Source organism: Vitis vinifera, chromosome 8, assembly GCF_030704535.1.
Source record: "Vitis vinifera cultivar Pinot Noir 40024 chromosome 8, ASM3070453v1".
In the NCBI taxonomy this organism is placed as follows: Eukaryota; Viridiplantae; Streptophyta; class Magnoliopsida; order Vitales; family Vitaceae; genus Vitis; species Vitis vinifera.
Genome location: NC_081812.1, coordinates 14,115,573 through 14,180,430, shown reverse-complemented (window position 1 = coordinate 14,180,430; position 64,858 = coordinate 14,115,573). Strand labels below are relative to the sequence as shown.

Here is a 64,858-nt window from a genome sequence, read left to right as displayed (position 1 = left end):
ATTCCATATGGGTGTGATTAGGGGAGGGGACCCTTATAAATATAGATAAGGGTTGAGATGATTTCTGCGCCGTGGGGCACAAAATTTTCAAAACTGTGGAACCGTTCTGTGATGAAACCAGGGAACTTCACAAAAATTTTAAAACTGCTCAATGATTTTGGGATAAAACCAAGAAGATATAAATGCTTTCCAGTCCCACAAGTTATGCATCACATGATATTGTCAGCATAGTGACCGAGGCTTTGCTTCATTATGGTGCACTTAGTACCTATGATTGCTACATATCGCAAGAAAAAACATCAAAAGCGGTGTACTTAGTCTTACTTCCATATATAGGGTGATATGATCTTTAGTTGGGCAATGGGGGCAGGCACACCCCACACCTTCCCAAAATTTAATTCATTAATCCTACTATTTAAGTTTGAGGACGGTTTTATTACTTTGGAACTTGAGTTTCAGTCTTTTCAGGATCCTTTATAAAGGCTAACAAGGAAGAAAATGTGGGTTTTCTAAATGCCTAACCAAGTACCAAAGCCTGAACAAATCTATAAATGTTCTTTGGGATTTACATGTTGTAGCTTTGTGCATGTGGGAGTAACCACGGAACAAAAAAGCTCTAACAGCACATAAAATTGAGAAGAGTAAGAAGAAGATTAGAGACATGCAGGGAGAGGGAATGGTTAAGCAAGATGCATGCATGGCTCCTCGCACGCCATCCGCGAAGGCTACCAATCCTCGGGTGGACTTTGCAAATGGCATACAGGGAGCCAGGCATGTAAGTATGCAAGGGAAGGCATGGACATGCTGCTGAAGCTGAATGAATCAGAAATGATTAAATGCAAAATTCATTACACTGACACTGACTGGTATATCTGTATGTTCATTATATACTCCCAGCTCTCTCTCTTCATGTGTGACCACGACGCCCAGGATGGTGATTTCAATCTGAAGTGCTGCACTAGTGGTATTAGAATAAATTTCCTGCATTGGCGAAGCACCACATCTTGATCTGAGGTGAAACAAAGACACCTGAATAAATGTATATGTGGGGGGGATATGGAGGAGAATATATATAGAGGAGAAAAAGAGGTCTGTTGCAGTTGAAAATTGATCGAGATATTATGCTCCCATACCTCTTTCTCAATCCTTTTCTTCTCCCAGCAAGTGAGCAAGTAGCTTTTGAGTTGGCAAATTGGCAATAAAGTAGACACCAGAGAAGAAACAACTCCACCTGAACTGCCAGCCACTTTTCCTTTTCCTGCTTTTGAGTTTGGTCTCTAAGCTTTGAGAAAGTCGTAGGGTTGGGGAGGGGTTTAAAGAGAGAAAGAAAGGAGGTGGTGGGGCAAAGATGTACCCCCATCCCCCAGCTGCACGCCGAGAGAGAAGGGTTAGGTGAGAAATCTGGGTTACGGTTTTAAGGCCTTTGCGGATCATCATCTTCTTTTATGGGATCATAAAGCAAAGCTTCCTTCTCCTCTTCTGAAACTGATTTGTCTGGGAGTGCTTGGATGAATTGGATTCCCATCTCTCTCTTGTTTCTTTCTTCCTCATGCCTGCTTTTATCTTTAATTAGTTCCTTATCATACTACATATTATCTACACACTACACTGCATGCCTCTGGTTTCTCTTAATAACCAATATGTAAATAAAAAAAAAAGGATAAAGTCTAAATTGGCTCTAAGCCTCTTTTCCCCCCTCTATTCACCCTGCTACCTCTGCCACTCTCTCAGATCCCAACTCATATATAGGACTAGACCAAACCCAAGAGCTTCACAATCTGAAGCCCATGCCAATAATTCCATTGGCTGAAATGAATGGTACTTTCATTCTTTTCCCTTTTTCTTTTCCAGAGTCAGAGATCCAATTCCTCTGCTGTAAAACCGTGAAGTTGAACTTTGCTGCAGAAAAAAGCCACAACCCTAGTAATGCACGTCAGCTGGCTTCCTTTTTTTTCAAACAACCATACACAACAGAATAAAGCCAGTCCAGCCCCTAGATTGCTTCACTGAACCACCGGCACCACTACCCTTGATGCATCCAAGCCTCAAAATGGGCATGAAATAGAGGTGCCATACAAGCCAACCAAGAATTTATCATCATTGTGATGGTGTAAGTGCATCACTCATACAACCAGGCCAACACTTTATGTGTTAATCAATTTAATTTGAAAAGACGTGTAAATTTCAAACTGCAACTACATGAAAATTAAAAATTTTGAAAGTAGAACACAAGTTGAAATTCCCATCCTTGCCCACGAAAAACACATGTCTACATATTGGTAACCTTTTTCCTACTTATTACACGGAGAATAAAGATTTCATATTCATATGCTGTTCAAGACAGCTTTGATTCCATAATACATAGTACGAACATGATAGTAATTGCATTTGGGTCAATGAGCAGAACCTAGAGAGGAGGAGGGAGAAGCAGGGTAAGTCAAACGGAAAAAGGTTGCAGTGTTTCCATTCCTTGGTTGTGAAGAATGGTTGACAACAGAAAAAGTAAAAGGGGTTGAGTCTAAAGTTGGTAGAAATTTATCGTTTAGAGGTTGGAAGGAACCCAAGGTCCGCGAATCCTTCTCTTTTGTCAGAAGCCAGAACTCAGAACTCACAAGGGTTGGCACCACCTCGCTGGCTGGATGCTACTTGGGAGCTGGGACCCTCCTCTCTCTCTCTCTCTCGCATAATTGCCCATATGAAAATGCAGATCTGAGCCTGTTCCTTTTACTTTATCAGCAGACACCTGTATGCCTTGGATAACTGGGGCCTTACATCTCTCTCAGGGAAATGCATAGGGCTTGCTGCTTCTCCCTCAGGCCCCTCTGTTCTGTTTGTCCTGTGACTAATTCATAATCATGAGGGGTTTTGATTTAAAGTTTGATAGCATCCTTTGTGCAGGACTCAAAGCTTGAAGCCTGAGCTCACCAAATCATCAGCTTAACCATGAAAGTTTTATACAAAAATGTCCAGGACTGGTTAATTCACTGGCTTTGCAGCAAGATCATCCCTAAAGCCTTCATAGAAATAAGTAATTTACTAGAAATGATTTATATAAACAAGGAAGACGGAACTTTCCTTCAAGCCAAAAGCTTCATAGAAAAGTACAGCAATCCATATAAGCATTATGCATTCTAACAGTATGCATATATATTCAAAATCAACAACTATAAAGAGAGAAGTTTACCACAATCAATTCCATAGCATAATTTTTTTTAATGGGTCCACAGGAAGGAAAATCAACCATGACCTATAAGGTTAGGAACTATTCCCTAGTTAGAAATCTCCAAAAATCTCAAGTCCAAATATATATAGTACTGCCTTCTTTCATAATGAGTTTGAAACTGAATTGCCAATATCTGTAGGAAGCAGTAAGCAATCATGTACCACTGGAATTCTCCCTGAATTTCTCATTTCTTACAAAAAAAAATAATCGATGGCTTCCTCCCAAGTCAATCTCAAGAATGAGGTATTGGAATCTCCCTTTGCAGGGAAAATGCCAAGTTTCTAAAATTCAGCTTTCAGAGTCTCTCAAGTAACCTCTATAGTCAATGAAGCCACACAGCCAACCGATTCCATAAATTCCTGCAATTCAATGAGGGAGGATTAGTTCTAATCATAAAATAAATTGATTCCAATTTCTTGCTCAACATTTGGGACAAGAGCTCACAATTTATATACATATATATATATATATATACATATCAGCCCCTCACCACATAATCAATTTGCACAGAAAACGGTATAAAAACACAACGAGCACATTCAAACACTCCCTAATCTGACCTCAACGGTACTTGTTGAATTGTAAAATAGAGACACGGGAATCATTGTTGTCCAGCAGTTGGTAGCCAAGTGCTCCTAGCATCCACACTTGAAAATTGTTAGCAAGTCTCAAAGATATAGTTGAAACCTCAGGATCTGCATTCCCACCCTTATGAGAGCAGGGATCTTTAAAGAACTAGTACTTAATCTGCACAATTCAGTAATAAGTGAAATAGATATTCTTTGGCCGCATTGCTAGCAGGAAGTATTAGCTATTGACATATCCTTTTTTTTGTAATTATCATGCACTACAAGATACAGATAAAAGAATGTAGATTTAGAAAACTGCATTCTTCAGCATATTCAAGAGCTGAAGAAATGGAAGATATTGCACTCAACTAGGGTTCAAAGTGTTAGGAGGAAAAGTAGATCTAAAATTCTCAGGCTAACTAATATTCTTTTTACTCCAAAATGATGGAAAGTGGCTCCGTTTTCTTCTTTTTAAATCTTAGCCAGTCATCATCCTGGAAATAGATGGGTTATCCATCTCTCAAATATTTCATATTATTATGCAAAGGACAGTGCTACAAACCATAGTCATATGCTTGTAATAAGCCCTCTCTTCATTACATAAAGGAAACATGGCATGCACCTGACTGCTCCATAGGGTTAAACAGTGGACCCTTCTACACAGTTTCTGGCTCAAATGTGATGGCATTTGGGTTTGTGTTCTGCTGTGTGGGTCAAAATGCAACCCCTTTTCTAAAAAGTAGAGCACTCCACACTTTGTTCATTTTGATCAATGGGTAAAACCAAAAGTTTTTTTTTTTTTTTTTGAATTTAGAGCTACAATGTTGTAGGTAGGTGAGGCTAACACAAGCTCATAAAAACCAATAAAGTATATGATATGACAAACTAAGCCAGAAATGCAGGGAATAGATGGTTCAGTACAAGTGTATGAGGCCTCCTTGCAGCCCTACTCTCACGCAAATACTCAGTCCCTGAAATAGATTGACATTTTAGTCCCAATACTAACACCATTTGATTGAAGTGATACCCTCCTCTAAGATCCATTACAATGAAGGCAAAAGAGCCTATGTGATGATGATTTACTATTAGTTATGAATGCAATTGACAGGAACTGAGAAAAGGTAGCCTTAACCAGAAACTGATAGTATTCAGATAGTCTGATGGCCTCATTATCAAAACCTGCATAGAAAACTATCTGGATTTTCTCCAACTTGCTCTTAAATGAAACCAGGACTGTGAATAAGGATTCAAAAGAAACAATATCCAACCAGAAAGCATTAAACCATATGAACACAATGCCATCAATCATTATCTTTCAATATACAAGGAGACGATAATGGGAGAACATACCTCACCTGAATTATCAGCCCATGGAAGTTTCTGAAGATGGTAATACTAGCTTTAGTAACTTTTTTTTTTTAAAAAAAAATGAAGGCCTTCTGCGAGAGAGAGAGAGAGAGAGTTGACGCGAGTGTGACAAGTACTGAAATATTAGAAAAATCAGTAGCAGAACAGAACAATTTTGTCTCTGGGGATCCAATATACACCTTATTACTGTCTGCAGTATTCAAAGAGACAACTATACCATGATTATAGCATCCAATATACCACTTACTGCTGTCTGCAGTATTCAAAGAGACAATTATATCATGCATATAGCACAAACACATGAATCTATAAGAATTTTCCCATGTAAAACTGATTTTTCTGACGTCACCAAATTTTTTGTCTTAGTTCAACTAATTTATGCAACATCCCATCCCATCTCAAGAGTGAGCCATTTCTTGAAATGACCTATTTTATTTTTCAAAGTATAAGAAACTGAAACTGATTTGTAAGTGAGAAGACAATAACAAAAATCAAGTGATTGAAAACAATTTCTTGAACTTCCATCAGTTAAAATTTTTCATAAATTTCAACCAAAAAAATCTGGATAAGTGGCAGATGTGTGTTTTATGAAAACCAGATTTCCCACAATATGAATTCAACTACACAAGAACAAAATCTAATATCACTACTCTGATATGATTTCAATCTGCATTATTTTCCCCATAAAATTTTTTGTAGTGACCAGATGCCAACAATGTGCATACACATTTTTATAGCTTCCAGATCCATGCTTACATTCTCAAACATTCTCATTTGGCCACATATTTCTGTTTTTCATCCCAACCAAGCATTCAAGATTAAAAGAAACAAAATCTTTTAAGGAGGAAAAGAGAGGGAGGGAGGGAGGGAGGGAGACCTGCTCAAATGGATCAGAATGTTGTTTTCATATACGTTGCCAGTTCTGTCTTTTCCTTGTTTTTTCTTGTCAGAATCAATCTTATGGAAACTTCAATCAACCACAGTTGGGAAGCTCATATCCCTAGCCTTCTTTGCCAAGGTAAAAAAATTTGCAACTGGGTCACTCACTGGGAAGCTGTATGTCATCTTGTCATGTCATATTGCATGAGTAAAATTAGAAGTCGGTCCGGCAGTTCGCACTTCATTTTCTTTGTCAATGGAAAAATGCAACAAACATATATTGAAAAATGCTGAAGGTAAAGAGTAATATCACCACAAAAATCTGAAAGTTTAATTGTCCTTGCCTTCAATGGAAATTCCAAAATTTCACCATCCACCCCCATTGACCCAAGATTCTGAGTCTCAAATGTAGATTCTTGGAGGTGTTAAGAACAAAAAAAGGGGATGGGAAATAAGGCCACATGTGGAAACTAGGCACTAAAATCAAATTGTTTCTATGATTACTATTAACAATATTCACCCATATCCACTGGTACCAGATTGGTCCAAAATGCAGAACAGTGTCAACCCAATGATGTTGGAACTTGGAACATTTTTTATACTTTCTATGCATAGAGGTGTCCATTTCAATACTCAGAGATAATTATGTTAAACGAGTTAATGCCCACCACTAAACCATATTCTTGTCAATCAACAGATAATATATTACAATATCAAGAAAGTTAAGCACCAAGACTGACTAGTTTAATGATTAACTGAGTTGGATATTACTCCTTTTTTCACCCAACATCTACACTATGTAGAAAGCTAATGAGAGAATTTCTCCTCTCTCCAGTGCTCTCTAAATAAATTAAAAAAGACAATATTATTTGAAAAATTTTAAGAACAAATTATGGGTCTCCCGCCTCAACTTCATCTCATTTTTTTTTTTTTTTTGACCTTTTCAACTTCAACTTCCCTAAACTCTCAACTGCTTTAAAATTCTCCATATCTAACGATTTCTCCTATCTTGGTCTTTTCTTCAGCATGGATGCAAGCAATAGCGACCTGAAGATTAAGATTGGATGCAATGACATGTATCTCCCTTGTTATACTATTTCATTTCTTTAAAAAAAAATTATTTATAAGTTTCAAGAGCTGTATGTATCTTTTGAGGGTCATGCTGTTTCATTTCTTTACATCTATTTTATTTATTTCTTTTTATCCATTTATCATTATTTAACACACATTTTCTCTCTTCTCAGAATTCAAAATGTGCACATGCATGGTGTTTGTCATCTCTTCCAGTCATAATGATAACAATGATAATTCAGGACATTGTTAAAGTCAAAACAAAAAAGAAACAAAAAATGAAAAAGGAGAGAGAGATAATAATAAAAAACTTACTAGGATGTTAGCCAATAGAAGACAATTGTTTACTGAACAATATCTAAGTAATCAGAACAGGGTTTTCACTACTTAAATTGTGAATTTATTCAAAAATCAAATACATAACACAAAAGGGATTGTTTCCTTGACAAGTATCCCCAGGCCATTGTCATGCATAGAAGAAAAAGTGTGTTCCTTAAATACAAGAAGGCATAGCTTTACAGAAAACAGCAAAATTATTGTACAAAACTTCCAGAGAAGAACAAAGAAGATGGTATGGCCCAACAAACACAGCCTCATCCACTTTGTGATGTTTAAATAAACAAAAATAGAAAAAGGAAAAGTGGGCGGAGAGTTCAGCAACATAATGTACAATAAGCTCATAACAAATGTACAGTTGCAAGAAAGCGATACTCACCGAGAAGCTGCTGTGACATGAATTGTGTTTAACAATTGAATTTTGCTCAATATGTGGATCAAATATCTAACTTAAAAGCTACAAAATCAATCCATCCTTCACAATTTGCTCTAACCAGATTGCCACATCTGACATGGTGGGACGCTCACTAGGATTTTCCCTCACAGCTAGGTCTGCTATATCAGCCAGCTTAAGTAGAGGTTCAACATTTCTTGGAAGAGCTGTATAACAATCGATGATAACACCAGCCTTGCCCTGTCTAATGCGCGGTACTGCCCACTCAACTATACTTGGTGGCATGTAATCTCTGTCATAAGCTTTCCTACCACTGAGAATCTCCAGCAGCACAATTCCAAAATTGTAAACATCACTTTTCATGTCTCCATTGAAATCCCTATCATTTGGAATAAGAAGCCCAAAATCCGCAATTCGTGCTCCCCAATCAGAATCCAAAAGAATATTTGAAGTCTTGACATCTCTGTGGATAATAGGAGGTACAGCTTCCTTGTGAAGATACTCCAGCCCCTTTGCTGCCTGCATGGCAATCTTCAATCTAAGACCCCAATTTAAAGGAGAAAGGCCACCATGGAGGTGGTCATGTAATGTCCCATGGGGCATAAACTCATAAACAAGCAGTCTCTCTCCCATCTCTGAGCAGTAACCCAACAAGTTCACAATATTACAGTGCCGAACTTTGCAAAGAACTTCCAACTCCATTTCAAAGTCTCGGCTGTTGGTGTGGATTATTGTGGCAGCATTGGCCCTTTTAACAGCTACTTGCCGCCCATCTGCGAGGACAGCTTTATACACAAAGCCATAGTTTCCCCTGCCAAGTTCATTAAACTCCTTGAACCCATTAGTGGCATCCTTTAGTTCTGAGAGCCGGAATACTTGAGCTGTTCCAAGACATGGGGCTGCAGACACAGAAAGATTTGAATCCGCATCAATGTCAGTTTCCAGCACTGGTTTACCCATGCAAGAAGTAAATTGTTTTTTAACCCCTTCTTCATTTCTGGTGCCAATAAAACGAGGAAGAAGACACCAACCAATTAATATCAACAAGCAACCCAAAACAGAAGACCCAACTATGAGTGCTAATCTTTCAAATTGATGCCGATGCTTTTGCCTCATCTCTGATGATGATTGAAATCCACAAATATCCCAACAAGAGCTATTCTGGCAAAGAGAACAAGCTGTGCATACTCTGTCCACGTTCTTGGTACATGAACTAGACTGGAAGTACCCTTCAGAACAATTCAGCCCACAAGGTGAACAAATGCTTAGATCTTTTCTAACACACAGGCTAGTCAAATCTGGCTCATTGAGGATGCTTGCATTATAAGCAAACTGCCCCTCATCACAAGGACCAGGAGTACAAAGTCCCGGACTGCACAGCTGCAATGGAGGATCAGAGTCAGGCGGTGACGACAAATTTGCAAACCAGCAAGCAAGGACCAAATCATCTTCCCTAATACCACAGGTAGTGAAATCAGATGAAGCAATCGCCATAAACCCAGGACCCTTTGGAACCAGTGAAGAATTAAAGCTCCCCCAACACCCAACTTCGTGAGTGTCTTCTCTAATCCCACAAAAGTGTCTGGCACCAGCAGACAGTGCTATGAATCGAGTACCGATTGGAGGCGCACCAGAAGTATCATTATCGCCCCAACACGTCACCTCACCAGAAACCCCTGAAATCCCACAAACAGAACCCCTCCCTGAAGCTAATGCTTTAAAATTCTCCGATACCCCAGAAACCCCCAACTTGGAGGCGTTCGGTCCCCAGCAAACAATGCCACCTTCTCTAATACCACCACAACTAAACCCCTCCCCAGACACAACCTTCCTAAAAACAAGACTATTAATAGACTGATCAACAAAATTACTATTCTCAACAGAAGCCAAACTATTATTTGGTCTTCCACTTATGACCCAGCAATCAATAGTCCCCGAATCATTATCAGAGTAATAAGAACCTCTGATAGCACACACGTGATTCTTGCCCGCCGCGACATGTGAATAAGCGGTGTTCCGAAACACCGAAGGAACGAGATTTATGCCCGAAGCAACCAAGCTCCAACAATACGCCTGCGACGTGTTCGCCAAAATGCCACAGAGAAATCCATTCCCGCCGGAGAGAGCTGACATGGGAGGAATGTTGCTAAAAGACGCAGAAGGGGTGGGAAACGAAGAACTGTTCTTTCCCCAACATATTACATTCTGTTCGCCGCCGGCGTCGATAGCGCAGAAGAAACCATGTTCGCCGAAAGCGGCGGAGATGGGTCCCATGGATCCGAACCCCGAAGTGGGAATGCACAAAAGGAGAAGGAGAAGGAGAAGGAGAAGAGGGACAAGTGGAGAAAGGGCGTTGAGGATAGGCATGGTGCAATGGGGTTTGGATCAGAGGAGGCATGGACAGATAAGGTAGAGCTCTCGGGTGTTTGTGTTGTTGTGCTGTGATGACGATGATGAAGGAACATGGGTTGCGCCATTTTTACAGTTTGGTTATGACCGTTGGAATTAGAAAGTACTGAAGTAGTTACCCAGGACTGTGGTTACAACTTACAAGCTCATAGGACTGGAAAAGATCCTTTATGCGCCTGTCAGCGCCATTCACATGCGCATTGTGGACACCTCACTGGCTCACTCACGTTCACTTGAGACTTTCCCCAAATGTAACCCTTACTCCCTCAGTTACAACCCCCGCCCCCATCTTCAAAAACTACCCAATCCTCCTTCTATCACTTCAACCCCTGCTGTGATTTTTCTGAATTTAGCTCAAAAGTTTTATATATTATAGAAAGGTGAGGAGAAGAGACAGCCCACCAAATGTTACTCTATATTATATATATTATAGAAAAGAAAAGTCTGCCTGAGTTAAGATCAGGTGGTCTTTTTTAGTTTTTTTTTCTCATAGAAGGTCATTCCATTTGGACTGATGGGTGAGGTTTGGACCACTTGCTTTAACCCAGCAATATTATTCAATTCAAACTGTATCCCTCTCCAAATCTTAACCCATATCATTCCTGTACAATGAAACCTATCATTTGCCGCAGCTTTCCTAATCAGCAGCTGGTAGTGGATTGCCACGGCTCTGCACTACTTTTTGCCTAAATATTTCTTTCACTGAACTCCACTCCTAGTTATTTTAATGGTCAGTGAAGTTCATCTCTCCTTCTAGGCAATGGGTGTGAGAAATGTGAGAGTGAAAAGCATCCCTCCACTGTCGTGCAAACTTTGGAAAAAAAAAAAAAACCCAACTGACTATATTTTGATTTTAAAATGTTGCTGTCTTTTGTTTCCCCAAGCGGCCAAAAGTCAAGAGGGGGCTGCAAAGCATATGTTTCCAAACAAGCTTTGGAGCATTACAGAAAAGGACTGAGCGGTGAAAAAGTTGATGCCAGTTCAGGAACGCATATGGGTACATGCATGTGTAGATTACTTGAATATGCCAAACAAACAGAGGATCTTAATATTTTTCTTTCCCGATATCACTTCTGTCGTCTTCCCTCGACTCCATCTTCTTCTGTCCTCTTTGCTTTGACGCCTGAATTTGACCAATTTATTAATCCCTCAAGCATAACAATGAACAGCAACCTAAATTGCATCAAATGCAATCTACTCTTGTCATTACGCATTGGACTTTCATTCTTTTATCTTTTTCCACTAGTGTAACTTTTCAGTCTTGTGGGAGACTGGAAGTGTTTTTTTTTTTTTTTTTTGTCTTTTTATTGTCAAATGTTACAAATTTATTTTAGCATTTATAGTTTGAAATTCATGATTATTGGCATTTGGGAGAGAACAGAAAAGAGTGATTCCTTTTGCAGAATGTTACTGCCTCCAAAATGTCCTAGAAATTCTCAACCACGTGGATGGTTTGTCACCTCTCTGTCCACCATTTAATCTGAATGACTCACTGTTTATCTATATGACATGGCATACCCAGCCAATGCCCAAATGGGGTGTCCTAATCTTCAAAAATTTAAAATGTTATTCCTGTGATATGCAAACTCTCAAGGGTAACCAAACAGAAAGTTCAATGTATGTATAGTTCTGGGTCCCAACCCACTACCATTTATGTGATGTAATCACTCAATTATGTGCTCACTTTCTGTTCATTTTCAGCCGCCCTCATTTTGCATGATCTCGTGACCGCCCCAGATCACGGAAAAATAATCAGCTGTGGGGACACATGGGGATTGTAGAACAGGTAGATGATCTTTTGTCTGGGTCCCGCTTATGATTTATCCATGTGGTTTGCTCTGTGCCAGAGTATATAACTTAAATTTACCTTGGATTTTCTCTGTTTAGGTACCGGGAAACCTCTATCCCAGGTGAACAGATTCACAAAACTCTTTTGTTATTTAAAAAACCATTTTTTGAGAACAATTCCAGGCATCTTTCTTTGAGATTAAGCCCAAAGTTGAATTGAATGCTGGCAGGACATGTGAGGCAGACGACATGAAAAGGAAAAGGTCGTTTGTGAAGAGTAGAGAGGCATTCAAGAATATTGTCCTTATGTAATGTTTTGGCTTGGTATCCCGTTTCGCTGTTTTTGTGGAGGGATTATTTTCTATATTAAAAAAGCTGGACCACTGTCTAACCGACATATCTAATAAATTTTGTTTAAAGAGAATAGGAAACAAAAAAACAAAAAAAAGGTGGGGGTGGGGGTGGGGGATGGGGAGAGTGATTAAATGGACTACTTTCTGTGGAACTCAGATATTTTTCAAAATTTAGAATTCTAAGTAGAAGGTACTATCCAAACAACAGGGCAGCGGTTGGTCCGCCGACGGTCAGCTCTATCGCATTTAAATTGTTAAACACATTTTCTCCAGCCACAAAATGTACTGTCATCCAATTTCTGTCGCCCAGCCTCCAGTGTTGTCCACAAATGATAAAAACCTTTTCCACTGGACCCCTCCCACCATTCATTTCAAAATAGCACCTCGGTTATCCAGATTAGACCATTCATATTATTCCTTTTGCCACTGCACTCCATCCCACTCCAAACGTTCCCTATGGTTTGACCCACCCTCCCATTTCTGGATATGTGGAAATCAAAGTCATAGGAAAATGATAGGGGAAATAGTCCATTTCCTTTACAATGATAGGATCAGCATCTAGCTGGGCCATGCTCCCGAAAATTAACAAGCCATAAAAGTAAAATTGCCTACCGCCAAATGCACCAATCAGCAAATCAATTTCATGGACTATCCTTTGTATGAAGAACACATTGGACATGGGTTTTTCTTTATTTTCAACAGCTACTGGCTTATACTAATGGTAAACAACGGACAAAGATCCTATTAGCCGCAGCCACAGGAAATCTAAGTGGATCAGGAAAAAAAGACATGTGTAATAAATAATTCACGGTCCGACATTAAGCCATCAATGCCATTCATTTCAGTTTTTCACAGTTGTCACATGCTTCAGAAGCATGTGGACAACATCATGTGATATTCTCCCAGCCTCTGTTTTCAGGTGATGAATCTTTGCCTGTGTCTCTTGTTCAAGGCGCTTAACGTTAGCACCTGAGTCCCCACTGCTCTGTATTGTATGGTCACCAGATAACCACAGGAAATAGACAAGAGTTAGAATGTAGAGAAAAACATAAATGGCTATAAATCAAGCATCATCAAGATATAAGCAGCGTGAGACTATTGAAAGACACTATGGAATTTGTTCCTTCACCATTTGGAGTTCACATTGCTCTCCAAATTCTCAAAGCAAACATGAAATTGATTGTGACATGCCATATGGGTGAAGAAGGCTCAGAAGCCTTAATAGGTCAATCTGACTCAGTTCTTTATGAATGGACTGAATCCACCTATACTTACCTCAGCCAATTTCTTCTGGAACTCAAGTTCAACCTGGGCTCGGTAAGCAGCAATCTCCTTTTCAGCCTCTTCTTTGGCTTGTTTTAGTCTAGCCATTTTTGCTGAAGGCAAAAAACCAAAGTGATTAGGAAACAAAATTTGGAAAACCAGTTCTAAATGTTACATTGAGTTGTAAGAACAAAAACAATAGCATTTATGCTTTTCAAATGCTAAGTTCCATAGGAGACAATTGCCCTTGAGGCTTGGCTCAAGTGGTAAAGGGATGGGGAGGGTTTGTGGGAGGTTCCAGGTTCAAGTCCCAATAGAAACAAAATTTACCTATCCAAAAAAAAAAAAACAAGTTCTATAGGAGACAATTCCATTAAATGATGGAATTCTCTAGCTCAAAAAAGAGAGATCCAGTTTCACTGCTTATCTTCTCACCAGACTGCCCAGCTGCACATGCAACCAAGCATATTTATAATGCAGTGTTTATAGTATCTACAACTGAGAATTATCTATATCTTACACTTGCAAACACAACCTACCTTAATTTATCAAGAACAGCATCGTCCTTAACATAAAGATGTATCTACTATGTACGGAACAGGAACTACTTCTGTTTAGAGATTTCACTTCTTCGAAGCCATGTTTATTTGATAATTTCACACACTTAAAGCATCCATTTTTCATAGAGTGGGATTTGAACACATGCTGTACTACATGGGCAACATGGAAATTGTATGTCCAAAGAATCCTAGGGAAACCTGTCAAATTGATGGTATGAAGTGTGAACTGAGTACAACATCCAATGCTTTAAAAGGCAAAAGCATAGCATAAGGAATTAGATGTTCCATATGGGTTAGGCATAAGGGCCTATCAAAATAATAATAATAAGTGTTAGGCATCAGCCCCTAGGCATGAAAGGATAAGCTCATATTAAGTCATAATCAAATAAAATAAAAGCACAAAATCAAAAGAAGATACAAAAGATTAAAATATATATGCAAATAATGATAATAACTTCACAACATTGAATGAATTGAACTATCAATATATATACCTCACTGGCATTTTAGAACCATTCATAATACCATACAATAAACCACACAGCAAGGATTTCTATGCAGGCCACATAGAAAAGCTTGTCCTTCAAACATATACAGATTTATACGTTATATGAAATAGATAGAGGCTAATCAATTTATAATTATAGATCGAGATAAAGATGAAACAGGAATGAAAATATGTCAAAACAAAAAGTAGCAAGCCTACCACTTCTGGCAGCATTGACAATGTGTTGAGCTTCTTGTTCTGCAGCTAGCAATTGTTGAATTCCACCAGGACCCCTACTGCTTTCCATGCTTTCCTACAAATGCTACACTGGATTTTTAAGACAAGATTAACAGCATCAGGATAGCACAAAAGGCCATAAAGACAGTTTCCTACAAGAAATAAATGACATAGGTTGACAGCCGGACAAACTAGAAAGAGTGCATTCTTATTATGGTCACTGCAATCTTATGAGGTTAGATAAAATCTAGTTTGAAAAGCAGTAGATGTTGCTAATCCACTGTCATAATCAACCATAGGTTGAATGCTAATAATCAGCTAATAGATTGAAGACCAAGGAAAAAAGAAAGATAGTTTACAATATCAATGTTTCAAAAAGTTCAGGGAATTGAAACACAAAAATAGAAGAAAAATGCACATTCTGCTTATTGCAGAATCTGGAAAATTTGAAGATGCCATGGTATAAGCCTATGTCCCATAATTCCAGCTAGAATTCTATGTTCTAAAATTTAAGTGATTGCTACTCAAAAGAGTAAAAAGCATTATGTTAAATAATATATTTTCAACTGTTCTACACAACTGGAACTAGAAAAAGTCATTCCCAACCAAAGAGGTCTATTTAGCATACAGCAACAAATGTAAACTATCATTGAAGTTCTGATGGTAGACTAGCTGCAGTTAACTAATTACAGAAAGGGACACCCTTCTTTGGTGCAGAGGCTGAATCTTTAAGGTTAAAGAATGCCACATGTAAGCTCCAAAAGGTGACAAATTCATGTGGCATGCTTTGTCTCTAGCAAAGATCAATGTGTTCAATAAAACCTCTCCCAAGTTTTGCAGATATCAAGTCATCCATTTAGAAAATACCACATTCCATGCATCAGCTAAAATAGAAAACTGACACTAAATGCTTGTTAAAAGGATGAGGCACAGCTCTTCTACAAGAGAATGGAAATAAACCAATTAGTCTTCATAGGAAGGTGTTCCTGAAAAACAGTTCAAGATGCAGCATCACATCCCAATATAATGCTATATGTCATATTTCTCTCCTTCAACATACTCTAAAATAGCATAAGCAACTAAATTCGAAATTAGCAAGTCTTTTTATAATTCATTCTTGATGGAGACAAGTGGCAGCTGCCTTTAAAAGTTTATCAGAGGGGCAAAGGAGTGGGCTCCAAGGCCCAAACTTTAATTTGACACTCTCTGGATGATAATGGGCTTAGTTGGGATCTTACATAATTCAATATGACCTAGAAAGTACTTTCCAGAAATCAAATTATGGGCCTAGTCAATGGCTATAAGTTACCCTTTTCAATCATTATTATTATCATTTTCTAATAGTCTTTAATGTGGTCTGGTAGTCAATCCAAGTTTTGTTATTATCAAGTTGCATTATTACTATGTGCCTAGTTCCAAGGAATTATAAGTCCCTAGAAAAGTTTTATACGGTAGTTGATTAGTCTTTTGAGAAGAATCAATGAATGAATGAATTTCCAGCAACCATTATTTTCTGTGTGATACAAAGAGTACTTGGGTGTGAAGCCTAAAGGTTTCTAGGAGTGATTCCTAGAGTCCTTTCAATTATACAATACTCTCCTTGCATTTTACTTTCTATACTGCATCAATTTTGGTATTGGAGCAAGGTGATATCATGGCTACATGATCTAGAATGAGTTTTAGAGGAAGACTAACTGATAGCCAAAATGATGAGATGCTAATTCGGATGGTGGATCAGCTTGATAGCCTCCACATTCAGCTAAGGAACGTCGAAACACAAATATCTCAGCCCACTAATGAATCATCACGTGTTGAGCAAGGGGAATCATCTCAGACCAACTAGGAAAATGCGGAGAAGCAAGAGGCAATTCAAGCACCATAATACCCTATGCCTGAATGGGTTAGAGGATTGCTTGAAAGAAGACATTAATCTTGTGACACTACTAGAGATATGTGGAGGTTCCTAATTTTGAAGGAAAGGTGGATGCTACTCAATTTGTTGATTGGTTGGCTGCAATTGAAGAGTACTTCGATTGGTATGACATAATTGATGATCGAAGAGTGAGATTTGCTAAAATGAAACTTGTGGGCTTAGCAAAAATTTGGTGGATAGGTGTTGAAGGAGACATTAGAAGGATGGAGCTACCACCAATCAGCACATGGCAAGAGATGAACACTAAGCTTCAGGAGAAATACATGCCTACAAATTACTATTATAAGTTATGTGACCAGCTCATTAATTTGAGGCAGAATAACATGCTTGTTGCTGAGTAGATGCAGAACTTTGATAGGTTAAAAAACAAAGAGTCAAATAACAGAAGACCCTCAACAAACACTTGCAAGATTCAAAGCTGGATTAAAACCTAAAATCAAGCAGGAGTTGTTGTGTCAACCATTATACAGCTTGGAACATGTTTTCCAAGTTGCATTAGACATGGGGGAATGCGTGGGATATTCATTCAACAGGAAGCCAGGAGCTACAACCATGGAATTTGCCCATAAGAAGCTCCATGACATGAGTCGTATTATGAAAACAGGATCATCTCATCCATTTAATCCACCTATAGGGTTTAAGCCATCTTCTTCTCAAATGGCTGATCCTAAGGGTAAGGGAATCAAATGTTTCAAGTGTCAACAACCTGGCCATATGGCATACAATTGTCCAAAGAAGAACTTGCATATTGGGCTAGAACATGAAGAGGAACCAAAACTACAAAAGGATAAGCAAAATGAAAACTCATTTGACTATGGAGTTGATGATCCTGTTGACTTGGATGATGAAGTGGGCATTTTACTAGCTTTTGTTGTGACACGTATTCTTGCAACCCCCAAAATTGAGGAAGAAGATCGGCACCAAACTTCTATTTTCCACATGTTAGTCCGATGCGGGAATCACTCTCAAAAACTCATTATTGACAATGGCAACTGCATGAATGTTGTTTCAACCTCCACAATTGAGCATCTTAAACTTCCAGTTGAGCCACACCCACAACCATACAAAGTAACATGGATAAATAACAAGTCTATTCCAGCAAATCAGCGTTGTCTTATTTCTCTTTCTTGCGGTGTTTATAGTGATTCTATTTGGTGTGATGTGACCTTTATGAAAGGAGGACATATGATTCTTGGTTGTCTTTGGCTTTATGATCAAGATGTGCATCATTGTGGGAAAGAGAACACGTATAGTTTCATGTTTAAGAACCAAAAGGGTTGTGTTGAAACCAATGACTGCTGCTGAAATGGGAAAATATCAGATTCAAAAGTCAATAAAAGTTGTTGAAGGCATAAAGAGTTCTCTTCATATTCTTACTAAGAAGAAGTTTCAGCATAAGAGCAAGGAAAATGGGGTTATATATGTTGTAGTGACTAAAAAAAGTTGGAATGAAAGATGCTGACAGCATTTCTTTAAAAAGGTCGTTGAACTGCTCAATGACTTCTCGGATATAGCCCCAGCAGATCTGCCTAGTGAACTTCCCCCACTCTACAACATTCAACATTCTATAGACTTTATGTCAGGATCTCAGTTGTCTAATCTTCCAGCCTATCATACGAATCCAATTGAATATGCAGAGCTTAAAAAACAAGTGGAGGAGCTGCTATCCAAGGGATTTATTTGTGAAAGTCTAAGTCCTTATGCTGTCCCTGCCATACTAACTCCAAAAAAAGATAGCAGCTGGCGCATGTGTGTAGACAGCTGTGCAATCAAGAAGATAACCATCAAATATCGATTTCTCATTCCTCAGCTTGATGATATGTTGGGTATGATGGCTGGTTCTTGCATCTTTTCAAAGATAGATTTGAAGAGTGGGTATCGTCAGATACAGTTAAGACCCAGGAATGAGTGGAAGATTGCTTTTAAAACAAAGGATGGTCTCTACAAGTGGCTAGTCATGCCTTTTGGACTCTCCAATGCTCCTAGTACATTCATGAGCTTCATGAATCAAGTACTTCAACCATTTATTGGCAAATTTCTAGTTGTTTACTTTGATGATATGTTAATCTATAGCAAGACTGAGGAAGATCATGTGTCCCATTTGCAACAAGTTATGAGAATTCTTTGACAAGAGAAACTCCACATAAATTTGAAAAAATGTTCTGTCATGACCTCAGCTACCGTGTTCCTAGGTTTTGTTGTTTCAACCAAAGGGAAGTAGACCCTGATAAGGTAAAAGTCATCCTAAAATGGCCAGTTGCTAGCACATTGCAAGAACTACGAAGTTTTCATGGGTTGTCAACACTTTATTGACACTTTATCAAAAATTTCAGTACTATCATGGCTCCAATCACTAATTATATGAAGAAAAACCAGTTTGTTTGAACTAAGGCAACAACAAAGGCTTTTGAAGAAATAAAGAAGAGGTTAACGAAATGTCACAGACTTAGTCTTTTCCTAAGCTCGTGCGGTACTTAAGCAAGTCAAGACACTTGATCTTGCTAAGTCAGTCTTACTCCCAATGCTTAGCTTACTAGGCTAAGATGCTCACGACTCAGAAGCTTTAGAAGGCGTAGTAGGCAACTCTTGAAGAATGGAAGCTTTTATTGCTCAAAGGAAGCTTTACAAATGGTTTGGGAACTCACTTACTTGGTTAGAAAGTGATTTGAGTGGTTTTTGGGTGGTGTCTTGGCCAAATGAGGCTCTCACCTATTTATAGGCACCAATGGAACTCTCTGGAACCTTGGAGGGTTCCTTACAAATCAAGAATAATCTAGAAGTTCTAACACTAATCTATGTACAAGGGTATGTACAAGATGATTTTGGAAGATTCTAGAACACCCCACACTATTCCAATTCTCTATTAGCCAAGTGTAGTAATCTAGAAGCTTCCCACCTCCTATATAAGCCCATGGGGAGGGTCATTTGAAGCATCTTGTGACATAAAGCTCCTATTCTACAACTTCCCAATTTTTCAAAAGTATTTGATGTAACTTGTGATGCATCGAATATGGGAATTACAGGCATGCTCAATCAGGAAGGACATCCCATTACATTTTTCAATGAAAAAGTGAATGAAGCAAAGCAAAAATATTCGATCTATGACAAAGAATTCTATGTTGTGGTTCAAGCTTTGCACTATTGGCGCCATTATTTCCTTCCAAAGGAGTTTGTTGTATATTCTAATCATGAAGCTCTCAAGTAAATCAACTCTCAAATGAAGCATAACCATCGTCATGGGAAATGACCCTCTTTCTTACAAGAATACACCTTTGTTATTAAGCATAAATCTAGTGTTGAGAACAAGGTAGCAGATTCTCTTAGTTGAGTGGTGTATGATTTTTTTTCTATGGCTATACAAGTTGTGGGATTTGATTTCTTGAAGCGGGATTATAATTCTTGCAAGGATTTCAGCATTATATATGTATGTTGCCTTAGTAGCAGAAAACTTGGGAGCATATCCATATTTTTCGTTGCATGATGGATAACTCTTCAAAGGACCCACCTTTGCATACCTAACACATTACTTCAAGAGCCAATGATATGGGAATTGCATTCCGGAGGAGCATATGGTCATTTTGGAAGAAATAAGACAATTGCGATGACAGAAGATCATTTTTATTGGCCAAGTTCAAAAAAAGATGTGGTTAAGAATGTGTCTAAATGTCGCACATGTCAACTATCAAAGGGAGGGAAGAAAAATATTGGACTATACATGTCACTTCTTGTGCCATATAAGCCATGGCAAGACCTAAGCATGGATTGCGTCTTTGGTTCGCCAAAAACTTTCAGGGGACATGACTCCATATTTATCATGGTAGATCATTTCTCTAAAACAGTGCACTTTATCCCATGTTCAAAGACTTTGAATGTTGTCCATGTTGCTAAACTGTTCTTCAAAGAAATTGTCCGACTTCAGGGTTTGCCTAAGACTATTGTTTCTAATCAAGATGCAAATATTATGAGTTATTTTTGGAGAAGCTTACGTAAGATGCTGAATACAAAGCTGAAATTTTCTTCAGCTTTTCACCCTCAAACCGACAGCCAAATAGAAGTAGTTAACCGCAGTTTAGGTGATCTACTTCACTACCTAGTTGGAGAACATGTCACTAATTGGGATCAGATTCTTCCAATGGCTGGGTTTGCATACAACAGTAAATAGGTCTACAGGTTGCAACCCATTTGAGATTGTGGCTGGCTTCCTTCCTAAGAAGCCTATTGATTTGGTTCCATTACCAATGGAAGCACAACCAAGTTGAAGCTGATGCTTTAGTAAGCATATACATGATTTACATGACATTGTTCGAAGGAAGATTGCTCTCAGCAATGAGAATTACAAGGCACATGCTGATTTGAAAAGAAAGTTTGTTGATTTTAAGGAGATATGGTTATGGTAAGGATAAAACCTGAATGATATTCTAAAGGTACATATAAGAAACTTCACTCAAAGAATGCTAGTCCATACAAAGTGCTCAAGAAAATTAGCTCTAATGCTTATGTTCTTGATTTTCCAAAAAATGTGGGCATTAGTAACATCTTCAACATCAAGGACCTTGCCCTATGTTCTAATGCTAAAGATGTTACAACTAATGGTGACCCAAATGTTTGCTTACCACCAGCTCCTCGTTTAAAAGAGGAAATTGAAGATGTTATTGATCACCAAATTGTTTCAACAAGAGGAAGGAGCTAGCAAAAGTATCTTGTCAAATGGAGAGGGAGGCCACTTTCATATTGCACCTAGATCACATATAGGGAATTCCAACACTTGAATCAAGACCTTTATGAGAGATTCCATGCCTTTAACTCGTCAAGGTCCAGTCTTCCTAAGTCGATGGGAGTTGATGGAAAGTTTATCAAAGGCGCAAAGGAGAAGGCTCAAGGCCCAAACTTTAATTTAACACTCTTTAGATGATAATGGGCTTAGTTGGGATCTTATATAATTCAATATGGGTTTAGCCTAGAAAGTACTTTCCAGAAATCAAATTATGGGCCTAGTCAATGGTTATAAGTTACCCTTTTCAATCATTATTATTGTCATTTTCCAATAGTCTTTAATGTGGTCTAGTAGTTAGTCCAAGTTTTGTTTTTTTCAAGTTGCATTATTACTATGTGTCTAGTTCCAATGAGTTATAAGTCCCTAGAAAAGTTTTATATAGTAGTTGACTAATCTTTTGAGAAGAATTAATGAATGAATGAATTTCCAAAAGCCACTATTTTATTTGTGTGATACAAAAAGCACTTGGGTGTGAAGCCCAAAGGTTTCTAGGAGTGATTCCTAGGGTCCTTTCAAGTATACACTACTCTCCTTACATTTTACTTTCTGTGCTACATCAATTCTTATGTTGAAAAGCATCACTCTCAATTCTCAAAGGCTAAACTAGAAATCCTTATACCACCCAACACACTTTAAATGGCACAACACTTTGTTTATCTATTCTTAACATATTCAATCTATTTATTTAGTGCTTTCACCTATAGAAGGTTAGCCACATGAGACAGTGAGGTGTCAAGAGTTTGAGGAGAGAGTAGAATAGAGAGAAAGAGGTGAGAAGAAAATAGAGACGATGACAATGAAATCAAGGAAAGAATCCAGGAGAGGGAGCAACCCTTCCTTCTATCATTTGGAGAGAAATAAAGCCTTTTTAGAGTGCTCCAGAATAATAACTTCCATATCAATTGTTCAAGGATGATATGGAATCCTCTAGAAAAGACATATATCACAAAGACATAATGGTCCCTCCTCTCTCTCATTTTGGCCAAGATGGGTTTGATACATTTCAATCCCACATTGGTGAACCTCTAGCTCTAACAACTAAACCAAGACCCTCAAACCAATCCCAAAGTGTTCAATATGCGCCCAGTCCATTTTTGAACCCCCCCCCCCACCAACTCTACTTCTAACTTAGGCAAGTGTGTTAGCATCATGCCGTTGTCTGACTATGTCAAGGGTCACACCTTCAAGGAGTGTAGAAGATCATTTAGCGACAAGTATTTTAGAGGACATATACACCCATTCCTATGATAGGAGTGAAATAATCACCCTTTTAGATGTACACGATGTCACCCTCGTCAAGACATAAAGTAGGACAAACCCCCTCACCATTTGCCATGAAGGGCATCCATATTCCATGAGCATTTGGATAACTCCAAAATATATTTGAAGATAAACATCCGAATCCAAATGATGTAACACTATGATATAGAAACTAAGTAGGAAAAATATGAACATTTGCATGTATCAGAGATCAAGGGCAAGGTGCACCAAGTGTCATATTAGTGGAAAGCAACCTTGAACATGCACTACTAAGTTTCAAGACACATGATACTCCATAATTGGCATATGTCACACGTTGAACACATGCTGCATAATGATTGGTCCACGTAGACTTTGAAAAATAGGACATTAATAACCTCCTAAAAAGGCAGTGTTAGCAATGATGGAGCAAGCTTGCATACTCATGGAAATCATGTTGCATTTTGGAACTCATAACTGATTAAAGAATCATTTCATAAGGCCATAAATAATAATGTATACCTTGCTACATAATATTATCTTGAATGAATCAATTCTTAACATTTAAGTCACTATAAAAAGGAAAAGATGTGAATTTTAAAATAATCATAACTTTAATCATTTTCGCCTGGGAGCATATGCATCAAGTTAATAGCAAATGTAAAGTTCTTTTATGTGTAACTAATTAAAATTTTTAACATCATAAAGAAATGAGACCCATTTTTCCTACAATGCAATGAGGAAGGCATGAAGGCCCTTATATTTACTTAGATGGGAACAAGTGAGACATAAAGGATATGAACAGAGCTTCTATCCCTTAGAGATGTATCAAAAAAATTTCTTAACATATTTACAAAAGAAATTGTTATTAATAATGCATAACTCATTTGTATAGCACAATTGGAAATATATGTTTTTTTTATTTTACAAAATACAATGAATAGATTTTTTATGATGTAAAATGAACAAAGCAAGGAAAAAAAATAATGAATAAATAAATAATGTCAGTTTATTATATGAACAAATAATTAAATAGAATAATACTCATAATGCATAATTCATTTGTATAGCATAGTTAGAAATATATGTTCTTTTTATTTTAAAAAATACAATGAATAGATATTTTTAGAAAGTAAAATGAACAAAGCAAGGTAAAAAATAATGAATAAATAAATAATGCCAGTTTTTTATATGAACAAATAATTAAATAGAGTAATAAAACTAATGAATAATAAATTGTATGTATAAACAAAAAATAAATAATTGAGGGGTGGCACAAGTAGGGATAAAGCCTTCCCGTTTCATTTTTATAATAAAATTAGACCACCACCTTGTAAAATGCAAGATGACTTGCTATTTACTTTTTTAATGTGATAAATAGGCTAAGAAGCCCCACCTACTATTATTGCAGCTAGGCAGTTAGATAACTATCATCACCTTGCACTTTTTTTTTTGTTGCCACCTCATGGCCACAAGCTCACCCCCTCACACAATGTGAGGTATACTTTCCTTTTTTTTTTTGACAATCAAGTATAAAATAGACCCACACAAGGTACCCTTGATGTTAAATATGATGACAAAGACCCACATATGCATCATCACAAGCGTTTACATGAACTTGAGCTAGGTGAATGTGTACCTTAATACTATTGATACACCAAGCCAAGATTCCTTTTCACAAATCAAGTTATCCATTTTGAAGGGTAAAATGGTAAAGGTCTCTTATATTTGTCATATTTGCATGGCCCTTTAATTATGCCAAAATAGGCTCCCACCAATGGTGAGCTAAGTCATTCATAGGGATCAAGTCCATGGAACTCAATGGGAATTGGCACAAGGCTTGGGATAATTCGAACAGAAAAATTAGTTCAACATGTAGCTTCATAAAGTTTTGAGAATGTAGGGATAGGAATATTCTCAAGATGAACCTTATGTTCAGCAACCATCCTAGCAACACACATTCCAACTAATGTGTCTTCAAATAACTTAACTGCTAGCTCACAATATTGTCGAAGATGGACCATAAGGTCTTCATCATAACATTGACACTCTTGTAATAATGCTATGGATGTCATACATTCCTAAACATTGAAAAACTTGGTGTGAAACACAGCAATCATTTCTCCCCATGAACACACTGACCTAAGGGCCAAGCTAGAATACCATGTGTATGCCTTATCAGTTATGGATTTAGAGAATTCTTGATGTCAAAGGTTACAATTGGTTCCATGAATTTAAAGAGTCTCAATGAATTGTGTTCCTGTTGTAACTATTGAAAAGAATGAAAATAAGAATTGTGTAGCCTATTGGATAAGGTAGACTACAGACCCACTAACTCCATAAGTTATGGAGGACTGGTATCATAATCAAGATGTTGATGTAAGGCCCTTTTTTTTTTTCACATTCTCTATGGTGTACAACTTCCACTTCCGCTAATGTTATGTACTCATGACACAACTTTGGAACAATGTTCATACTGTTCTCTGTAACATGATAAGGAACATATGCTCTTGACCCATTCGCATCCATAAGCGAGGTTTGATAACTAGTAAATCCTTATAGGGATGGATTGATTTGGTTCAAGAGCTCAAAGCTGCATAAGAATTTGGCTCTAAGTTTGTGCCAAAGATGTGAGGGTTGGAACCAAAACAACAAGAATCTCATTTTAATTAGATACTTGAGGTAGATTCTCATTTTGGTTAAATGTTGAAGGTGGTGGTGGTAATGGTGGATAAGATTCACTGAAAGCTTCATCAAAGGCTTGGGTATTACCCCTTAGGGTCACCATTTAGTGTACTACCTTCCAATGAAGTCACCAAAAATGTTTATGTAAGGTTCTTAACTGTTGAGGTCAACCATGGGACAATGAAGTCTCAAAAGTTTAAGAAGGGAGTGAAACAAAGTAAGAGGCGAGAGGGAGTTGGAAAGAATAGCAATTAAATCAAGTGGAGAATCCAACCAAGCAGGCAACCATTCATTCCTTCTTTCTTTTTGTGGGAAATAGGGGCTTTCTATAATGTTCCCCAAAACTCTTAATTTAAGTGTTCAAGGATGATGTGGAAACCTCTAAATATGAGGTATCACAAAGACATAATGGTCTCCCTTCCCTCACATTTTGACCAAGACAGACTCGATACTTGTCAACCCTGCTTTGATGAATCTCTAGCTATATGCACCAAATTAAGACCCTCAAACCAATCCCAAAGTACTTAGTGGTGGAAAACTAACTCCACCACTTAGATGTGTGAATCCTATTTTGGACCTTTCGAACCCTACTCCCAACTTGGAGAGGCAAGGTAGCATCATGACACTGTGTCGAAAGTGACACCTTCAAAGGGATTTAAGATATCATTTAGCCATAAGCATTTTGGAAGAAATATACACTCCTTCCTACAACAAGAGTGTAATAATCACCTCGCAAGTGTACCTGATGTCACCTTTAGAGTAGGAGAAACTCATTCAGCATCTGCCACAGTGGACATTCATGTACCACGAATATTCGGATAACTTGATAATATATTTGGAGATAGGCATCCATGTCCAAATGATACAACATCATGGCATAGAAGCCATGTAGAAAAAACATGGACTTGTCCATAGACCAAGGGCAGGGTGCACCAATTGTCATATCAGCAGGAAGTGGCCTAGAGCATGTACTACCAAGTTTCAAGATGTGTGAGGCTCTATAATTGGTCATGTCATGATGTAGCTCATATTTACACATTGGAGACATGTCGTGTAATGATTAGCCCATGTGAACTTTGAAAGAGAGGATGTCAACAAAATCTATCTGAAATTATCCATCTTGATTCACTTAGAGAAACTCTCAACTCAGAACCAACAGCTGTAAAAATTCTTACAAAGGTTTAGACCAATAGAATCAACAATTTTTTATGTGAAGATGTAGTTTAAATTGTAACTTAATTGGTCGGAAATCAAAAATAATATTAACAACGGTATGACTCTCCACAAAATTGAATGTGCATAATTGAATTGAGAAGCGGTCTTAGAAATGGAAAAGATTCTCACGTAAATGACATGTAACATCCCCCAAATCCATGGAATCATCAGTTTTTCCATTACTTTCAAAAATGTCACCACAACATTCATCTTTCTGGAAGGATTTTTAGGGAAACATACATATTCCCATTCACAACCAAACCGACATAGATTAGACCCAATTACGTTTTCCAATAATTAAAAGGCCAACAAATCGGATTGCCCCCATTTGTCTAAGAAAAGGTAGGAAAAAGGAAAGAAATAAGGACAATGAATAGTAGATTTTCAATCATTTGGTATAAAACAAAACCCCGTCCATCCAAACGAGACTAATACGGTCAAATGTTTTCCTAAATATTACCAAAACAATATGGAAAATAGGGTTCAAAAATTTATATTCTTTCGATTTTCTTAGCAAACAAACAGAGGGTAAAGAAACACAGATAAGTAATGATAGAAACCAAAAAAACTAGGGAATTCGTGTAGCACAAAGAATTGGACCAAAAATATAATCAGAAAAGGTGAAAAATAATTTCACTCGAGAACAATTCTGATCAGATCTATGATCCACGGAACCGAGACGTAAGAAGTAAGAACCATAAGATTAGAAAGCGACTAATGGATGTGGTTAAGAGATATCTATATATTTTTATCATGAAAGAAATGGCAGAGAGATTCATTCGGATGCGAGCATACCCGGAGCCGGCGTCAATGGAGATTTAGAGAAAAACGGGGACTCGACGCACCGCACTTTCCTGGACAAAATAAAACAGGGCTTGGGCCGCTCCATAAAGTAGAGTATTGGGCCCAGTCTTGCAAATAAATTAAAAATGGGTTATTTGATTAAAGGGTCGTTAAAACCCCAATTTTAAAAATCTAATCCCCCATCTTTGTTTTTTTTTTTTGTCACATTTTAAAAAAACTCTCTCATTCTTTTCTTATAAAAATAAAATTTTTTAAAAACTTCATGTAAAAATTTATAATGATTAAGGACATTTATATTAAAATTTGGTTACTTTTCAAGTAAAAATATGGGAGAGGTTAAATTCATAAATATGAAAATTATTTCATCTATTTTAACCAATTAATTAATTAAAAAATCACTTAAAATAATAATAATGTTTAAGAGCTTAGGATAAAACCAAGGCTTACTTGCAATTTTTAAAAATTTTGGAACTCATATAAAATAATTATAAAAAAAATTCTCATTCTCCGTGTTGTCAATTGTTTTAGCGAAAAATCTAAATAAAATATTTTAATGCATCTTAAATTTATTTTTAAAAACCATTATATATTTAGAATAGTTTAAAACTCATCAAACTTGTTTTTAAGTTTATAAAACAAATTTTTATTTGAGATAACAAAAAGCTATTTCTCAAAACAATTTTCAAAATGAATTTTGAAGGTGGTCGTACTAGACTTTACAGAGATAATAATTTCAACTTATCAAGTCTAAATCATATGATAAAAAGGAAAATTGAATTAACTATGCAGTGTCTTTAATAAAATTATTAGGATAGTTTTTTTATCATTTTAAGTAATTAGATAATGGGTATGGCTATTTAAGGTCACTTTAAATAGCTCCCATGATAATTCCAACCGCCTCTGCTTCTGTCAACCCTCAAAACACGGCCCGATGATGATGACCGGTGATGGTGCAGGCGGAGGAGAATGGTGTCCAGGTTGGGGTGCAGTGCAGGACCTGATGAGACATGATGATCAAAAGCCAAAGCGCCGTCCGCTGAAAAAAAAAAACACCCAACAGCCTGTTTTGGTTCCTATTTTCAAAAATTATTTTATGCTCTTAAAAATAAAAAACTTGTTTGGAAAAGAGGTGTATTTCACGTCCTAAAAAATCACTTTTTCTAGAATAATAAAAAAATGTTTTCGTTGTTTTTTTACTATTCAAATAATAGATTATTTTTTGTATTTTTCTTTTTATTTTCTTAACTGTTTTATATGTTTCCATAAAAGGTGAATTCTATCAACTACTATACCCTCACCAGTAAATCCTTTCTTCTTTCTTAAATTATTGAAATTAATATACTTATAAATAGTTATAAAGTATCATTTAAGAAAATTATAACTAATGTAAAAATTTTAAAATGGAATAATTTATTCCCATTTAAAATGAATTATGTATATAAAATTTATTTATATATATATAATTTTAAATTAATGGAATAAAATATTTTATTAATTAAAAAAATAAATTTTATATTTTTTGTTTTATTTATTTTAAAAAAATTATTAACTCAATTAAATATGTTTTTTTTGTTTTTGAGAGCCAAAACTGTTTTTCACAATTTAGTTCCCAAATATATATATTTTTTTTTAAATACAAAACCTATTCTTAAAAATTATTCTCAAAAATTATTTTCTTTTAACAATTTTCAAAAACATCAATCCATCATACCCACAAGGTCATGATTTTCCACATTGCCCAAAAGCTTTCACCCATCATTGAAGTGACTTAACGTGGATCCACGAAGAAAAATGAGCACAGGCGTGTGGACATTTAAACGCAAGTGAGCTCAATGATTACGCAAAGGCAGTGTACGATAATTGATAAATACCGAAATTGAGCAAAGTTACAAACATTGCAGACGCAGTACTCCATTGTTTTCCATTTTTTTATTTTCCTTGTTCTATGGCAAAGTCATTTTAGGGCATGGTCATGTCAAGCGAGGTGCCAATTGCTTTGCGGCCACTTGGCACATACTTATATCGTTTTTGAAAATGGCGTGTCCAAGGAAAAGGCCTCCTCCAATATTAATTAATGTATCGTTTTCTTTAATTAGGATTAATTTGAGGGACCAGGTATTTTTGTACTTACTTTTGGGTAATGGATGAACTGATAAAGGAGTTTATTAGAGCAGAGTTGTTGATAAATTAATCTCAACAACATCACTACTACAAAACGAGGCAAAAAAGGGAAAGGAAAGGAAAGAAAACAGAGCAGATGATGATCCCGGGGCACATTCAAAACAAGTGCCAAGCTCCTACAGGGCCACAAATTCGTCACACATCCTCACCACTATTATACACCTAAATGTACAACTCATATAATGCAGAGCCTGTCGGACCATATGGATTGAAATGCATTACCCCATTACATGTGGGAACTGCTCTTGAAAGACCCTAGAGCTTTAACAGCTCCAGCTCTCAATATGAACTGGTGATAGAATGCTGCAATGGCTGCACCAATGAAGGGTCCAGCCCAAAATACCCACTGCAAGCATGGACACGATTTTAACATCAGCTTTATATCGTGGCATCAAACGGAACAAAATGGAGTACTGAAACTGAGAGTGTGAGTGAGCAGAGCACTTACATGGTCACTCCAGGCTTTGGGTTGGTTGTAGATGACAGCAGCTCCGAGACTTCGAGCCGGGTTGATTCCGGTACCGGTGATGGGGATCGTGGCTAAGTGAACCATGAACACAGCAAATCCAATGGGGAGTGGTGCCAAAACCTTCATTTCAAACGAAAGGAACACGATTAATCACCAACAAATTGCAGAAATTACATATATTAAGTTTCACGATCTGAAGTTCAGCCTAATTATCCAACATGCTGCAAACTTACAGGCACATGGGAATCTCTTGCATTTCTTTTGGGATCAGTAGCAGAGAAGACGGTGTAGACAAGAACGAAGGTGCCAATAATCTCAGCAGCCAACCCCGTTCCTATACTGTATCCAGAGGCGAGCTCATTGGCGCCACCACCGTATCTGATGTAGTAAATATCCTGGAATAGCTTGACCAGGCCACAGCCGCAGATGGCTCCCCCGCACTGGGCCACCATGTACATCACGGCTCGGACCAGCGACACCTTTCTAGCCAGGAATAGCCCGAACGTCACTGCAGGATTAATATGCCCTCCTGCGCGTTGTAGCGTGAACATCCGCAATATGTTAAAAGAATGATGATCATTGTGGTTGAAAAAATGCTACTTGAATTTCATATTTTTCTTTGCTTTCCTGTTAACCAAACAGAGAGAGAAAGAGAGAGCTCACCAGAGATGCCGGCGGTGCAGTAAACAAGGATGAAGATCATGCCACCAAAGGCCCAAGCAATGCCAAGAATACCAACCCCGTTGCATTCATTTCCGTGATGGTAGGGATCAGTCTGGTTCTTGTACCCAATCACCGTCAACACAGTAACGTAGAGGAACAAAAGGGTGGCCACGAACTCGGCAATGATGGCCCTGTAAAAGGACCAGGACCCCAATTCCTCAGGGTCGACCAGTGGCGCCGGTGGTGGGTCGTGGTAGTCCTTCAATGTGAGGTCTCCGTGCCCTGCAACCTCAATGTCCTTGGCCATAGCAACCCACCTCTTCTAGTGAGGGAAACACAGAGAGATGTGTTTTCTAGCTTCTCAGTGAGCTTGAGCAAGAGTGAGAGAAATGTTGGGATGAGAACAAATGCCGAGAAGTGGGGTTGTATTTATACGAAGATGGAAAACAGTGTGTAGTTAGTGGCTTGATATAATTATTTAATTGCGGACCCTTCTCATTAATTAGGGTATCCTTGGCTTTCAATGACCCCACCTTTTTCCACCACCCCCACCAACTCTCCGTTGATCAGGTTCATAACTTTTGGGGAGACTCTCATCTTCTTCTTCTTTACACTTCATTTCACTGTAACATTGCGCATGCTCCACGCACTTCACGCATAAATAGTAATCTACTTTTTCTGCCACCACTTCTTTTGCTTCAACTTTACTTTTGTTTTAATTCCTAGATGGGTTAGGTATTTCAAAATCTACCAAGACAACGCTAAGTTTTTCTTTTTCCTTTTCAAAGAAACCCACTACCTGCAATCACTTTAATGGTTCCAAAAGAATGATTTATTTTAGAATGTTTTCCTTTCCTTGGATTTTCCACTTGGTTAATTATTATTATTATTATTTATTAAAGTTTTTTTTACAAATAATAAACTAATTATATAAGTTACCCTCTATAAAATAATTTATAAATGTATTTACTAATTACTACAACGTAGAATTTCCTTGATGCCTCTCCCATCAACCCGTGCATAAAAGCGGGGTGCAAATTGCCTTGATATGGTTTTGGGGGGTCCACAGTACGACACGTGGCCCAATGGTGGGCTGGACTCAGGAACAAGCCAAATCGGTTGAATATTTACTATTTAGTCCGCATCGACCGACCATCACATTCCATTCACCACCACCGTCCATCTACCTCACGCCATCTCTTCTTTATTCTGCCCCACTCACTCAAACCGTGCCACGTATCACCGCCCCCCACTCTCCAATCATTGTTTCCTAAGTTTAGCTTCATCAACTGCTGTGCTAATCATCCATTCAATTCCTAATTCAAAACTTGTGGCTGTTAGGTTGCCACGTGTAATGCACTCTGGGTGAGCCGGTTTTGGATTGTAATGATTGATGAGATGAGCGGTGGGCCGTCCACTACTCAGTCTAGTCCCGCGTGCCCGTATGGTACGCTCGCATACAGAGTAGCACTCGTACTGATGCAGTGAATGGGGTTGGGAATTGCCTGGAAACTTCCAAATCCACGTGCCAAAAGTAAGACAAGAAGTTTCGCGGGTGGTGCCGACAGTGCTGACCCTTTCAAAAAAAAAAAAATTGAAATTTAAAATTCATTTTAAATGATAATTTTAATACGATATAAATGCATTAAAATTATTTTATATAAAAACGTTGTTTCAATCGTCATAAATCTGAAATTATTTCCATAATTATCATTTTTTACAAATAGATTTTTCAGTAAGTGAAGAAAGTATAAAAAAATCCCTCACTCGGGGATTTGACAAACTGCATTTGTGGTCATAATAGTTGAAAAGATTTAAGAACATGGCATTGGAGCAGTTTTCTTGGCATGGTTTGGGGGCATGTGCCTAAGAATCTAAGTCCCCAAATCTTACCCTTTTAGATGGGATTCAAAGGCCCAACCAAATGATGAGATCAACTTCCAATTCATTGGACCAACTTTTTCGACCTTTTCGGATTTTTATGAATCGGGGATTTGCTAAAAGCTATAAACCTACAAAAATTAATTAAAAACTTGCAAGATTTTCATCATGACATCTTGACCTCTCTCGTACCAATATAAAGAAAGGGAAAGAAACAACATAAATATTGAATTGAAACTTTCAAAAATGCGTGTGTGAAGAGATAAAATAAACCATAGTGGGCAAACCGACGGTACGCTTTCGGCACTAATAAAACAAAGTTGACATATATACACCAACAATCGAGTAGTTCATATAAATGATAAATCACACACTTGTATATATAAATATATATTTTTTCTCTCTCTTGGAAAGACGTCAAAATTTACATGGGAGAAGAAAAAGAGAGAGAGAATTTACAAATGCACACTAACACTCTACATCTCTTTTTCTCGAACAAAACCCCTCCCCAGCCCCCCCGGTTACCATCCAAAGAAGCAATTAGGAATCGTCGTCATAGTCCTCAGCTCTCTCTTCAGTGATGGTCTCCAATCCGGGAGAATTGGAGGTCTTATGTGGGGATATGATGGGGGCTGGAGCCACCTCAATCCACGAATCCAATTTTCTATTCTCTTTAGCCATTGTGGGTGTCTGTAGGAATTTCATAGAGTGATGACAGGGAGCGAAAGTGAAGTTTGGGATCAAACCCGTGACCTGCAGGCCTCAACGCAGAACGCTAAACACTTAAAGCAGCGGGCTCGAATCCTCTGGGGATGGTGGTGGTGGCTGTCTCTCTTAACCTCCTGCTGCGAGGGAAGAAAAGAGAGGTGTTTGTTGTGATATTTTCTTAGAAGGGGCTTTTCAGAGAATGAGAGATGGGTTGAGAGAGATGTGGGTGTAGGAGGAGTTTATATAGGAGAGCGGGGATGAAGGAAGGATGCTAGAAATATCAAAGAAGGAAGGTGTATTGGTTATGAGTGAGTGCAAGTGGATGGTGCTGAGCAAGTCCATGTGGTCAATCCAAAACGAATCCAACTTAATTTCTTTAAAACGTGAGGCTATGCAAGATAAACCCTCCCATTATTCCTGGAAATGAGGACGAAACCAAGGTGAATTGACGGTATTGAGGGAGTCCATGTGGTCAATGCAACTTCCTTTTCAGTCCATGGATATTTACTATCCTGCCTTTAGAGATATTATTTGTATTGGATCTACTTATCCAGTGTGATTTCCAAAGGTGGAATTGATGAATAATGTTGCTTGCAGGCTAAAAAAGTAAACCCATGTGAGATATTTGTGATAGAATAAATGTGGACCGACAATATATTAAACATTGTACAGGATTAATCTATCTTTTCGCATGCAATTTATGATTTAATCTTGAGTATGGGCCACCTAATGTGTAGAGCCCAATGCCATCACGGACTTTAGATGATGGGCCTAAGGCCCGTGAGGTCCAATAACCAATGGGTATGGTCCCTAAGGCAGGAGGGTATAAAAGGGCTTTGGCTTGTGTCTTTTGTAATAATCACATCCATTTGAAAAGAACTGAACCGCTCTCTCTCTCCCGCTCCCATTGCCTGAGAGAATACAGTGAAAGAGGTGGTGCCCTCCATTGCTCTTAGAAGATCCATACCGTCTTCATCAAAAGCGTCAAAAATGGATTCAGGTTGGTTCCTATCTAAAGATTAATTGTTGAATATATTCTATATGTGTGTTTTGGTGTTAATGGAGAAGACATGAAATTTTGTTAACAATTGGTATCAGAGCACTGGTTCCATTTTCACCAAAACCCACATTTTAGATCTTCCTTTTCTCGTTGGGAATTAATCTAAATACATTTGAGAACAAATGGGTATTGATACTTGCAATCGGGTTAGGAATTAAAAAAATAAAAATAAAAAATTCTGGCGGTGCCGTTTTGGTGCCGCTGAGGCACCATTTCAGGCGCTATTTGCAGCGCGCTTTGGGCGATTGGAAGGCGCCATCCCAGGCGCCACAGGAGGCGCCGTTCTGGAGGTAGTGGAGACACCGTCCCAGCGGCGTTCATACGCCATTAAGACGTTGTTATGCAGTGCTCTTCAAGGCGCCTCTCCAAGCGCCGTGACGACGCCATTGCAGGCACCATTTAAAGAGCCTCTTCAGGGCGCCATCTCCGGCGCGGTTCAGGGCGCCATCTCCGGCGCGGTTCAGGGCGCCATCTCCGGCGCGGTTCAGGGCGCTGCTTTAGGCGTCGTTTCTGACGCCGTTAAGGCACCAACGGAGGCGCCGTTATGGCGTCATTGCAGCGCCGTTATGGCGTCATTGCAGCGCCGTTTAAGCACTTCAGGCGCTGGTGGTGCGCCATTCAGGCGCGCTGCAGGGGTGGCCTCTGACGCCGTTCCGGGGTCGTACTCTGAGGCTCCACTTCCGGCATCGTCTCCAGCGCCATTTAGGGCGCACTGCTGTTGGAGGCCAACGCCATGAATGGCGTTTTTGTAAAAAAAAAAAAAAAAAAAAAGAGGACACCAGTGGGTCTCGAACCCACAGCCACAAGGTTTTCAACCTTGTGCTTGACCAACTAGGCTATGAGACTCTTTATGTTTTTTTTTTTTTTTTGAATTTTATACTATTATATAACTATAGTTTTGATGAATTTTTGTATTCTTTTTCTAGAATTTATTATTTCTTGTTGCGTTTATGTTTAATGCTTCAAATTGAATAGATTATCTATATATTTGTTGCCAAAGTGACTTATATTACACAATTTTATTCATTTTGAAGTATGAAACATGGTATTATTGTATAAAATAATTAGCCCAAAGGAAGATTATTTTTTATATGATAATAAATAAAGAAATCATAAATATATGACATATAATGTTTATCTTGCATTCGATATGTTAGTCCAAAGACAAACATATTGTTTTTCGGTTTTATTGTCAATATTTATGAATTAATTTTGTATAAGGATATCAATTACAAGTTAATATTTTTGTCCAAAGACTGAATATTAATGTTTGTGCTAGGTATCTTGTATGATGTATATTTATTCATGTATGTATGATGCTTATGTGACTAATTGTGAGCTTTATTATTATGAATTCAGCATCTTCTATATCTGCAAATGTGAATAACATTCCTGTGCTTAATGGCACAAACTTCAAGAAATGGAAAGAGCACGTTATAATTGTGCTCGGGTGCATGGATTTAGACTTTGCATTAAGGGAGGATCGCCCTTCAGATCTTACTAGTGCCAGCACTGCTGAGCAAAGGTCTACTATGGAAAAATGGGAGCGATCCAATCGCATGAGTCTAATGATTATGAAGCACTCAATTCCAGAAGCAATAAGGGGTGCAATACCTGAGGAAACCCAAGCCAAGGCATTCTTGGACCAAATAGCAAACCGATTCGCTGCAAACGAAAAGGTTGAGACAAGCACTATTCTTAGTAAGCTTGTCTCTATGCGGTATAAAGGGAAAGAGAATATCAGGGAGTACATTATGGAAATGTCTAATCTTGTGACGAGACTCAAGGCACTAAAGTTAGAGTTGTCGGAAGACATACTCGTGCACTTGGTCTTGATCTCTCTGCCTACACAATTCAGTCCATTCAAAATCAGTTACAATACACAAAAGGAAAAATGGACTTTGAATGAGCTTATTGCTCAATGTGTGCAAGAGGAAGAGAGATTGAAGCAAGAAAAGATAGAAAGTGCTCACTTGGCTTCCACATCTCAGGGATTTGGTACCAACAAGAAAAGAAAGAGGGACAATAAAGGAAAACAAACTGCAGTTTCTGGGACATCAAAGCAAAAGGAGCAAAAGAAACAAGATAAGGAGATCACTTGTTTCTTTTGCAAGAAGGCTGGTCATATGAAGAAGACATGTACCAAATACGCTGCTTGGCGTGAAAAGAAAGGTACACTTCTCAACTTTGTTTGTTCATAAATTAATTTAGCTATAGTGCCTACTGACACTTGGTGGATAGATACGGGTGCAACTACTCACATAAGTGTCACTATGCAGGGTTGCCTAAGGAGCCGAATGCCAACTGATGGTGAAAGATACATCTATGTGGGAAATGGCAACAAGGCTGCAGTCAAGGCTATTGGTCTTTTCAGATTACAGTTAGACTCTGGATGTACATTGGATTTGGAAGAGACTTTTGTAGTACCGTCGTTTAGACGGAATTTAATTTCTGTTTCATGTTTGGACAAATTTGGATATTGTTGTTCATTTGGAAATGGAATGGTTAGTCTTTATCTAAATTCAAATATTATTGGTATAGGTAGTCTAACAGACAAACTATATAAATTGAACATAAAGGTCACTAATGGAAATGAAACCTTGCATTCAAGTAATTATGGCATTAAGCGAAAATTAATGAATGAGAATTCATCAATGTTATGGCACAAGCGTTTGGGTCATATTTCAAATCAACGAATTCAAAGGCTTGTGTCAGAAGGAATTCTTGATCCACTTGATTTCTCAGACTTTCAAGTCTGTATAGAGTGCATTAAGGGAAAACAAACAAATATGAGGAAAAAGAATGCTAATAGGTGTAGTGACGTCTTGGAATTGATACATACAGACATTTGTGGTCCATTTCCTACCCCTTCTTGGAATGGACAACAATATTTTATCACTTTCATTGACGATTACTCGCGTTATGGCTATCTTTATTTGATTCATGAAAAGTCTCAGTCATTGGATGTTTTCAAGAATTTCAAAGCTGAAGTTGAGAACCAACTAAGTAAGAAAATAAAAGCCGTCAGATCTGACCGTGGAGGTGAATACTATGGTAGATATGACGGATCAGGTGAACAACGTCCAGGGCCATTCGCCAAATATTTGATGGAGTGTGGTATCGTTCCTCAGTACACCATGCCAGGGACTCCAAGCCAAAATGGTGTAGCAGAGAGACGAAACCGTACTCTTAAGGATATGGTAAGAAGTATGATCAGTCATTCCACCTTACCAGAATCACTTTGGGGCGAAGCCATTAAAACTGCAGTTTATATTTTGAATAGAGTACCAAGCAAAGCAGTAGCCAAAACCCCATATGAGTTATGGACTAGCAAGAAACCTAGTATTAGGCACTTGCATGTCTGGGGTTGTCCAGCTGAAGCTAGGCCTTACAAGCCAAATGAAAAGAAATTGGACTCCAGAACAGTGAGCTGCTACTTTGTAGGGTATTCTGAAAGGTCAAGAGGTTTCAAATTTTATGATCCCTCAACTAGATCCTTCTTTGAAACGGGCAATGCTAAGTTCATTGAGGATGTTGAGTTAAGTGGGAGAGAGCCATTAAGAAAGGTGGTCTTTGAAGAGGAATTTGTTAATATTCCTATTATTACGACTGGACATGGTCATATTATGTTTAATGACACTATTTAGAATGTACAGTCGATAACAGGGATTCAAGACACACCTGAGATTCCTCCTACTCAAGTTATAGAACCGATTCAAGTTCATCAAGAGGTAACTCAACAACCTCAAGAACCTCATGTACAAGTGCCACTAAGGAGATCCACTAGAGAAAGGAGAAGTACAATTTCAGATGATTATGTTGTATATCTCCAAGAACATGAGTTTGACATGGGTCTGGAAGACGATCCAATTTCAGTAAGTCAAGTCAAACAAAGTTCTAATTCTGAAAAATGGATAGAAGCCATGAAGGATGAGATGAAATCAATGAAAGACAATGGTGTTTGGGACCTAGTAGAGTTGCCTAAAGGTGTAAAACCGATTGGTTGTAAATGGATTTTTAAAACCAAGCGGGATTCAAAAGGCAATATTGTTAGGTATAAGGCACGCTTAGTTGCAAAAGGTTTCACTCAAAAGGAAGGCATTGATTATAAGGAGACATTTTCACCAGTTTCATCAAAGGACTCCTTTAGAATCATCATGGCACTTGTAGCTCATTATGATTTAGAGCTACATCAAATGGACGTTAAAACTGCGTTTCTTAATGGCAACATTGATGAGACAATATACATGGTGCAACCGGAGAACTTTGAGTCTAAAGATTCAAAGCAACTTGTATGCAGATTAAAAAGGTCCATATATGGTTTAAAGCAAGCATCCCGACAATGGTACCGAAAGTTTGATCAAGTGATTACTTCATTTGGTTTTAAAGAGAACACTGTTGATCAATGCATATACCTTAAGTTCAGTGGGAGCAAATTCATTATCTTGGTGTTATATGTTGATGATATTCTACTTGCAAGCAGTGATGTGGGACTTTTGCATGAAACCAAGCGATTTCTGTCTAGTAAATTTGACATGAAGGATCTTGGTAATGCATCTTTTGTGCTGGGTATACAGATCCATAGGGATCGTTCAAGAGGTATACTTGGGTTATCACAAAAGGCCTACATCGATAAGGTGTTGAGTAGATTTGGCATGAGCAATTGTGCACCAGGAGACACGCCTGTAGCAAAAGGCGATAAGTTTAGTTTGCACCAATGTCCGAAAAATGAACTTGAGAAGAAAGATATGGAGAGATTTCCCTATGCCTCGGCAGTAGGAAGTCTCATGTATGCACAAGTTTGTACGCGTCCGGATATTGCGTACATTGTTGGAATGTTAGGCAGATATTTAAGTAACCCAGGTATGGATCATTGGAAAAAGGCAAAACGGGTTATGCGGTATTTACAAAGAACTAAAGATTACATGCTCACATACCGTAGATCAAGTCACTTAGAGATCGTGGGATATTCGGATTCCGATTTCGCGGGATGTCTTGATAGTAGGAGATCCACTTCAGGCTACATCTTCATGTTAGCTGGAGGAGCAGTTTCATGGAAAAGTGTTAAACAAACACTTGTTGCTTCTTCCACCATGGAGGCAGAATTCATAGCCTGTTACGAAGCATCAAACCATGGGATATGGCTGCGGAATTTTGTCACTCAGTTACGAATAGTTGATGGGATTGAGAAACCATTGAGAATCAACTGTGATAATAAGGCCGCAGAATTATATTCTAAGAACAACCGAAGTTCGTCAAGGTCCAAACACATTGACATCAAGTTCTTGGTTGTGAAAGAGAGAGTTCAGAGTCTTCAAGTATCGATTGAACACATAAGTACAAACTCCATGATTGCTGATCCACTCACTAAGGGTTTGCCACCCAAAGTATATCATGAGCACGTCACACATATGGGTGTTGTACACATTGATGATGTGTCAGAATAGTGGGAGTTTGTATTTAGATTTTGTGTTTATTCTCTTGATGTGATATTATGTTGTGTTATTTGTACAGACCTTGATTTTAAAGACTATTGTAGTTGAACACTCTGAATTGAAATGATGACTTTCAGAAGCAGTTTAGCATCAAGTGTTGAAAGTGTTATTTGACTATCTTTTAGTCATAAAATAGGACCAATTGGAAATAGACATATTAAAGATCATATTCTATGTAATTTCCATGCTACACATCCATACTTGATCCATGTTGCTAATTTGGTTAATGTTGTGATTGATGATAGGTCAAGTTATAATTATGATTAACGAAGGCCGCTTTAATCCTATGTTAGCATAATTAGTAGACCGGATTGTTTAAGGATATTTTGAATAAGATAGCAAAGATGAGCTCAATAAAGTACTATCATGAACATTGTCTGTAATATATATGTGGTCCAAGTGGGAGATTGATAGAATAAATGTGGACCGACAATATATTAAACATTGTCCAGGATTAATCTATCTTTTCGCATGCAATTTATGATTTAATCTTGAGTATGGGCCACCTAATGTGTAGAGCCCAATGCCATCACGGACTTTAGATGATGGGCCTAAGGCCCGTGAGGCCCAATAACCAATGGGTATGGTCCCTAAGGCAGGAGGGTATAAAAGGGCTTTGGCTTGTGTCTTTTGTAATAATCACATCCATTTGAAAAGAACTGAACCGCTCTCTCTCTCCCGCTCCCATTGCCTGAGAGAATACAGTGAAAGAGGTGGTGCCCTCCATTGCTCTTAGAAGATCCATACCGTCTTCATCAAAAGCGTCAAAAATGGATTCAGGTTGGTTCCTATCTAAAGATTAATTGTTGAATATATTCTATATGTGTGTTTTGGTGTTAATGGAGAAGACATGAAATTTTGTTAACAATTTGAACTTAGTTAACCCTACAACCAGCATACTACTTTGGATCAACTTCAACTAATCCCATTCTTTGGGCTCCGTTCCTCCACCTCCACAACTTCTCACGACAAAAGGGACCACAACCCCATTTGCTGGGAACAATGAAGTCTAGAATTAATTGGAGTCCTCTGAGCGAATTGTCAAGTTAATTTTCTCCCCAGGCTCCATCTAGGGAACATAGTAATAGGGATGAACCTGCAGGCTGCATCCCAAGAGACCAAATTGACCAAGTAGAGGTTATTATGAACCTAGGGAGTAGTGTGGCGGTGGAGAGAGCCAATATCCGTGGGGGGTTCTGTTACAAACCTACAACAAGCCTAAGCTGGAAAGCCTGGAACATATTCCGAAAGAAGTACTAGAACAGTAATCAACATGTATGATGCCTACAATTTGATCATTCAAAGATAAATTTGGTTGGCACACCTTTTACAAAACGCCTTTACCATAAAAGGTATTTTTGAAGCAAAATCATTGATTTGACAAAAATTTTAAAACATTTTTAAAGAATTTAAAAAATCACTTATCATTTCTTAAAAACAATTTTAAAAAAGATATTTATACAAAACATATTTTACTAAAAACATCTTTAAACACACTTTTAATTTGCATTTAAAAATATTTTTTCTAAAGTATTTTTACTAAAAACATTTTTTTTATAAATACTTTTAAAAGAATCGTTTATAAAATATTTTTAAGAAAAAAAACATATTATAAATAATTTTTCAATTTTTTTTAAAAAAAGATTTTAAACTTTTTACAAATCCCTTGTTTTTTAAGACAGTAGTGCTTTATTTCGAATATAAAAATGTTTTTGAGGGAATTCAAATCAAGAGCTTGTTTAATAATTGTTTTAAAAAATAATTTTTTTTATTTTTATAAAACAAGTCTAGTTAAAAACATAAAATATTTTTAACCTATTTTTAAATATGCTTTAAAAATATTTTTTATATTTAATGTTTTATTTTTAATCATTTTACATATTTATATAATTATTTTTAAAAAAAAAAAAAAAATGAAAACGATAAAAATAATTAAAAGATGTTATTTGAAATTTTTTTTGTCCTTTTTTTAAAATAAAAAACTATTCTCAATAAAACTCTCTGGATCACCGTTTTCATAAAAAGTCAGTGGTAGAATGTCAAAGTAGTCTGCAAAAGACGGGAGATTCTTACATCGTTATATGGGCTAAGACCCAGCCCAAGCCCAGACGATGGAGAACGTTAAGCCTACAAGCCTACTTTCTCCGTTTTGGTGGACAGCTTCCCCTTTCTGGGGGGTTTAAGTGGGCCCCCCACTCGTCAGACCATGACATTGGATTTAGGCAAGCACAGAATTCAAACTAACAAAGAAAATCCTCTCAGAGGCAGGATACACACACGAGTTATGAATTTCCACTAGAATTTTTAAAATGTTAGAAAAGGGGAAAACAAAAACGTATATTTCAGAAAAAATTATTGATAAATAATTCATAATTTAATATTTCTTTAATTTTCCTTTCCCATCTGTCTGTAAAATACTACTTCCCTTACATAAAAACAGCAAGGTTAAAAAATAAGTCTTACCCCTCAATATATAGCACTCAAATAATAATTTTTGAATAAAATTCTTCAAAATAGTTTTAAATTTATGTGAAAATCCAAATGTAAAACCAAATTATTCTGTGTAAAACTATCATCATACCCCCATCTATAATAGAAAAAGTTCCTAAAACATTCTCCATATTTTTCATTATTTCTCACAATGCTCAAAAAAACCATTTAAAAACACCTTCAGATTGCTCAAAACAAATAACAAAAAACTGTTTCCCATAAAATATATCAATTGGTTTCATTTTCTGTTCCAAAGAACACTTGAAAACAGTTTCCTACATTGCGCAAAGCAAGAGAACAAACGAAATTAAGGAAATAAAAAATAAATAAATAAAAACCTTGATTTTGAGAACACCAAAGAATTCTTTATACCCAGTTAACAAGGTAAGGTGAGATGCGGTGTCAGCCAATACAAATGGCAAAATCATCTTAACTCTTTTCAATCCAAGAGCTCAAACACTTGTTAAAACAAAACAAAAATCATGCAATCGCTTAGCAATAAGTATGAGCTAAGAAGTCGGTAATGGAGCACCATTATAAAAGGACTTTTCCCCAAGAGGGCCGACATAAAATTAAAGTTGCCACTATCTAGTCTACTTACAAAGATTCAGGCCACTCGTGAAAGTACCTGGGGAACATAAAGGTGGTTAGCATGCATCTACCAAGATTTGCTATTTTCGCTAAGAAGTGCACCGTGGGCGTGATGGTGCAGTTAAATTAACTAAAAAGAGCAAAACAGAAACTTCCTGCAGCATCAGATGAATGGTCCAAACGGATCCTTTGCCATTTCAAGTAGGGACTCAGTGAAGCGGGTATTTTTCCACTCCTAATTTTAGCCGTGCGTGAAGAATCTTCAGACAAATATCAGTGGACAATCAAAATTTAGGTTGACATGATGAACTTCAACTTCAGAGATTACCATGACTTGTTTTAAAAGATTTTGAGGGTTTTTTCTGAACATTGTTAAAGATAACATGTTAACAAATGGGGATATGGATTATAACAAGGAGTCAAACATGTGAAAGCTATTAAGGAAGATAAGTAGGCAAGCATCCCAGGACAGGCATTTCACTGGGGTGAACGAGGGCCATGTTCTTGAAATGGAGATCTTAGCAGGATTATAAGGCATGGGTTTAATTAAGGAGAAACATGAGTTAAGTTGAGGTTGGGCCTTTGGGTAATAGCTGTTTAAGCTCAAATATAAGAACTCAATGTCAACAAAGTGCAAAGATATACTAGCCAAGAAATACAAACGAGATTGGGTTCAAAAATGATTCCATTAAGGATTTGAAGGGCAAGCACAACAAAATATCCAATAGGCATTGATATCAAAAAGCCAAAAAAGAAAGTCTGTGGAAACTTATACACTAAAGAATTTTGAATATGCACAAACCATACTTTCTGGAAGATGAATGGTAAAATATCCTCTAATAACTAATATTATCCCCCAAACGGGATGGCACCCATCTGTGCTTTTTAATACATATAAATATATTAGGCTTGGGTTGATCAAATTACCCCCAACCACCATTGGTGGTTCTAATGGATATTCGGAAGATCAGTCCCTGGTTGAGAAATGCCAATCATTTGTATTATTTGATTTCATTTGATTGCTAAACAGCAGGAAATGAAAACTTGGAATCTTACAATACCTAATCACAATGCTAGCTTAACACTTACCAAGAAACTGGTATAATACATGACATGAGCCCAACTTCACACAGAAACATGGAAGATGGCAAAACAAGATGCCATAGAAAATCCTAACCCCTATACTGATTCTAATTAAAATAAGAGACAGTCACTCTTCCAGTCCTAGTCATTGATAAATTACTTGCTCAACGAAGTTGACTACAGAAAATAAATCATCCCACTAAATGAGACAAAATGGAAGATATCCCACCAATTGAGTATACGAGACTACAAGGCTGTTGTTAAGCATTCCCCAGATGGAAATACTGCTAAATAGGTTTTATAATTCATGGCATTTGCAAAAATAGAAAGAATTATCGGGGCTGGGTTATTGGAAATAAGTGTGTATATTCACATATGGAATTCATCACTAGATAGTAGTCGAAAAGAAATTCAATAAACAGAGATAAAGGAGAAACATGGACATTCAATCATGAAAAAGCTAGAAAAGATGCATAATTCAAAAAACTATAGAGTTGCATAAAGAAAATAAGCAATCCGAAACAACTAAATATAGCCATTACATCTCCTCTGCGTTCAAATAAATTCTCCACATTTCATTTTGGTTGTTTCAAGCCCTAATAACAGAATTATAATTCCTCAAAAATCCAAAACTGATCAAGAAGCAGAAACGAAACCCTTACATGAACGTATTTGATCAATCTTGAGGAATCTCAACATCGCCATCAGCGATCTCCTGCTGCAGATCCTTAGGGTCCTTTCCATCGACCGTACACCCAACGGACACGCACGTGCCTAGAATCTCCTTCACTGAGCCGCTCAGGTCCTTGGCCATTGATCTTGGCCGCATGATCTTGGCGATCTCGATGACATCGTCGAGGGAGATGTTGCCATTATGTTTGATGTTCTTGGTCTTCTTGCGGTCGCGCTCCGGCTCTTTTAAAGCTTTGATGACAAGAGCGGCGGCGGAGGGGACGACGGAGACCTTGGCCTGCCTGTTCTGGACGGTGAGCTTCACCGTTACTCGGAGGCCCTTCCAGTCCTTGGCAGTCTCCTTGGCTATGTCTTCTCCGATCTTCTTAGGGGAGAGACCCAAGGGACCGATTTTCGGGGCGAGGGAACTGGCCGCCCCAACCTCACCGCCGGTGACCCTGACATAGACGTCGACTACCTGGCTTGGGTCGAACTTCGGCGGCATTTTCAGGCGAGGTGATTAGGGTTTAGGCTGAGAGAGAGGGTTCCTGGAGGCGCAACCAGAGAGGCAATGGAAGTGACCAGGAGTTTAGGGTTTCATATAAGCTAGGGTTTTGGAGACAAGATTAAATGACCAGTCTGTCCTGAAATTTGGTCAAATTTTCAGTGTTAAGTGTGGTCACGGGTTGGGCTCCATTCATTCTGATGGGCTTTCTTTAAGTGTTATATATGGTGTAGCTGGAACCATCAAAAGCCCAAATAATCCTAGAGCCCAAATTTACCAAGTATGAACTATCAAGTAACTCAGACAAGGGATTCTTCGATCTCCAAGAGATTGACATTTTTGACAAAAATAAAAAATGAAGGAAGATGAAGATTTAATTTTCAACAAAATTGCCCCATAAAAAAACCATACTTAAAATGACTAAAGAATCAGATTTCCAAAGTAATGATTACAAATACAAAACCATACCAAATATAAATTAAGAAGAAGAAAAAAACACCATGAAGAGAAGTACCTTTAAAAACTAAGTTTCAATGGATCTTTTGTTGGCTTTTTCCTATAATGTGTGGTCATATATGATTATATTTGTATGAATATTATTTAAAGGTATCAATTGATAGGTAGGTAAATCAATTGATTGGGCATTCAAGAGTCTTATGCATGGAAGACTCAAATTATAAATGGGGAGTTAGAAAATTTAACTCATAGGAATGTAGTGTTACAACTTTTGTAACCCCATCATTATGAAATTTATTTGTTACATTATGTTTATGTGTAATGGAGGAAAATGGAAAAGTATAACTTGTACAATTATAGAGATGCATTCAAGTTCATAATTCACCATTATCCATTACTTTGTACATAATGGGTGTAAATAATTAGTATAATTCTCATATATTCTTTGATGGGACTAGGAATGGCAACGGACCCGAGTTCGGGACAGGTTACCCCCATCCCAACCCCGCCCCGTTTATTAAAAACAATTACTATTCTCGTCCCGTTTAAAAAAAATAAACGGGGCGGGGTGGGTATGGGAAATTCCCATACTCGTCCCATTTAGCTTTTTTTTTTTTTTTTTTTTACTTTTAAAATTTTTAATTACATTAAAATAAATATATTTTATAAATAATAAAATTATTATATTTTTTATAACTTATTTTTTTATTATTATCTATATATATTAAAAATAGTAAAATAAAATTTTAAATTAAATTAATTTTAAAATTGAATTTATGTGTAAACGGGGCGAGGGGATGGGGTAATACCCAAACCTGCCCTGGGTTTAAAAAAAAAAAAATCTTATACTCGTCCCAAACCTGCTTATTAAATTTAAACTGCCTCCCATTAGGGGTGAAAAAATCCATCCCGTTGCCATCCCTATATGGGACAACTAAGAGATGTTTTTTTTTTTTTTTATAAGTTCAAGTTCTAAGTCACACTCTCATTCTTATGTCTTTCTATTGTTTTAATTTTAACAACATACATCACACAAGTAACACATCTACTATATGAGAGTAGTAAGTTGAAGACCTTGACAATCCAATTTACAAGGTGACTCAATCTCACTTCAAAAGTGTTATTGGTATCATAGATTAAGGTAAGAATATGATCATTATTTTAACATTTATATTTATTTTGTTTTATGCATCCAAAATTATTTTTTTAAATAATTATTTCTGCATAAAGTTTATAAAAGTTTGGTTAACATCTTTTTGTAATATTGTTTTTGCATTAAGTTCATTATGCATTACATATTTTACTTATACATTAAAATCATCAAAAAGTTAAATTGCTTTAAAATATTTTATAATCGAATAATTTTATATTTTCAATTAAAACCTTATGTCAAATGTTTTTTAAAATTGTTTAAAAGGTTTTAAAAAGTTGAATACAAGTTATTAGAGGTTCTAAACCTTAAATTAAAATCTTTTATGCACTTTACAATCTAATCAATCGATGTAAGGAGGAACCAGTTGAATCGATTAGCTCAACCGATTGAGAGATATTTTTACTCTCTTTTCTAGAAGCTTAGTGTTCCCAAATGATGTTAAGTTTTTCCATGTCAAATCTAGATTTAACCTACCCTACACCCGTTTATCTTTATCCCCAACTTTAATTGGGTAGTGTAAAGTCGGCATCCAGAAAAACTCATCTCATTGTCATCCTCACTCTCAAACATGAGATATAAAAAGTGATGAATTAACTTATCCTATCTAATAATCATGTTTAGAATATGATATATTGTTTCATCTCTTATCTCATCTTGTATTACATCTTATCCCGATAAAACATGATTTTTGAAAGAAATAAAAGTGAAATTGTAATAAAATTATTCATCAATTCATCCCATTAACTTATCATTTTGGTACAACTTAGCTCTATTTTGTTTTGTTTAGAATTGTACTCTTCATTTTCAACTTATTTGCAATTTTTTGTTTATTATATATAAATACTTAATTTTCTCAACCTCACTCGCATATGGGAAATGTAAGGAATGGGTGTAGAGATGGGAAATAAGCTTCTCTAATGAGTACGTAAGAAGAGAATAAAAAAAAAAATGATTGCAAATGGGAAATTGGAGACTCAACCTCCCCTCAACAAAAAGATACAATGATGATTGATGACGTCATGACTCATTTTTATGAATTTGTTTGGTAACCCTCAATCAACCAGAAAATTATTTGGCGAATCCTTCCCACTCAGCTCACAAACAACAAACACTCCAATCCACCAATAATCGAATCTACAATTCTTTTATGAGCCAAAATATAATTCATAATAATGTTGATTAAGACAAGTGATGCTTTTCTACTCCGAGACTTTCCTCCAGGCTCTATACAAGGGCCCCCGTCCCCCCGCATTTATTTTTAATTAAGGCCTCCATTATTGTTTAAGATACGTTCACTGATTATTGATTAACTAACTACTTGCCAAAATAAATTAAATAAATAAAAATACATTAGATATGATTGAGATAGCTTGAATTTTTTGGGTCTGATTAAAAGCTTTTTTTGAAAACAGTTTTTAAAAACCATTTTACGATGTTTTATAAAATAAAAGTACTTTGAAAACTCATTTTTAATATTTTTTTATATGTTTTTAAAATAATTTTTATATTTAATATATTTATTTTTAATTATTTTATATATTTTTATAATTAATTTTTAAAATGATCTTTAAAAAATAAGTAAAAACAATATAAAGCAATTAAAAGATATTTTTTGAAAATATATTGTTTTTTGTTGTTAAACATGTTTTCTGTTTTTCAGAACAAAAGAATTGAAAAATATGTTTAACAATTAGATAATAAAAAATAGTTTTATATTTGTAAAAACGAAATGCTTTTCGATAACATATTTTTATTGTTTTCAATTGTTTTAACTTGCTTTCTGAATGATGTTTTAAAAAATGATTATACAAATATGAAAAATTGTTAAAAATGAACCACTACTTAGAAAAATTATTTTTAAAACAGATGTTAAAAGCATAAAAATAAATAAAATAAAATAAATCATCTTAAATTACCAAACAAACATTAAAAAACTATTTTAAAAAACCGTTACTAAATATGGTCTTATTTATTTATGACGGGAATAGAAAATGACAATCGAGGACATTATTATTAGAGCATACTATTTATTTAATAATGATAATTTTGGACTATTGTGTAACATGCATTCTCGTGAATTGCCAAAGTTTTTTCATCTTATTCTTCATTGACAAACTTTTTACTTCTTTCTTTATTCTTCATGTTCATGTCTCAGGTGTAAAAAACTAGGCCTTATAAAAGTCAAAAAATTCAAGATTGGGGCAATCGATATATTTTAATCCCTATCTCTTAATGATAGGAAATTAACATTATAAAATTCAAGAAAAATCGAGGTTGCTGATGCATTTTAATATTAATTTTTTAATGGTTGCTAATTAATTTTTTATTTTTTATTTTTGAAATTTTTTTAGTGTGTAGCATCATTATTGGACTACTCCACCACCATCGTTTATGAATCAAGCACTTTGTTCATCAGGAAACGTTTTTGTTGGGACGTCATTTGTTTGTTTGGCCCTGGGCAGCCGCATGGGCCGGATACCAGAGTGGCCTCCCCAGGATTCGAACCCAAGTCCAAGACTTAAGGACGATAAGCGCAGATGGTACCAGGAGGGCAACCTTATCGTCCTTAAGTCTTGGACTTGGGTTCGAATCCTGGGGAGGCCACTCTGGTATCCGGCCCATGCGGCTGCCCAGGGCCAAACAAACAAATGACGTCCCAACAGTTTTTGCTCACGTGATTCGCCCTCTCTCATATTTTAATATAATTAATTCTGAAAATAAATTTAGTTTTCATAATAAATGTTTTAATTTTTTTTAAAATAATAATAATTTAATATGGCATGTGTAAGTGCAGAGTCGATAATTATGGTCAAATTCAAAGTAGGAACCCCATCATGATTCGTGAGATAACGTAAGATGAAAAGAGGAAGACAATCGGCTTCATTCAATCAAATCAACACATGCATGATGCCATCACGGAAGATGTTAGTGTGATTTTGGTTTCATCAACAATAATAATTGAATCGTCAAATCATAGGATAAAATTGGAGAAGCAGAAAATAATTCCCAAGAAAATAAGATGGTCCGTTAGTTCAAATTAAGTGAGGGCTGTTGTAATGCACGCCTTGCTCTTTTGAGTCATGCTGAGTGGACCACCGGCACTGTTTCTCGTCGCTGTGGGCCCCTACTGGTGCCAACCTTACCCACCATTCACAAAGTCACACCTCGGCACGTGGCTAAAATGCCAATTATTTGCACATTTTCAATAAATTTTCCCATCCATTCTGCTCCTTCCACGTGTATGTCTCCATCTAGAGGATCCAAAGTGGAGAGAGTGGGGCGCAGGGGAATAATCCCTGTTTGGCTCCAAGTTTCCGCGTGGCGACAAGAATTGAAAATCAGCGGACAATAAATTTTCGTACATGACGTGTCGCGACGCTGACATAGTGATCCAGACTGCACGGCAATGGGCAGTGGGGCCCACTGTAACTCTAGAAACCGTGTCATATGTGAAAAACTACCAATGACACGGGCTGGTGAAAGCGGAGAGGTGGTTGGTCCACGTGTGCAGTGAGGTCATAAACCTCACAAATTCCTCGCCATCTACAGGATTATTGTTATTTTATAGGCTAATTAAATTGATAAAAAAACGCTATCCTACGTGTCACTCTGTTGCCACCATTACTATATAATAAAGCACAAGTTGATAATCTAATCGTACGTGTCATTCTATTTTTTTTAAAATAAATATCAATTTTTTCTTTCCTTATTTTGATTTCCTTTCCATAAATAGTTTTACCTCATGTAAATTGTTTTCAACAACACCGTATGCTATTTTTATTTTATAATTTTTTTTCCATGTATTAAATACATATCTTAAAGGTGGTGTTTGTTTTTTTGACTTTTGTTGAAAATAATTTGTTTTCACAATTTAGATGATTTGTTTTTTTATTTTTTAATAACTTATTATAAACTTTTTATTGAATAGAAAAAGACAGAATATGTAACTTTTTTTAAATAGAAAAAATAACATATTGATTTTTCTTTATTTTTTAATACTTAATAAAAATAAAATATTATAAAAACAAACGTATTTAACACTATTAAATATTAAAATTCTATTTAAAAATAAATAAATAAATAAATACCACCTAATTATTTTTAATTTACATTAATAAACATGTAAATGTCTATATATTTTCCTTTTTTAAGCCATTGGAGGGAGAAATGGAATTGAAATAATAGCAGCCGATAAAGAGATGATGATCCAGTAATGAAATTTTATCAGAAATATGCTAATTTTTCATCTTTTAGTTATGATATAGTAACTTGCTTGCTTGTATAATCCTGTTTGGGGAGAGAGCTTATCCAGTACACTTTTATAAATAGCTAAACAGGCCAGAGAATCAGAGAGAAGAGAATAGACAGAGAAAGCCATTAGCCAAGAGCGCGTCAACACCTTGGTCAATGGCAACCAGGAGGAGCTATCTCACAAGGCCCAGTTACGTGTACCTAGCCGGGGAGAAAAGCAGCAGCAACAACGAGGAAATCACTGACGACATCGGCTTGGAATTCGATGAATCCGAAGTTTGGAACTCCGGCCAAGTCCCGTCCTCTGATCCTTTCAAGAAGCCAATTCCCAGTTCACGGGCATCCAAGAAACCGGTATCGAAAAAGATGGGCTCTGTGACTGCAACATCATTGCCTGTCAACATACCGGACTGGTCCAAGATCCTGAGGGATGACTACAGGCTGAGTCAGAGGAAGGAGAGTGACGAAGATGTGGATGATGTTGAGGAGGACGATGATCATGACAGTAGGATTCCTCCGCATGAATATTTGGCCAGGACTAGAGTGGCTTCTTTCTCGGTTCATGAAGGAATTGGAAGGACTTTGAAGGGGAGGGACTTGAGTCGGGTGAGGAATGCAATTTGGAAGAAGGTCGGGTTTGAAGACTAACACCATTTCTATATATACAAATTAATATTTTCAGAAATTTTGATCACCCATAGTCCTCTCTTTTTTTTTGTTTTTTTTTTTTCCTGGGGTTTTCTTTTCTTCCAAGTCCTCCTCTGGGTTTTGGGCGTGTGTGAGTTAGATCCAGTGGATCACTCATGCATGTCATCTAACTCTGTTGAGATGGTAGACAAATCTCAATTATCATTTCAGATTAACACCTTTTTTTTAGACTGGGGTGGGGGTTCTTTCTTCTGTGATTTGGCATGGGAATCGGAGGAAAAAGGATTGCAGAGGAAATGAATCCGCAGGTGTTTGGCTCCATTGAAACGATGGTTGGTACGAAAGCTACATAGTAGCTAGAACAAGCCTTGAAGTAAAAACCATATCCTATCAAGTTACAGATCTAGCCCTATTGTTTTTATTTTATTTTTTTCATGTTTGTCGTCACCTGTGGGTTGTAACTTGTAATAACTCTCTGGAACCGTTTATGCTGCTTAATTTATAGTACAAGTCCGTGAAAGTATTGTTTGTAATATTGCAGTGACATGGAAATGAAGTCATTCTCGCCTTCTTTTGTATTGTTGTGGTTTTCAGGCCATTCCATACGTAAATTGAATCGGTTCCTTTTGTTTTCACGTCATTTAAAAGCTCAACATCGAGACATGACAGAAGTTACTGAATTTAAAAACGTACCGCTTTCAAATTTTATGTAAGGCGCACCCAATTGACCGTTTCAATCTCAATTGGCAATGCCCAAATCCCAAATCCCAAATCCCAATTAACAAATGATCAAACAAGGGGCGCTGCTTGGACTTTTTCATTTTTTATTTTTTATTTTTGGTACCTGATACTTGAGTAGCGTGATGGAGAAAACAAGACTTGTACCATAAGGATGTTTGATGGTGGCGCTCATGCTGTGGACGGCGATAAGTTGAATGGCTGGAATGTTTAACCGTGAAGAGAAAAGCAATGACATCGCATCAAAACCTTCCTTCCGTTGCCCTTTTATCTTTCTCTTTTCCGTGGGTCTTCTGGGTCACCTGTCTAATGTGACTGCAACATAAAGTGGATGTTGAATTCGCTTGAAAACTTAGCTTGAGCGAAAGCGCATTTTAGCAAAAGCTGTGGGCTCTAGTTGATGGATTAGTGATAGCTTGGTTTATACATTTAGATACGGAATTGGATGCTCAATGTATTTCCTAAACACCACTGGATAAGATTGGGCTGACAAATGACAATTGACAATCAACAATCAACTTTTTAGCCTTCATTACTTGTGGAGTGAGTGCCGTGCTTGGAAAAGCTGATTCGAGTGTATATAGAGGTTACGTATGGGCAGTATTTACCTAAGGCTACAGCTTCTCTGATACGGCCTTTGGTTCAGCAAGCCATCACAGCACATTCTCTAATTTCACTGTGAGGCCGGGCAGGGAAGAAATTCCACCCCCAAAAACCATATTTTGACTGCGCCTCAACTATATCAACTGTACTTGAACTGTTAGATAATCATAGTCGATGATAACATCACTGCTCCCATCGCTATAGATAATCATAGTCGGTGATAACATCACTGCTCCCATCGCTATTACAGAACCGTACATGAGATTTTCACTTCATACGGCTCCTCGAGGGCCAATAATTAATCTAGGGACCGGGTCGGTATTATTTATTTATCTTGATATATTTGTAGGATAGATAGAGTCAAAATCTACCGGAAGGTCTCGGAATTAGGCCAATGGAATTCTGTCTGCTATAATCTATAATAATAATAAATAAATAAGGTACTTCTGAATTGCTCTCATCCTTTAATATTTTCTTTGTTGAGTAATAACTTAATCCTTCAATAAAATACTCCTTGCAGAAATATCAATAGATATTTCAACCCCGCCTTTTCCATTACGAAAAAGAATTAGACATTATATTAATTCATAAATCCTGACAAGAATTCTATCTCTATGAATATGGATATAAGAAAGAAAGAATAAGAAAAGATTTTTTCTATTGTAATTACATTCTTTTTTTTTTTTTTTTTTTTCGTTCCTAGTCTTCTTTCTAAAAAAAGTGAAGGGGGCTTTAAAAGAAAGTAAAGGATTATTTCGTTCCTGATAGCTATTTCTTTAATTAGTGGATAGGAGCATACTCTGGATCGGAATCATGGGGAGTACTGCCTGATCATTTCTACTAATTTAAAGCCCCAATTAGTATTCCTTTTATGCAAAAATGTCCCTTGGATAACTTACATAATCTCCATTACTAATCCTTTATGTACCTTGGTGTTCCTAGCCATCCACTTATTTTTGCTCAATCCCCCGTTATGGTACTACATATATGTTAATACATAGAAAAGATAGTGAAAACAAAACTCCATACAGTTAGTCTTTTGAACCCGCTTCAAGTCGTGATTGATGCCTAATCAATCAATCTTGGGAAAAACAAACAGTTTCTACTGCTTGCTTATGTTTATTTCTCTTGTACATAGGAAATGAGACTCAATCCTTTTACTGCGAATTTATAAGCTGTTTTATTTCACTCATATAACTATCTGATTTAATTTATCAACCCGAATGATGAATAAAAAATGACGATATTTATTCAATTCATTCAACTTCTTTCCTATAAAAAAAGAAAGAAAAGAAAGGGAATAGAGAAAGGTTTATGTCTCAACGAATTGCACTTAGAGATATTGATAACACGCATAGAGTTAATGGTATTTCATAACTAATTGATTGAGCAGCAGCTCGTAGACCACCTAAAACAGAGATTTCATTGGAAACAATCCCACACCCGGCGTTCAGCATATTTTATACTACACTTATCAACAAACAGTTTTGACTTTTGAGCCACACAATTTTGTAAGAATTCAAATATTTTCAGTATTGTATAAATTTTTTTTAAGTATTTATTTTTTTAAATTATTGCTAATATATATTTTAAATATATATATTGTTGTAAAAAATGTATTAAAGTGTTTTATATTTTCAAAAATAATTATGAAACAAACCCTTAAATTTCAACTTGGTTTTATTTTTTTAAATGCTAACGTATTCTTCTTAAAAAATAATATTTGAATATTTTATTTCAACTTGATTTATCTTCTTATTTTACATTGACAATATTACCCCACTCTTCTTTTTTCATGCCTAGTAAATCCTGCAATTTAATGATATACAATCATATGAATAGTGTTTTTCTTACTTTGTAGACATCAATCAACATTCTCATTTCTTGTAAAATATTAAATATATGATGCTTGCTTAAATCCCTTTCCATTATTTTTTAGTTTGAGTAAACTAACTTAGTTCTTTTGTATTGCACGAGATATTAAAAATTAATTTATTTTTTATAATTATCTATATATTTTTTATTTTTTTACAAAATGATTGTTATAAAAGTGTTGAAATAATGAAGAAAATTAACAAGACCAATGAATTTATCGACGGCATATTCTACTTTGAAATAACAAAAATATATATATATATATATTTTACTATTTATCCTATCATATATTTAATTTAATATAAGATTTAATAAATGACACCACAACTTATCCCATTATCAATCACATAAGATATAATATATATTATTTTATTTTTTATTATATTTTATCTTATATCTTCTTATACCATATTTGATTGATTGAATATAATATGAGATAAGATAAAGAAAAAATGTATTATATCATATTTTATGTTTGATTGATAATAGGATATGATAAGTTATATCGTAACTTCTCTTATTTTATATTTAATCAAACATATATTAATTCTAAAATCATGTTTAATTAATTGAATATAATATAAGATAAGATAAAAGAGCAGATAACAAATTATATAAATGTTTGATTGATAACAAGATATGATAAATTACCATATCGGTTGTCTTATTGTTTAGATAATAGAATAAGTGGTAGAATTTATTTTCTTTTCATATTTGGTTAGGATAAGTTAAAATATAAAGTGTACATAAATTTATCTTTTAATCAGTTTTTTATTTTTTATATTATTATATTATAAAATAAAAATTTTTGATCAAAAAAATAAAAATTAATGGTTAAAAAAAGAATTAAAAATATTTATAAAATATATTATAAAAGAACACTAATATATATATTATTTAATATATAAAAATAATTTTTATATATTAAATAATAAAATATAAAAAATATTCATAAATAGTAAACATTTTAATCCTTAATAGTTAATACTATTGTAAGAAAATTTGTACATTTTTTAATAAAAAATATTGAATACGATATAATTTTTATTTTATACAAATATTATATATAGAAAAAAATAATATAAAATATTTTTGAAAATTTAATTTATAAATTAAATATAAATAGAACATAATACATCATCCATATGATATATTATTCTAAAATATATATTTTCTATGGGTATGTATGATATTGTGGGATATATACATAAATTAGGATAAATTATAAAAATTAAAATTAAAAACGTAAATTAGCATGGTTTTAGATATGATTTACTTGAAAAAAAAAGGGTTTAGGGGATAAATTGAGAAAAATCCCAAAAGCAAGGGAAGGAAGGTGTAATAAGTTGGAAAGGGCAGCGATGCACTGGATTTGAACCCGGAGAAAGGTCTGTTTGGATGTGTTCCAAATGGTAGCCGGCTGCGATGTCGGTGTTGATCTAGAGAAAGAGAAGGTAGAGAGAGAAAATGGGGGGAAGAAGCCCTATTCTGGTTGGTTTGGTGTTGGTTATGGTATTGGGTTGCGCCATCTACTTCAGGCTCTGGACCATTGATTATACCATTTCTTCCGATGAAACCGAGATTTTGAGGTTTGTTTCAATTTTCTCTCTTTTTTTCAATTCTAGGGCTATTTTATTTTTCAGTAAAAGGAAAAGCCCCTTTTGATCTGTTTGGTTGATGAGAAAATCTTTTAGAAGAATAAAAGAGAATAGGGAAGTCCATTCAAGCTATGCTATTTGGTTTAGCTGAGCTGAGTCAATCTTCCGAAACCCAGGACAGATAAAGTGTAGATTCGATTCTCTTTTTTTTTTTTTTTTGACGAGATGGGACTTTATTGATTAAGTACTGGTCATGATTTTCAATATTTTATTTTATTTTATTTTACAACAAGTGAGATTTATGAGAAAAGAAATGATTGTGTTTTTCCAGTTTTTGATTCAGGTTTTTAGAAATGGGAGATTTATTGATTCAGGTTTTTAATGCTGTCTCTTACAGTTTTTGATTCTTTGAAGAATCGTATGAATCATTATAGAGATCATGGATTGCTTTTCCATGTTATCTTACAGAACTCCTCATATTTCAAAATCATTACCGTGTGAAAGGAAATGCTTGAAATGAGTACTGATTTCAGTTCTAGAATGGGTTCCTTCACCATGTATCTAGGAATATGCCTATACTAGATTGAAAAAGATATGTCATATGTGTACGGCCTTACTATACATTGCATGACTTTTATTTCCAAGAGGAGGTGTGATGTTTTTCAGTTTCTTTCTCCCACCCTTTTGGTGTTCGGTGAGTTAAAGTTTGTTCAAAATGAATGATGTTGGAAATAAAATTTTCACACACACACAATACAAGTTTATATTATGATGTTGGAAATAACGTAGGTTCCCATGTAATTTGGTATTAAACTGTACATTTGAAAGGAAACACAAGGTTCCCATTGTAATTGGGTTTTCCTGTAATTCTCAGAGTGTTAATGGAAACATGGTCTAGTCAAATGGAGTCTCTTATATGAGAAAGTATGATAGAAACAATGCAGTCTCTATCTTATGCTGGATGAGGTCTTTTCATAGCTAATGGTCTCTGTCTGTGCACTTTTGGAAATGTTTGCTAGTTTAGAAGGTCTCTTGATGAGGGTTGGGGAGGATATACTCCAGAATAGGATTTGAGTCTCTGCCTCAGCTTGAATACCTTCCTCATAGCTTTGCCTATGAGGAATAAAATCATTTTTTTTGCAATATTATGTACTTTGTTGTTTGGCTCAAGTGGTAAAGGGTTAGGGAGGGCTTGTGGGAGATTCGTGGTTCAAGTTCCAATGGGAATAATTTTTAATTTCGACGAAATAATTTTTCTGTTTACTCACACTTGCAGAAGACAGTTTGATCTTGCTAATAGGGAAGCAATGGATGAATCTGCAGAGTGGAGACTGAAATATGATGAGGAAGTAGAGAGGGCTACCAAGTGTCTAAATGAATTGATAAAGGTATGTGCTTTTCCTAATTAGCTTAATGATATTTCTTTACCAGTTTGTCCTATTAGTTTGGAATGTTTTACAGTACTAAACTTGTCTGCTACTTGTTTTAGGTTTATATTAAAACCTGCAGATTCATGGGAAATTTCTCAACATTTTATCTATGTTAATATAATTAAATATGTAACTAGATAAAATGGTATTAATAGTATGGTTATATCATACTATGGGATGGAGGTAGTCAGATTTTATCAGCGTTGTTGCCCAAAGAATTGTTAGCAAGAGGCATGTCTTTGATCATGTAGTTACAATTTGTTGAAAGGGTAGTTCGAGTGTCTGTGTAATAGGATTTTGATTCCCAAAAGGAGATCAGACCTGTAATGCTTCAATTGTAAAGCAATCATGATCAATTCACATGTAAATAATCAAAGAGGTACTTATACCCTTTTGCTAGGCTGGGTTATATCTAGGTGAGGCAATGGGTCGTCTCAAGTAAGATTGTCTAAAAATCTGCTCAACCTAAATGCAATCGTTTCAATAATCATGTTAGAGTTGGGATAGAATCCTCCAATAAGATCAAATGATCCATTTATTATATAGGTGACCTGACATGACTTCTAGAACCCATTTAATAAGTATGGTATGCTGAATTGGATTAGGTCAAATATGTCGAAGTTGATCTACATAACCCACTAACTTATGTTTTGACCAAATAAGTTATGACCTACTTACATATTTATGATCCATTTAGCATGTTTAATACTTCAAGCCTATAAAAATTGTTATTTAACCTACTTTCTTAATTAGTTTGTTGCAAAAATGCAAATTATTAGGGTCGTTTTCAGGTAATTTCAAAAGTTACCAGCCCTGGTTATGTGGCCCCATGGTGGCTTGAGAGTATGAGTATTTCACAAGGCTAGCTACACAGTGCTTCAGTAGTAGTTCACTAACTTCTCCTCAATTGTTTAATTTGAGAATCTAAACTTATTCTCCTTGAGTAGTCATCAACATTTTTCTGATGATTGGATAATACCATAATATGTCAATCTCTTTCGTTTTTTCTTTCTCTTTTTAATTTTTTCTCCATCTTACTTTACAGGATTTTGTAACTCTAGGATACCATGGATTAACTTGTAGGATTTAACTTTAACAGTGATGCTTCTATCCCGGTCCTTGTATCATTTTCATGAAATATACTTCTATCACTTTTGACTATTCTATTCTATTGTTATGCAGCTTTTTTTTTTTTCTTTGATGGCTAGAGTCACTGGGTTGTATGATAGAAGTAATCAGTGGTTTCTGTTGACTACTTTATTGATTTCTGTGGCATTGGTGCCTACTATTCGGCACTTGATATGTTCCTGTTTGTATAAGTCCTGGTTTGAAAAGTTGTTGAGATTTCCTGTAAATGAATGTGTTGTTTCATCTAATGTGGGTATTATTTTAAGGTATTATCTCAATATGATGTATAATTTATTTTTCATGTGTTTATGCTAAAACTAATGCATTTGGAGTTGAAGCTAAAAAAGATGGTATAGGAAGGGTTTAGCACTACTGCTTAGAGGAAGTTTTAGAAAGTTTGTCAGATGTTCTCCTAGGACTAGCAAATGGCTGCTTACGACATTGTTAAATAGATTAATGCTCAGAGATCTGGTGAATCTGCAGCTATGATACTCAGAGTCTTGAATTCACATCGACACAACATGACATGGGTATGGCTGTGTGGCTATAGAATCCTTGTTGAACTCCTGTTTTTGCTTCATATATGACTGTTTGATTTTAATTAATTTCTTAACCTTTAACTTTCTTAAGTAGAAACAGAGAGTTTACTGGAAAGTAATTTTTTAAAAGAATATTTAGGGATGAGAGCAAAAAGATAGTAGTAATAAGAGAGAAAAGATGCTGATTTTTTTGTCTAGAATCTTTGTTGTTTTAATCTTTTTCCCTTTTGTTTTGTCATATCCAAGTACTTGCAACTACTATTAAGATCCTTTTTGGTCGAGTTCCTGTATCCTAAAATTGGAAGCATGTAGGATCAAACACCTGGACAAATTTCCACAGCCAACATCTGCATCTGAAACCATGGAACATAGATCTGCAGTATAGATGGCTTTGCCAACATACGTGAGGTTTCAGGTACTGGAGTGGTTGGTAACTACTCAGTTGTGTTTGGAACTCCTATGCAGGTGGAGTTTTAAGAAAAAATTGGCCTGTTGAAAACTGATAGCTTCCCCCTTTTCTTCTATCTTTTACTCTTATAAAGCAGTGAAATATAATAGAATGATGGATTTACTTGACCCCTTACAAAGGCTGTAAGTGGTGAAATTGGATTGCTTCTCTTGAGGATTGAATGAGCATGCTTTCCCTTGACAGGTTAAGGAATCCTCTGAGAAGAAGGTAGAGGATGCTGCTAGCACAAACCAGAAATTGGCAATGCTGCAAAAGGTGACTGTCTTAAACCTCTCTCCAATGATTCATTTCTCATAGGCTTTTTTCTGCCTGGTTTTTATTGTATTATACTATTATGTTAGGATGATTCATTTCTATTATGCAAATAACCATAAGGAGAGCCAGTCTCTCATAAAATGATTCAGATAAACAGAGCTTAGCAAACATTTGCAGTTAACAGGAGCAATTGTTGATTTGCCTTTAAAATACAATGTTTCTTTTCTACTGAATATTTCTGAGTGACAATCTGGTAGTCATGTTCAATTTTGAATCCAGGTTAGTTGGCTTACTATTCCTAACATTTCCAGGAAAACATGGCCTTGCTAGAGCGGGTGGAATCTTTAAAACAAGAGCTTGAAGCTGAGAAGTTGAAGTGCAGCTTACAATAGATTTAACTGATAATCAAAATTCGGTGTCTGGTTCAAGAGAGTTCTGCATACAAGCTTCCCCTTCACATGGTCAACTGGTGTTATTGCTCTCCATTCTTGAACGAAATGGCCTTTTTTTTCCTCAGGGACAAATACTTCCTGAGCTCAATTTTCACCGACTGAGCTTGTCAATCCTGGTCAATTTTGCCATAAAAATGGTTTTTTCTCGGACAAGATACACGTACTCCCGAACTTTTATTACTCTTTACAATTATTTGTCACCAATTCTTAGCTATAAAAGGAGTTCATGTATCGGCAATGGCGGTTGTTTTGCACATAGTTTCTCTTTACTCTATTTCCCTCCAAGAAAGCAAATTCCTTTCTCCTTTTTTTTTTCAATCAAGAAATCAGTCATCTTTCAACCTCCATGAATTTAGAGCTGGAAAATGTGTGTTTTACAGAAATGAAGCTCCCTATAGTTTATTCTCACTTGCTTTTTTAACCTGAAATCTATAGCTGCAGATCAATAGGGCAGGCCTTGCCCAACCCTGCTTAAAAGTGTATTTGGAGAGTGTTCCTATTCGAAATCATTTGGACTCTAATTCAATGTTTTAGTGGGTCGTGTTGTACTTGGATTAAATGTTTTAGGCTTAAATTTGAGTTCCGACCTGATTAACGGACATGTTGATCCAGCTCATATCCAATAAACGTACGTTGCTTATAACTTCAGGATTAGTACTGGCTAATGACGATTATAAATTGACCAAACAATTTACGACATTTTTCTTAAGAAGAAAATATTAAAATTTTCAAGGTCCAAGCCGTCTATAACTACTGTAATTCGTTCACACTTATCATCAGTCTTTAGGCCATAAACGTACAATAATCAGTTAGAAGTTGACAACAATTTTCCCCTGTCATGTTAACGACAGTTAATAGTTACATTCAAGGGAGGAGAATTACCGGGGATCACTATCATGGGTGTTTGCTGAGCAATTAGGATCAGTGGGGTTAGGGCTCAACTCATGGAGAAATCTGGTGATGGTCTGCGCCAATGCTTCATTGCTGTCAGGTTGAGTTGCGGAAGCAGCAGGGACTGCTGTACTCTACAAAGGTTTAAAAATATATGTACATCATCAGGATGGATTATCACATAAGAAAGAAACATGATGCTATATACAACACACACATCATTTTGAAGAAAAGGTTGGTTGTTTAGAAGAACTCACAGAGGACACCTTCCGCCTCTTTGGCAGTTTTGTTATTTTAGAGTTCATCATGTCAATCAGCTCATCAAACTGAAAATACAGAATGTCCACAATTCTAATCAGCCCATCGCCACCCCACTCATTTAGCGTGGTGTTTTACCTTTTTCAACCAAAACCATTGGTTATGACTATATGTCATATTTTCATGTCATTTAACGTATCACTTCTTTAAAACTAGAAGAAAGGAAAATCAAAATAAAATGTAGAAGCATATCAAGTGTGGTGTAGCATATTTGATGCAAGAGGCATGGAATCACCTGTTTTACCATTAATTCATACTTCCTCACACACTGATACAGCCTTGTCTCATCACCATCTTCCTTAGCCATTTTCCAAAACAGAAAACGTTTGAAAGATAGACAGAGGGGAGAGCTGTGAAGTAATTATAAATAGTTTAAGGGATGTGAAATGGCAGGAGGGTGAGCTGCATGGTTAGCATGAGAAGAGACTTCTTGCAAGATAATGGAGAACAGACGTACCAACATGGACGTTACCATGTAGGATAATGTTAGGAGGGATCCAGAGGCGGTTATTTTTTGCCTCCAATTATTTTATCCCATAACGACTAAAGCACAGTCCTCGTGATCAGAAGCCCATCCTCATCATTCATCTCATCTCTCTGGAAGACGGAAAATGGGAATTTAGTGCTGACCCAGAGACCAGAGAGGGATGTGGTGGGACTTGGGAGAAGTGTATGGGAGCATGAAATTCATGGGTTGGTTATGGGTGCTGATCTTGTCATCTATCTCTTGAAACAGCATTCCTCCACTTGAGGAAACCTCATCATTTCTCAATTAATGCACAGTTATTTGCAGGATGACTATGGTTGTTTTTCTTCCTTTTATTTTTTTTTCAATCCCCAATGTTACTTGGGTCCCACCCATCCATTCATGATAACCCCATCAAGTAAACGCCCCTGACATTTGGAAAAAACATTAAGAAGCTTACATCCATCAAAATTTCTATCAATACGGGATGTCCCATGTTGTCATATTAGCAGATAATACATTCTAAATTTCATAATATTTTGATACATTCAAAAGTGTATCATCACTCCAGATTTCACTTTCCTTTTGCAACAACTATTTGTTTTTGTGTTTTCTTCAGAAAGTCATACCAGAAAGTGAGATATTCATAAGACAGAACAGTGAAAAAAGAAACCAAATATATTTTCAATGCTAAAGACATGATAGTTGGAGCCTATGGCATCTCAAGGTATTGCATAGTCCACAAACAAAAATAATAGAGGTCCAGAGTGGGTAAAAAGTCAAGTGATATCACACCATTCAAATAGTCACAAGGATTGCATGAAAGCAATGGTTGGGAACCAAGAAAGTGCTAACAGAAACGCCAGAGAACAGGTAGAAAGCAAAGGAAAATGACAACACAAACAACAGTGGTAATTCACAGATTACAGAATGTTTCATTCCTTGTATTGGGTCAATTTATAGAGAAATTTTCTGGTTTGTTACTTATGTCAATTCTTACAGAACTTGGAACACTTTTGAAGACCTGCATTATGTTTCCCCATCCATATCATTCACTATTCCATCAAAAGAAAGTGCATACATTGAAAATGTTATCATGGGCTATAAAAATGGGGTTTCCATGGCATTGAGATCAAAACAGACAGGGACAGAAGACAATAAAACCGAAGAACATGTACTTCATGCCTCAAATGATTAAAATATCATCTAAGCAAATGAAAGTTTTAACGGCTGCCAGGCTGCCCATTTCTCATGTTACTGAACTTCCCACTTAGACCTCAATTTCGTGGGAATAGTCAATGCCTAGGGAACTACAACAATAGAACATATAGGATCATACATTTAAATAAAAAGATTATTACAGATAAATCTGCAGAGACTTTCTAGTGAAGAAGAGTTATGGAGTGGTACCACATGATTAAGGTTCTATGCTGTAGAAACTGTTTAAGCTACCATAAGAATTGATGACTACAAATACATTTACTCAAGTTTTTCTTACAAACAATCCAAAGCCTTAAAGTTGTTGAACTTCCTAAAATAATGTGGAGGATTTCATCAGATATAATATAGACAAAATAATAGCACAAGATATTCAAACAAAAGTTAGGAAGAAAAGAAAGTGCATCTCCACTTAGAAATCATCTGTACAGGAGTGGGAATATGTTGTAAGCATACATCCAAGACGTTACACGCAGAACAGACTAGTAACTGATTGTGAACTTGAGGGTGGTCATGTCATCATGCAAATAATCTCCTCCATATTCTTGAGATTTAATATTGCCAGCACAGATTATAGCACCCACAAATGAGTACCTACTACCTCACCATTTTTTTTTTATGAAAAATTAGCTTATATACAAAGTAGGAGCTAGCAAATCTCCAATGTTTGTTGTGTTATAGAAGAAAGCAGGTGGTATAGATATCAAAAGAAAATGTACTTGATGGTTGATTCTCTGTTCTGAGTTCTTTTATCGGGAAGCCAGTGACCAAAAGTTCAAGAAAAAGGATGGTGAAACAGCAAACCAGCTGATGAAAGCCATAGCTGTAGCAGTCTCAAACCTTGTGCAGGGGTTCATGGCACACCTGTCCATATCATTTTCAATGAGGACGGTGATCCCAGCAGATGCACATGCAGCAGAAAATGTAAGCGTGGAAGTGATCTGCAGCAGAATATTGCTCATATCTGTAAGCTGAGATGAGAACT

At 36.3% G+C, this 64,858-nt stretch overlaps 8 protein-coding genes and 1 non-coding gene across 12 annotated transcripts in view; 3 read left to right on the top strand and 6 right to left on the bottom strand.

The window, feature by feature from the left end:
- Positions 1–682: 682 nt before the first annotated feature.
- Positions 683–784, bottom strand: MIR160D (microRNA MIR160d). Its single transcript, NR_127746.1, has one exon. It is a non-coding gene; the product is annotated as a microRNA MIR160d (primary transcript).
- Positions 785–7,487: 6,703 nt separating this feature from the next.
- On the bottom strand, positions 7,488–10,583 carry LOC100251706 (serine/threonine-protein kinase-like protein CCR1). Its single transcript, XM_002276007.4, has one exon. It carries the CDS (start codon positions 10,205–10,207, stop codon positions 7,904–7,906), a length of 2,304 nt encoding a protein of 767 aa, XP_002276043.1. The 5' UTR covers positions 10,208–10,583; the 3' UTR covers positions 7,488–7,903.
- Positions 10,584–13,009: 2,426 nt separating this feature from the next.
- LOC100249863 (V-type proton ATPase subunit G) lies at positions 13,010–27,806 on the bottom strand. The gene is made up of 4 exons (XM_010655267.3): positions 27,579–27,806; positions 14,920–15,027; positions 13,666–13,766; positions 13,010–13,375 (listed from the first exon to the last, which is right to left on the bottom strand). Exons 2-4 carry the CDS (start codon positions 15,005–15,007, stop codon positions 13,232–13,234), a joined length of 333 nt encoding a protein of 110 aa, XP_010653569.1. The 5' UTR covers positions 15,008–15,027; positions 27,579–27,806; the 3' UTR covers positions 13,010–13,231.
- Positions 27,807–29,732: 1,926 nt separating this feature from the next.
- On the bottom strand, positions 29,733–31,285 carry PIP2;3 (aquaporin-like). Its single transcript, NM_001281129.1, is given in 4 exon segments — positions 29,733–30,114; positions 30,217–30,357; positions 30,471–30,766; positions 30,901–31,285. Coding segments are annotated over 4 exon segments (864 nt in total). The 5' UTR covers positions 31,208–31,285; the 3' UTR covers positions 29,733–29,994.
- Positions 31,286–35,781: 4,496 nt separating this feature from the next.
- On the top strand, positions 35,782–37,068 carry LOC132254171 (uncharacterized). Its single transcript, XM_059739027.1, has 2 exons — positions 35,782–36,721; positions 36,829–37,068. Exons 1-2 carry the CDS (start codon positions 35,899–35,901, stop codon positions 36,855–36,857), a joined length of 852 nt encoding a protein of 283 aa, XP_059595010.1. The 5' UTR covers positions 35,782–35,898; the 3' UTR covers positions 36,858–37,068.
- A 7,617-nt stretch (positions 37,069–44,685) lies between these two features.
- On the bottom strand, positions 44,686–45,521 carry LOC100267052 (60S ribosomal protein L12-like). Its single transcript, XM_002281219.4, has one exon. It carries the CDS (start codon positions 45,383–45,385, stop codon positions 44,885–44,887), a length of 501 nt encoding a protein of 166 aa, XP_002281255.1. The 5' UTR covers positions 45,386–45,521; the 3' UTR covers positions 44,686–44,884.
- A 5,638-nt stretch (positions 45,522–51,159) lies between these two features.
- LOC100258555 (protein S40-4) lies at positions 51,160–52,471 on the top strand. The gene has a single exon (XM_002281293.5). It carries the CDS (start codon positions 51,402–51,404, stop codon positions 51,891–51,893), a length of 492 nt encoding a protein of 163 aa, XP_002281329.1. The 5' UTR covers positions 51,160–51,401; the 3' UTR covers positions 51,894–52,471.
- A 3,822-nt stretch (positions 52,472–56,293) lies between these two features.
- LOC100261864 (uncharacterized) lies at positions 56,294–61,218 on the top strand. The gene is made up of 4 exons (XM_002281308.5): positions 56,294–56,698; positions 57,984–58,095; positions 60,457–60,528; positions 60,840–61,218. Exons 1-4 carry the CDS (start codon positions 56,577–56,579, stop codon positions 60,918–60,920), a joined length of 387 nt encoding a protein of 128 aa, XP_002281344.1. The 5' UTR covers positions 56,294–56,576; the 3' UTR covers positions 60,921–61,218.
- Positions 61,219–64,257: 3,039 nt separating this feature from the next.
- LOC100256768 (CASP-like protein 5A1) overlaps positions 64,258–64,858 on the bottom strand; it is a 3,402-nt gene continuing 2,801 nt past the window's right edge. For 2 of the 4 annotated variants that reach the window (XM_059739026.1, XM_010655269.3), the window contains exon 3: positions 64,258–64,844. In XM_059739026.1, the coding sequence (XP_059595009.1) occupies positions 64,832–64,844 (13 nt within the window). In that variant the 3' untranslated portion in view covers positions 64,258–64,831. The remainder of the gene's footprint in view (positions 64,845–64,858) is intronic. The other 2 variants (XM_002281369.5, XM_019221770.2) reach the window with 1 other exon arrangement.

What these genes read in the sequence shown, in the direction of transcription:
- LOC100251706 (XM_002276007.4), bottom strand. Translation starts at nt 10,207, where the DNA reads ATGCCTATCCTCAACGCCCTTTCTCCACTTGTCCCTCTTCTCCTTCTC.
- LOC100249863 (XM_010655267.3), bottom strand. Translation starts at nt 15,007, where the DNA reads ATGGAAAGCAGTAGGGGTCCTGGTGGAATTCAACAATTGCTAGCTGCA. An exon ending in TGTCAATGCTGCCAGAAGTG is followed by an intron (nt 13,767 to 14,919) that starts GTAGGCTTGCTA and finishes TTTTGCCTTCAG; the next exon opens with CAAAAATGGCTAGACTAAAA. An exon ending in TCCAGAAGAAATTGGCTGAG is followed by an intron (nt 13,376 to 13,665) that starts GTAAGTATAGGT and finishes CATACAATACAG; the next exon opens with AGCAGTGGGGACTCAGGTGC.
- LOC132254171 (XM_059739027.1), top strand. Translation starts at nt 35,899, where the DNA reads ATGAATTCAGCATCTTCTATATCTGCAAATGTGAATAACATTCCTGTG. An exon ending in TGCTTGGCGTGAAAAGAAAG is followed by an intron (nt 36,722 to 36,828) that starts GTACACTTCTCA and finishes GTCACTATGCAG; the next exon opens with GGTTGCCTAAGGAGCCGAAT.
- LOC100267052 (XM_002281219.4), bottom strand. Translation starts at nt 45,385, where the DNA reads ATGCCGCCGAAGTTCGACCCAAGCCAGGTAGTCGACGTCTATGTCAGG.
- LOC100258555 (XM_002281293.5), top strand. Translation starts at nt 51,402, where the DNA reads ATGGCAACCAGGAGGAGCTATCTCACAAGGCCCAGTTACGTGTACCTA.
- LOC100261864 (XM_002281308.5), top strand. Translation starts at nt 56,577, where the DNA reads ATGGGGGGAAGAAGCCCTATTCTGGTTGGTTTGGTGTTGGTTATGGTA. An exon ending in GATGAAACCGAGATTTTGAG is followed by an intron (nt 56,699 to 57,983) that starts GTTTGTTTCAAT and finishes TCACACTTGCAG; the next exon opens with AAGACAGTTTGATCTTGCTA. An exon ending in AATTGGCAATGCTGCAAAAG is followed by an intron (nt 60,529 to 60,839) that starts GTGACTGTCTTA and finishes TAACATTTCCAG; the next exon opens with GAAAACATGGCCTTGCTAGA.